The 66,008-nt window shown below is 38.7% G+C and overlaps 4 protein-coding genes and 4 long non-coding RNA genes across 31 annotated transcripts; 7 read left to right on the top strand and 1 right to left on the bottom strand.

The window, feature by feature from the left end:
- The first annotated feature begins 11,076 nt into the window (after positions 1 to 11,076).
- On the top strand, positions 11,077 to 15,219 carry LOC121049963 (disease resistance protein RPV1-like). Its single transcript, XM_040508462.1, has 5 exons — positions 11,077 to 12,033; positions 12,179 to 13,286; positions 13,510 to 13,785; positions 13,877 to 15,090; positions 15,177 to 15,219. Exons 1-5 carry the CDS (start codon positions 11,525 to 11,527, stop codon positions 15,217 to 15,219), a joined length of 3,150 nt encoding a protein of 1,049 aa, XP_040364396.1. The 5' UTR covers positions 11,077 to 11,524.
- Positions 15,220 to 15,278: 59 nt separating this feature from the next.
- On the top strand, positions 15,279 to 18,715 carry LOC121049864. Its single transcript, XR_005801481.1, has 4 exons — positions 15,279 to 15,418; positions 15,518 to 15,653; positions 18,411 to 18,554; positions 18,676 to 18,715. It is a non-coding gene; the product is annotated as an uncharacterized LOC121049864 (long non-coding RNA).
- Positions 18,716 to 19,446: 731 nt separating this feature from the next.
- Positions 19,447 to 20,584, top strand: LOC112169822. The gene is made up of 4 exons (XR_005801482.1): positions 19,447 to 19,754; positions 19,848 to 19,923; positions 20,038 to 20,129; positions 20,386 to 20,584. It is a non-coding gene; the product is annotated as an uncharacterized LOC112169822 (long non-coding RNA).
- A 203-nt stretch (positions 20,585 to 20,787) lies between these two features.
- Positions 20,788 to 27,558, top strand: LOC112169819. Of its 2 annotated transcripts, none has more exons than XR_002924903.2 (5): positions 20,788 to 20,889; positions 21,043 to 21,211; positions 21,301 to 21,433; positions 22,017 to 22,160; positions 26,955 to 27,558. It is a non-coding gene; the product is annotated as an uncharacterized LOC112169819 (long non-coding RNA). The 2 variants fall into 2 exon arrangements; XR_005801480.1 differs by having other exon boundaries at positions 20,859 to 20,889; positions 20,998 to 21,211.
- LOC112169816 (26S proteasome regulatory subunit 4 homolog B) lies at positions 22,720 to 26,853 on the bottom strand. 23 transcript variants are annotated; one of them, XR_005801467.1, is made up of 7 exons: positions 25,830 to 26,853; positions 25,519 to 25,601; positions 25,190 to 25,268; positions 24,953 to 25,051; positions 23,817 to 23,927; positions 23,624 to 23,734; positions 22,720 to 23,156 (listed from the first exon to the last, which is right to left on the bottom strand). XR_005801467.1 is itself a non-coding variant. In XM_040508155.1 (6 exons), the coding sequence occupies exons 2-6, from the start codon at positions 25,551 to 25,553 to the stop codon at positions 23,115 to 23,117; spliced, it is 351 nt and encodes a 116-aa protein (XP_040364089.1). In that variant the 5' UTR covers positions 25,554 to 25,601; positions 25,830 to 26,853; the 3' UTR covers positions 22,720 to 23,114. The 23 variants fall into 23 exon arrangements, 5 of the variants coding, with proteins under 5 accessions (XP_040364089.1, XP_040364086.1, XP_040364087.1 ...); XR_005801466.1 differs by having other exon boundaries at positions 22,720 to 23,141; XR_005801465.1 differs by having other exon boundaries at positions 23,624 to 23,723.
- A 1,409-nt stretch (positions 27,559 to 28,967) lies between the features above and the next one.
- LOC112169820 lies at positions 28,968 to 30,213 on the top strand. The gene is made up of 3 exons (XR_002924905.2): positions 28,968 to 29,277; positions 29,537 to 29,600; positions 29,797 to 30,213. It is a non-coding gene; the product is annotated as an uncharacterized LOC112169820 (long non-coding RNA).
- A 1,080-nt stretch (positions 30,214 to 31,293) lies between these two features.
- LOC112169817 (long chain acyl-CoA synthetase 2) lies at positions 31,294 to 39,149 on the top strand. Its single transcript, XM_040508461.1, is given in 21 exon segments — positions 31,294 to 31,456; positions 32,349 to 32,398; positions 32,605 to 32,653; positions 33,133 to 33,183; positions 33,186 to 33,205; positions 33,437 to 33,476; positions 33,564 to 33,658; positions 33,764 to 33,824; positions 33,827 to 33,890; positions 33,892 to 33,922; positions 34,833 to 34,943; positions 35,054 to 35,141; positions 35,231 to 35,239; positions 35,827 to 35,832; positions 37,472 to 37,523; positions 37,607 to 37,632; positions 37,635 to 37,681; positions 37,796 to 37,913; positions 38,187 to 38,432; positions 38,556 to 38,695; positions 38,886 to 39,149. Coding segments are annotated over 21 exon segments (1,731 nt in total).
- Positions 39,150 to 41,581: 2,432 nt separating this feature from the next.
- Positions 41,582 to 51,804, top strand: LOC112169813 (disease resistance protein RPV1). Its single transcript, XM_024306872.2, has 10 exons — positions 41,582 to 42,323; positions 42,527 to 43,631; positions 43,790 to 44,065; positions 44,155 to 45,677; positions 45,752 to 45,872; positions 46,586 to 46,696; positions 48,934 to 49,149; positions 50,273 to 50,426; positions 50,850 to 50,993; positions 51,114 to 51,804. The coding sequence occupies exons 1-4, from the start codon at positions 41,818 to 41,820 to the stop codon at positions 44,731 to 44,733; spliced, it is 2,466 nt and encodes an 821-aa protein (XP_024162640.2). The 5' UTR covers positions 41,582 to 41,817; the 3' UTR covers positions 44,734 to 45,677; positions 45,752 to 45,872; positions 46,586 to 46,696; positions 48,934 to 49,149; positions 50,273 to 50,426; positions 50,850 to 50,993; positions 51,114 to 51,804.
- The last annotated feature ends 14,204 nt before the right edge of the window (positions 51,805 to 66,008 follow it).

Raw genomic sequence — 66,008 nt, 5'->3', positions numbered from 1 at the left:
TAATGTCGTCCACATACAGTAAAAGTAACATGATGGCAGACTCGGTTCGAAAAATGAACAGAGATGGATCAGCCTGACTTTGAAGAAAACCAAATTGAAGTAGGAATCCACTGAGCCTTTGAAACCATGCACGAGGAGCTTGCTTCAAACCATATATTGCTTTGTTGAGGCGACAAACATGATGAGGGCGAGCTGGATCAGCGAAGCCTGGAGGTTGACGCATAAACACTGTTTCAGCAAGAACACCGTGAAGAAAAGCATTCTTCACATCCAACTGACGGAGGGTCCATCCAAAGGAGACAGCTAGGGATAGAACTGTCCGGATGGTGGTATGTCGGACTACAGGACTATAGGTCTCATCGAAGTCAACACCAGGTTGTTGATGAAAACCCTTAGCAACAAGACGGGCTTTGTACCGCTCAATAGAACCATCAGACTTGCGCTTGAGTTTGAACACCCACTTACAACCAACAACATGCATGCTGTCGCGGATCCGGAGGGACAAGAACCCATGTGTGGTTTTTAAGAAGGGCATTAAACTCTGCAGACATGGCCTGGCGCCATTCAGGATGACGAGCAGCGTCAGTATAACAAGTTGGTTCAGCAGGAGAAGAGCTGGTGAGAGCTAGAAGAGCCTTGGGTAAGGGATATCGAACAGTACCATCAGTGTGGACGAAAGGTGTGAGAGTGCCATCCCGCTTGCGAGTAACCATGGGATGGATGGCTACGGTAGGAGAACTTGGAACTGAGGAGGAATCATCTAAAGAAAGCTTTGGAAGAGAGGGTAGGACAGCGTGTGTGCTGGATGGAGAATTTGAAGTAGGTTGCCGACGTTGATAGGTGCATAATGGTGCTGGAGGAGGCTGTGAAGCCGGAGGAGGTGGTGGAGCAGAAGGGGGCTGGGAAGCCGGAGGAAGTTGGGGAGCCGGAGGGGGCTGTGGAGCTGGAGAGGGCTGTGGAGCCGGAGGGGACTGGGAAGCCGAATGAGGCTGAGAAGCCGGAGGAGGCTGGGGAGCCGGAAGAGGCGGAGTAACCGGAATGCAAGTCCACTCAGAGGAGGTGGAAACAGGAGAAGATCTGAGTTGAGCAAATGCAAAAGATTGCTCATCAAATCGAACATGTCTGGAGATGTAAACACGACCAGTGGTGCGATCCAAACACTTGTATCCTTTGTGTTGTAGACTATAGCCTAAGAAAACACACTCAACTGTCCTAGGCAAAAGCTTGTTAGTCAGATAGGCCCCCAAATGGGGATAACATGCACAACCAAAAACTCGCAACTCAAAATAGGAAGGGTTAATGCCATAGAGACGAGTGTATGGAGAGGACCACTGAATAAGTGGAGAGGGAAGGCGATTAATAAGATATACCGCCGCTGACACAGCATCGACCCAAAAATTGAGAGGAACATGGCTGGTGACAAGAAGGGTTCGAGCGACGTCAACAATGTGTCTATGCTTATGTTCAGCAAGGCCATTTTGTTGAGGAGTGTGGGGACAAGAAAAACAATGATGAATACCAAGGGAGGAACAAAAAGTTTTAAAAGCAGCATTATCATACTCTTTGCCACCATCACTTTGGAATTGTTGTATGGTGGAGGAAAACTGGTTGTTAATATAAGACAAAAAATTCTTGAAGTGGTCAAGAACTTCAGACTTGTGTTTCATAAAGTATAACCATGTAAACCTTGTGTAATCATCTGTAAATAGAACATAATACTTATAATTTTTAGCAGAAGAGATTGGTGATTGCCATACATCAGAATGCACAAGCTGAAAAGGAGATTCGGTATTTATTGTATGAGAAGAAGAAAAGGGGAGTTGTGTGGATTTTCCCAAAGCACAACCCTTACAAAATTTTTTGTCCAATTTAAAGTTGGAAGATAACAATTTATTTTTGCCTAAGTAAGACATAATCTTACTAGACGGGTGACCAAGGCGACTATGCCATAAAGTAGATGACTGCAGAGAAGCCGACAAGGCTTGTAGACTGGACGAAAGTGAAGGTAGTTTGTAAAGACCATTCTTACATAGGCCCTGAAACAGAAGACAACCCGTAGAACGATCAAAAATATAGAAATGATGAGAGTCAAAGGCACAAAGCACATGATTATCAGTACAGAATTGGGCAATAGAAAGAAGGTTTTTACGCATGGAGGGAATGACATAAACATTATTCAACCTATATGAGTTGGAGCCAAGAGAAAGTGACATGTTACCCGTATAGGTGATAGGCAGCTGATCACCCGTTCCAAGCATAACAGAGTCGGAGCTGGTATAAGGATGGCGCTGTTGTAGATAGGTCGGGTTGCCAGTCATATGAGTGGAAGCACCAGTGTCAGGATACCAAGCTGTGTCATAAGGAGGTTGCCCAGCAATTTGTAAACCCGCAAAGGCAGTATGGAGAGAGTTTGGAACTGGTGGGCGAGCAAAGCGGTTGATCATGGGGCATGTGGGAGCAGAGTGACCTGGTCTATGACAAAGTTGACACAGACTTGAGATAGGAACGCTGCCTAAGATACCAGGAGAAGATATCCTTGCAGGAGTATTGAAAGCATTGGTGTTGTTCCGGCTATTTCTATTGTTAAGCCGATTATGAGGGCGATACCCGGAAGACTTGTTCTGGTGAGAATGTGTATGGGGGGATGCTAACATAGCAAGAGGTGGTGGTGATGAGCAGTGCTTGGCCTCATGGTTGAGAAGGCGAGACCGTAGAGTAGAGAAGTGAGGTAGGGTGTCATGCGATTCAAGTGCGATGACCAGCATATCATATTCATCTCCAAGACCCCTCAAGACTGCTTGAACCAGATCAGTGTTGGAGACGGGTTCACCAATGGAGGCAAGTTGATCTGAAATAGACTTAGCTTCTTATAGGTACTCAGAAACGGTGCGGGTTCCATGAGAAGGCTCATTAATCTTGCGTCGCAAATGAGATGAGTTGGCAGTAGACTTCTGTGTAAAATAGTCCTGGATGCGATCCCAAATGGCTTTTGAGGTTTTGCAGCCAACAACAGAAGCGAGCATGGGCTCAGACAAAGTTGCTGACAAGGTATTGACAAGATTCTTATCAGCGTAGAACCATGCCTCATGATCAGAAGAAGAGGGAGCTGGGCAAGGGAATGACCCATCTACAAATTTGAAGAGTTTGTTACCATGAAGATAGGATTCAATTTGGTGAGACCAAAGCAGAAAATTATCATCATTCAGTTTGACTGTGACAGAATGATAGATAGGTTGAGAGGGAACTGATGGCATGGATACAGATGAAGATGCAGCGGAGGATGTCATGGAAGCAGAAGACGTGGTGGCAGTTTCAAGAAATTTGGAAATTGGGAAGAGAAAGCACTGGGCTAAGACTAAGAATTTGTGGGGATTGAGGAAGAGGAAGAGGTTGAACAATCAGCAGTATCACGATTGCAAGAAAAAAGGAGAAGAGCAAGAGCCAGAGGAGGATCTTGGCTCTAATACCATAAAAAGATTTATAGAATTTGCTGTATATTCTTCTCTTTGTGAGGAAAGCATTATATACACAAAGGATTACTAAATTACAGCTATCTAGATCCTCTGTCTAAGCTATCTAGATCCTTAGTCTAAGCAATTACAATGAGTTAGCTAATTAGATCTTTAATCTAGGCAATTACATAATGAAGAGGAAGCTAAGATCAAGCAATTACAAAATACAATGAATCTGGACAGAGATGGTTAATTAGGTGATTTAGCAAACAAGCTCCATTAAGTACTTTCCATGCCTGAACAAACTTGAAACTTAACTTCCTGGAAATACAATGCGGAATTCAGTCTTCGAAGCTTAGAAGATGAATCAGAGAGCAGAGGGTGCCCTCATTACCAAGTGAACCCCATAACTTGTACATCGTACTGAAGTTTGGCTAGTATGTTCCAAACTAACCCGACAGGTAAAAGGAGGCCGATGACCCAACTTAACGAATGGAATATACCACATCCACACATGACTGACATGACCAGAGCGCCTCATCTCTGATCATGTGTGGATGTGGTATAGGTTTAGAACTTGTTAGTCTTCCGCTGTGTAGTGAGTGTGGTGCGTTTACTTATTGGATTGTTGATTCAGTTTAATTTGTAAACTTAGTGTAATGTAATATATGACTTTAAAGAATGAGTCTGTATTGACATTGTGGGTTCTTGACATCCTTACTTACTGTTCTTTAAAGAAAAATTTTCCTAGTGTTTTATATTGATGTCTGAATCATCACGCCTGGAGTATTTGTGTTGTAAATTTGTTTATTTATTTGTGCTTGAAAATCAAGGTGTGACAGTTTGGTATCAGAGCGTAAGGTCACATATTTGGTGATAATCAGTACTACTCGAGTGATGGCCCGTCTGCAGCAGATCCCCATCTGATGCTCTTCAGTACTGGTATAATCATTGGGTATGTCGTAGTGTTAGGTGTCAGTTAGGGCGTAAGTCTTTGGAACTTTTGGTTTGCCCTATAGGTGAAGTGGTGGAGCTTTGTGTAGCTTTTTGAGCTATGGTCTTGAGGAATTGGAACCTTTGGATTAAACTCTGGTGGAGTTGTCTAGGGTGGTTTTCATGGAAAACCGTATCCTTTTGTGCAATATAGTTGTTTGGTTGTTGGGGTCATGGTATTTGACCAATGCTTGTATCTAAAGTTGGTACAAGTATTTGACCAGTAGTTGTTGTGCTTTTCTTGAGTTGGATCGGCAGATGTTTTGGGTTGGAAGGTACTTAGCGGTTATTAGTTGTTTGGTGATAGTGTTGTGATATAGAGGAGCATTCATTTATGCACATCTATTTTGTGTTTGGAATGACTTCGGTGTATCTAGTTAGCTAGACCCTTGGATGTGGTTTGAGTTCTTGGTATGGTATTGGGAATGATTGTGGAGTGCTACCCCTCTGATTTTTGTTATGTAGAGATTTTCTGTAATTCAATTATGTTTGTGAAATACTTTGTGATGACTTTCGTGTAGGTTGGCAGAGGCTAATCCTCACTTTGATTGTTGTTCTGAGTTGATATGACATTGATGAGTTCTGATGCATGCCTTGTTGTGATGGTAGTAGAGACTTTTGTGTAGTGTTGGTTTGTGAAATGTTTCTTGAGATTTTAGAATGGCTTATTGTGAGTAAATCTCACATTGTTTTGGGTGATAAATTAGTTGAGTGATAGTTTTATGTAGAATTCATTGTTAGCTGTAAAATTGTATCTGTTGCAAAATAAATATTTGTTTTGAAATATATGAACTTGGTCGTCAACGGCTCATGAGTAAGTGAAAACAAGGATTTGTTGCAAATGATTTTCGGTTTTAGTAAATTGTGAAATATAGTTGTAATTGTTGGGAGTGGTGTGATTGCGATAAATCTATGATTGATGATCTATTTGAAATGTAGTCATTGTAATTCTTAGGAAGCATGTGTTTCATCTCCTTTGTCTGGAAATAGCACTAATTGTGAACTTGTCATCCTTATCTCCTTGTTGTTTTTGTTTTTAAATTTCGGGAAGAAATTTCTTTAAGGAGGGTAGAATGTAATATCTGAAAAATTCATTATTAATTTCTCGAAATTTCCTAGAATTAATAAAGTGTTTGTTTGTACGAATTCGTGGTTCGAGGGTGGAGCGAAAGTATTTCGGACGAATAATTACTCGAAATGTTTTATTCGTTGAGGGGGGGGGGGGGGTCAAAGGGTTGACTTTTTATTCGTTGAGTTTCTCAGAAAACTTCCTTCATGAAAGTTGTAGAGCGCATCGATACGAGTTCACGGACATATGGAACGCGAAAATTGGAGTTCGTATGAAGAAGTTATGGCCTTTGGAAATTTTTTTTTTTTGTATAAGAGAAATTTTATTAACACATCCCTAAATACTGGATACACATTCCAATTTTTCTACATTTAAAATTAGATTATATGAGTAAATGAAATGACTAAAAAGACATCCATATTAGAAAATGAACTATATTTGGAATATGTTTAATAGCTTTTAATTTTGTTATAAATTCAAGTTGAAAACTTTGTCATGAGTTCATGACAAGCTTGACTATTAGCAATTATGCATTACAAAATTCTTCACATATTTGTTTCATGGTAATTAATAGAAAGAAAATAAAATCTAGTATGATATATATAAACCCTAATTGGAATCTTCTTCTACAAGCTTGACTACTAGCAATTTTGCATTGCAAAATCCTTATGATTGTATATGTTGTTTCATGTTAACTAATGGAGTGAAAATAACAACAATGTAGTTATAAACCTAGTTGGGATCCTCTTCATGTGTTCTTGATTATTATTTTTCAACAATCTTGACTACCAGCAATTTTGAATAACAAAATTTAAGATTGTAAAGGTTTCATGATAATAATTGAAAGAAAATAAAAATTATTATGATGATTCTGATATGATATATATAAAATGTTGTGATTATGATAAAGTTTAGCACGACGATTTTAATATTGATTTATATATAGTGATTTTATATAGAATTTTGAGATTAGAGGATAATTTAGGTAGTTTGAGTGGTGTATTTAATAAATGATAGAATAAGAAATCAAATGGGTGGTGTATTAAGTAAGAGGTGTGTATTAAGTATTTATAGATGTGCGAATAAAATTTCCCTTTGTATAAATAGGAATTTTTAGAAAAAAATTATCAGTTTCCATTTTTGGAAACTTTTCGGAAGAAAAATTTTTCTCAGCCAACCCCTCCGACCCACGCGAAACTTCCGACCTGACCCGTGTTTGGCTCCAGTTTTTCTTGAACTGGTCAACATTATCTTTTCTATGCGGACGTACTAGCACCGTTCGGGTGCGGTCGTCGGGGGTGTCCCTTGACCTGACTTCTTTTGAGCGATTATGGACGAGGATAGCACCAACCTCGTCGTGGGATTCTTTGTGCCTCGTGATGAGGACTTTTGCTTAGCTTCTTCAATATCACACAATTGATACTCGACGTCGTAGATCGAGCAGAGCGAAAATCATTGAGAAGTGAGGAGAACTTGCTAAAGGGTGACTTTAGCTTGGCTGGTTTGCGAGGGCGTTACCTTTGCTTGGCTGGTTCCGTAACTGTTGTGGTCGCGGTACTACAGTCGGCTCCTTAGGAGACTAGGACCGAAGCACGTTGACAGAGAGTTTGGTGGCACTAACAGTCGGCTCCTGAGGATTCTAGGACTGGAGTGTGGTCACCGGTAAGAGAAAGAGAGGGGTTTCTCTGGAGAGGCTTGGATAATCTTAGAGATTGTCGTTGATGAATTGTCTCGTTTTGCGAGGGCGTTACCCTTGCTTGGTTGGTTCCATAACCGTTGTGGTTGCGGTACTACAGTCGGCTCCCGAGGAGACTAGGACAGAAGCACATTGACAGAGAATTTGGTGGCACTGACAGTCAGCTCATGAGGATTCTGGGACTGGAGTGTGGTCACCGGTAAGAGAAGGAGAGGGGTTGCTCTGGAGAGGCTTGGATAATCGTAGAGATTGTTGTTGATGAATTGTGTGTGTTGTTACTTGTTGTAACCTCTATATATAGGCTACCAAGCCATAGTGGTTGACCTTAAACAAATCATGATGGGTTAAGCACTTAAACACTAATGGAATTGTTAGGTTTGAGCACTTAAACACAAATGGAATTGTTAGGTTTGAGTCACTTTCTGCTCCTTTATTCCTTCAATTATATCTCCACCAAGAATTCATAATGGGCCTTCGACTTCTTCATTTCAAATGATCCACCATGAGTGCAGATCATTTTGGTAAAATTTCAGAGCTTAATTTCATGTGGTTGGGCCGAAAACTCTGCTAGACTCTTACAGGTCTGGTTTTCCAGTTTTGTCTTTCAGAAAATTGGACTGATTGTTTGAAGGTTTCCACTCCAAACTAGCTCTTAAACTATTCATAAGAAATGATCATTGGGATCTCTAGAATGAATCTGGAAAGTTTTAGCTCATTTAGATTTCGTTTGGTTAGTCTGCCGCCCCTCCTTCCTTGTTTAGCTTGGTTTTTCCTAGCCGAAGTAGGAAAATGTGCTAAAGTTGACTTTTCATTTCCTTGTTTAGCTCGGTTTCTCCTAGCCGCATAATCTTCCATAATTCTGCAGGTAGGCTTTATTCAGCCTCTAAATAAAATATTTCAAATTTGTCGACAATATATAGCTTGAGCCACTGACATTGGCTCAATTTCTCCAAGACACGCCTTGTCAGGCCAAAATGCTCATTTTAGGTTCAAACAACCCGGTCGAAAATCCATTTTCCGGCGGTCAAAGGTTGCGGACCTGGCCTAGGCCCAGATCGACGTGCCTTGGTCTTCTCTTCCTCCCCACGGCGGCGACTTGCTCCGACATGAGCCCCAGACGGAGATCAAACGCCGATTTTCTCACGGTGGATCTGACCAGGTTGGAACTCTCTCCTCCAGCCACGGCGGTGCATGAAACCAGTATTTTTGGAATCCTCTCCTCCTCTAGATCACATCCATACCAGCCTTGAAGGACGATTTTGAGTGTGGTAGCCGAGATCATGATATGAAGTTCAACAGTGGAGGATTATCTAATTTGCACACGTGATTCCGGCGGATCTAGGTTGAATTTGACTTAGCTCCAGGTAGAGGTGGCAAATGGGCCGCTAAGCATGAGCATGACACGCTTAAAAGAGGCCCGGCACGGCCCAAGCCCGTAGTGGCCCGGCACGACCTGAGCACGTTAGAATAACGGGTCGGGTTGGGCCTAGGAATATTGGCCCATTGGCCTGGCCCGGACCGAGCATGACATATTGTGGGCTGGCTAGTTACAAACACAAAATTTCATTTTGTTTTTAAAAATATTGAAAAACCACAATGATGAGATTTGAATATTAGACCTCTTTATTTAAAATCTCATGACAATTCCACCAATGCTATTTCTTTATATTGTCAAAAAAGTGAAATAAAACATTATATCCTTGTTTTGACATAAAGTATTTTTTTCTAATCTCATAATAATACAATTATAGAATGAAGGAAAGAATAATATGATACTAAATCTTCATTATATTAATAAAGATTAATCTCACAATAATATACTACAAGCAATATATTTTGAGTTATTTTTTTTTTCCTTCTTTCTTGTAGTGAAATATAAAAAATATTAGAAAACTAATCTTAAAAAGCTAAGATTAAGAAAAATATTGTAGAAATTAATTTATTTTAATTTTCTAAATAGTTAAATAAAATTAATTTTTATTTATTCAAATTAAGATTTTAAAATCGTGCTTTATAGTGAGTAGGCACGAGCACGGCCCGACACGACATGGACTCGGGCTATGGGCTGGACCGGGCTTAATGTTTAAGTAAATGGGCCGGCACGAGCCTAGCACGATAATAAATGGGCCGGCCCAAGCACGGCACGAAGCACGACTAGGCCCTCATAAAATGGGTCGGGCCGGCCCGTTTGCCACATCTAGCTCCAGGTATGAAAGTTGTTCGTCTCTTTACTGTGAACATGTTAGACTGTTGGATTAAGGTGGTTTTGAGTTTTGGCCCTGTGGCGGCGCGTTGGCGGCTTTTCGGTCATGTAAGGGGAAGTTTCATATATTAATTATCATCTACTCGTCGGTACGAGCATTCGATATATAATATGCAATTTTTGGAGATCGTATGAATTTGTTAAGGTTTTTGTGATTTCAAACCGTTTGGTTTGCGATCTGTGAGGATCCGACCGTTCGATCGACTTGTAGTTTTGTCATATCGACAGTAGAAGTGTTCCGAAGACTTGGGTGGTCTCGGATGAAGTTTCGCCATGATTGGCGTAGTCTTCGGTTTTACTCTAAGTTTGTGTCCGAACTTAAAATTGCGTTGTGATTTGATATGCTGAGTTGTGACCTTATTTTATTAGGTGCTTGGCAGAGGGTGTGCTATAGTTAATATTGTTTTGTTGAAGACACAGCTGGATTTTAGGTGAGTAAATCTCACGTGGTTCTTTTACGAACGGAATTTAGTTATTATTCGGAATTAATTGATAAACTGTGAAATCGTTTTCGGAAATGAATATTTGTTTTAAATGATATGAACATGCTCGACTACGGTTCATAGGACTGCGGTTCACTGGTAGGTAAAAAGAACAATGTTTGTTATAAAATGATTTTCGATTGGTGTAAATTGTGAAACTATAGTTGGTCTTGGAAGTGTCCCTGAGTGGATGACTACGTACACACACACACACAGACTACGTACACACACACACACACACAGAGACTAGGTACACACACACACACATTTTCGTGGTATATATGGTTCTGAGAATGCTTGAGTTTGGAGTGAAAATAGTATGTTGTGTTGTGATTGTGATTTCTTTTAAATGTGTGCGACTTCGTGTGGTAAAACCAAGGTAGCGATAACCAATGTGGCAATAACCTATGTAGTAGTACCAAAGTAGTGATAACCAATGTGGTGATTATGATGTAAAAGATTGTTGAATGCTTGATGTTGTGTGGTTTATGTTATCAGTAGATGAGTGTGTATTGATTTTAGTTTATTTCCTATTATTGAATTGGTTGTTTCCTTTCGTAATCTCCTGAACTAAATTATATGTAGGGATTACTGTTTTCAGAATTGACTGGTTTTAATGTAATCTCCTGAACTAAACGATATGCAGGGATACTATGACTTCTATTGATTTGATTTTAATGTAATCTCCTGAACTAAACGATATGCAGGGATTACTATGACTTCTATTGATTTGATTTTAATGTGATCTCCTTAACTAACTTACATGCAGGGATTACTATGATTTACTTGAGTTTGATTGGATAGTTGGAGTTTTGTGAAAGTAGATGCATGAGTTGAGAGTCAAAGCATGTGGGTTTTTGTGTTGAGATAACTTACATGAGCATGATAGGATAGGATATGAATTTGATGTTCGAAATCGTGATAATTGCATATCGATATTGTTATGTTGAGTTGACTTAAGCATGTGTTTCTTCTTTGTTGTTTGAATTTACTCACACGAACTTTCATAAGCTTACCGGATTTCATAAGCTTAACAATTTTACCACTAAATCAAGAGATAGTCGTTGGCAATCAGGCAATTGCATCTACCTCTCAACCAAACCAATAATTGCATTGGCAAAATATCTCCCACTCATTCGGCGGTGACTTGACTGATCCAGTTCTCTTCCCGGAAGAGTCTTCCATTGCCTTTTCTTCTTTTCTTGGTAGTTTCGCTTCATCTTACAGGAAAAACTGTGATCAGTGCACCTACTGAGAGCCTCGTCCTCTTCTGCCCCTTCTTCATTTCACCAGCAGTCAAACAACAACCGTTCCTGCTTTTTCCACCCGTTCATACTTCATACACATACAATCTGTTTCTGCTTTTTCCACTTTACCTTTTCTTGGTAGTTTCGTTTCATCTTACACGCCTTTGACTTCACACTGACGTTGATCGAAGCTCCCAGGAAACTGTGATCAAGCAGTGTACCTATTTTTGAGCTGTGCTCCTTTTCAGTTCTTCTTCCTCTTCCGCTCCTTCTTCATTCCATCAGCGAGGTGAGCGTGAAATCAAACAAAAAGCTAGATTCAATGGCCATCCAATTGAGTGCTTCTTCCTCATTCTCTTCTGTCCCTTTTTCCGCCCGTTCATGCACATACGATGTGTTTCTGAGTTTCAGAGGCGAGGATACGCGCTACAATTTTACAGGTCATTTGCACAGAAATTTGGTTCAAAGGGGGATCAACACTTTCATAGATGATGATGATCTTCCAAGAGGAGAGGAAATATCAGAAGCACTTCTCCGAGCCATTGAAGGATCAAAGCTCTCTCTCATTGTGTTCTCTGAAAACTACGCATCCTCAAAGTGGTGTTTGGATGAACTGGTTCATATCCTTGGATGTAGAAGATCAAAGAAACAAATGGTTTGGCCAATCTTTTACAAAGTGGATCCCTCGGACGTAAGACACCAAAGAGGCACATTTAGTAAGGCACTTGCAGAGCATGAGCACCGATTCGAAGATGACAAGAACAAGGTGTTAAGATGGAGAGAAGCTCTTTCAGAAGCAGCAAATTTATCTGGGTGGCATTTCCCGGGCGGGTACATCATGCACTTAATCTTACTTATAGCAATTTGTCTGTTTTTTTAGTGGTGTGTGATTATTATACAATACTATGCTTTTTTTTCGAAGTAGCTAGCAAGGTTTTATTTTTATTAAATGTTTCATTTGATTTTAACATGACAGGCATGAATATGAATCTAAATTTATTGATAGAATCATTAAAGAGATTTCTGCACAAGTAATAAAACATACCCCTTTGAATGTGGCAAAGTTTCCAGTCGGGATAGAATCTCGTGTACAAGACATGCTTGAACTCTTAGATGTTGGGGGAAGTGATATACTCATGGTAGGGATATGGGGAAGTGGTGGAATAGGGAAGACAACAATTGCTAAAGCTGTTTACAATACAATTGTCCATGAGTTTGAAGATAGTTGCTTTTTGGCAAATGTTAGAGAACGTTCCGTGCCACATGAAGGTCTAGTCAACCTACAAAACATTATTCTTTCAAAGATTCTAGGGGGCAAAGAACTGAAAGTAATCAATGTTGATGAAGGAATCAATTTGTTGCGTGAAAGGTTGAGAAATAGAAGGATTCTGTTAATTCTTGATGATGTGAATAAATCGGACCAGTTAGACGCATTAGCCGGAGCACCTGATTGGTTTGGTTGTGGCAGCAGAATTATCATAACAACAAGAGATAAGCGTTTGTTGACTGTTCACAAAGTCATTCCTATATACAAAGCCAGGGAACTAGATCATGACAAAGGTTGTGAGCTCTTCAGTTCAAATGCCTTTGAGAATAAGAGAAATTTAGATGACAATGAGAAGCTCTTAGTTAGTACTATTGTTGAATATGTTCAGGGCCTTCCGTTAGCCCTGATAATTTTGGGTTCACATCTATGTGGTAGACCTATAGATGACTGGCAATCTATGTTAAATGTTTATAAAAGAAATCTTCCCAGAGACATTCGAGATATTCTTAAAGTCAGTTATGATGGACTGGAAGAAATAGTGAAAGAAGTTTTCCTTGACATTGCTTGTTTCTTCAAAGATCGGAGTACAAATGATGTGATACAGATACTAGAAGGTTGTGACCGCAACAACCCCAAGCTTAGTATTGAAGTTCTTCAAGAAAAGGCGCTCATAAATGTTGATGGATGTCATATTTGCATGCATGATTTGCTAGAAGAGATGGGGAAAGATATAGTTCGGCAAGAGTCTACAAAACTAGGTAAGCGAAGCAGATTGTGGCATCACAAGGATGTGAAGGAGGTTCTAACAGAAAACACGGTAAGTAGTTCCCATATGTCCAAATACACACACACACACACACACGAGTCAAGTCAGGTGATTCTCTATGTGTGTAGTTTGTTCCAATTCGACAACTAATATCCGGGTAATATGTATTATATGATTTTTTGTTGAATTCTTAAAGAAAGAATAAAACTCAAAATACTTGCATTTTATTATATAAGTACTCATTTTGCTAATACAATTGCCTTTTTCATACTAGGGAACAAGTAATATTGAAGGTATAATGATAAAGATGCCTACAACAGATGAGATACGCTTGAGTCTTGAATGCTTCAAAGAGATGAGAAATCTTAAAATTTTTATAAACGTCAATGGACGGCTTTGTGGAAATGTTGATTATTATCCGAATCAGTTGCGGTTACTTGATTGGCGTGACTGTCCGCTACAATATTTGCCCTCCGATTTTAATATGAAGAATCTGGTTCAACTTAATATGCCTTGCAGCCGCATCTCACGTTTCGGAGATGGATTCAAGGTAATTATAAATTTTCAGGAGTTTACTTTATTAAAATCTTTACATCTTACCAATTTTCCATTTGATTTCTTCTTTTTCTTTGGTATGACAGAGTATGGAAAATCTGAAATCCTTAAATTTGAGTGGATGTAAATTCCTAGCACAAAGCCCAGACCTGTCTGGAAGCCCAAACTTAGAGTTCCTGGATCTAAGCTATTGTAAAAGTTTAAAGAAGGTTCACCCTTCGGTTGGATCCCTCAAAAAGCTTGTTGACCTGAATCTTTCCTATTGCTCTAACCTTGTAAGGCTACCAGGAGAAGTCAACTGGAGATCCCTGCGATCCATTAATCTCGACTACTGCACAAGGCTGGAGAGTTTCCCTGAAATTGAGGGAGAGATGAAATACATGACATCCTTGAGTCTAGACCACACTGGCATTAAAGCATTGCCTTCATCCATTGGATATCTAATTAACCTTGATATGTTGGTGTTACATAATTGTGGAAACCTCACAGATCTACCTTGCGGCATTTATAAATTGCAGAAGTTATGGTGGGTTTCATTCTCCGATTGCCCAAAACTCGTAAGATTCCCAAATAAGGTGGAGTCAGAAGTGCTTCCAACTTACTCAAAGGTTTCACATGACAACCGTGACTCTTTATCGAAAAGACAGAGAAGGAGTGAAGGCAGTTCATTGGAGCCAGAGCCAGACACTGAATTCAATTCGGCGCTTCCTTGGCTACATCAATTCCATGCGATTGGATGCAATTTGTCTAATATTGATTTCCTCGCGTCCCTTGATTGTGCATCCACTTTAATTGAACTTGATTTATCAGGAAGCACCATTGTTATTCTTCCCGAATGCATCAACAAATTTGTCGACTTGTGGGAACTCAAATTGATCGGCTGCAAGAGGCTCGTAGAAATTCCAGAACTTCCACCAAGGATTCGCCTGTTGAATGTGAGGGATTGCGTATCATTGGAAAGAATTTCAAAGTTGTCAAACATTTTGGAGCGTAAAGAATCACAAATGATTGAGAAGATGGTCTTGACTAATTGCTGGAGACTCTGTCAAAATTTGGTTGAGATGGCAAACAAGGATGATGATGATGAAGTGCACGCTGATCTCTTCTCTCGACTCCTATCTTCTCAGCAATCCAAATTCACAATTACATTTCCAGTTCCAAGAAGCGAGGTTCCAAAGTGGTTCAGCTGTCAAATGGATTTCACGGGGCATCAACGGTTTGAATTTTATATCGAAACACTTGCAAATTTCAAATGGGACAACGCAGGATTGGCTCTCTGTGTTGCTATTGATCAAAAACTGCAAGATCCTTGGACTCTTTTTCAGGTCTATATTCACATCAATGAAGTACTTGTTTCAACTCTCGACTTTGAATGTGTTGATTCAGGAGAGTGGGATCATGTGTGGCTGCACTATGTTCCCTTCCTTGAAATGTGGCGATTTGGTTATATGCGTCCGTTGCCCCCTTTTACGTGTCGAGTCATTATTTATCAATATAAGGAACCTAATAAGTCTTCCATAAAAAGCTGTGGTGTCCACCTTGTAATGCCACCCAATGAAGACGTTTCTATGAAGCTAATCCGTGCAGAGAACCTCACCAGTGAACTTTCTCATGATGAACTTGAAAAGGTATCGTTTTCTTTTGTGAAAATTCCATCATTTCAGAGACAATATGTGACATTTGCAGCAAAACGGAGGACTGACATCTGAACAACAATGCTATTGCAGGACTTCTGGGACAATTATCGTCCCAAGTAGAGGACTGACTGCAAAGAATTATATACCGATGCACAACTGGAGAATGAAAAGCTGTAATTTTTACTGATGCAGCATAGCATTGTCTGGACCAGTGTTACGAATACAGGTTTACATTTTCAAATTCTCCCTTTCTTTGATATCTTTGGAGTTTCAAAAGTGGTTTGTAATATCAACTCTTTGTTGGCATGTGTGGATAGAGTTGAACAAGTTTCCCTAGCCCGGTTCCATGTAACTAAAAAAATGCAAAATTGCATCAGTGAAAGGAATATTAAATTTGTAATTTAGAAGCTTGATCCAGTTCACTAAATCTACTTCACTAAACTCATCGATGAACTTGTAGACGTTTTCTCTTCCAATAGCCAATCTCAAGGTCTTTCTATTTTCTGAGTTTATAGCATCATTTTCTGTATTTATTTCCTCATTCAACAAGTAAAGAGTTTAGATCATGATTGTTTCAATCTAAGAAGCACCGATACGGGTACGAGTATCCGGATACGATGCGATCGGATACGTGGATACGGCAAAACTTAAATGTAATTGGATACGGATACGCGAAGGATACGTCAATTAAATATATATATATATATATATTTATATATATATATAATTAGAAAAAAAAATTATAAAACATAAACAAAGTACTAGTTTATCACAATAAAAAATTATCAATCCAAAGGTCCAAAGGTTCAAATAAAATGTAGTACCGGCGTTACCAGACCCGGCACTAAAACTAATAGGAGGTGTTCCTCCATCACTCATGGTTCCTGAAAAATACACATGTAGTATTTAATTAAACTAATTTGCATTTTGAAACAGGACGACCATAGAGATATAGTGTAAAAAGAAATCTTTAATGGGATATTGACAATTCAATGTATGAGTTGACTGACAAAGTATCATTATCACAATTCAATGTATACATTTCTGATTTCTTTAATGGGATATTGACATATTGTTTAAATTTTTTAACCGACAAACTATCATTAATTCATTATCCTTTTATCATCAAACCATAAAACCAAACAACCCATATATCCTTAATTCCTTACCCTTTAATCATCGAATCCAGCCAACCATCAGACCCTCCTAGTCGGCAAAAAAAAAAAAAGACAAACACCATCAGACCCCGCCCTTACTGAGTACCCCAATCTGATGCTTTCTCCTAGCTTAAAACCATCAGACCCTTACTATCAGAGTATCAGTATAACGATTGAAAATTTGAAACCATCAGACCCTCAAAACGAATCGAAGAATTTCCTTCTACCATCACATAAGCAATCAAGTTCATAAGGGTAAGAAGAAGAGAAGAGAGAACGTACCAGAGCGAGTTTGATTGAAGCTCCAAGCGAATCGAAGTAGATGAGAACTCTGTAGGTGGTAGCTGCGACTTGCGAAGAAGATGAGGAGAGAGGAACGAGTGAACGAGCGAAGCGGCGGTGAGTTAGGTCGATCTGTAGTCTTCTGTTTTTTGTTTTTGTTTTTTTAAGGGTAAAAACCCAAATGTACCCCCGCGTATCCAGTTTATTTACGTAATTACGTATCCACATAGGATATGGACGTATCCAAATCGTATCCAAATCAAGATACACGTATCCGAGCGTATCCGGACGTATCCGAGGCGTATCGTACCCGTATCCCGGATCGATACGGGATACGAAGGCAAAATGCCGTATCCGTGCATCATAGGTTTCAATCAAACACCATGCCAAACATATATTCACAGTGTCTGATTAGAATGATATTTACTTGAAGGCATGATTTAAGATATGGAAATCACGTTTATTCACATGCACTGTCCAATTAATGCAATGTAATTCCAATGATTTTTTTTCTTTCATTTTATCAGTTTCTTGTTGCATTACCACTTACCACTACATTATATTGAACTTGAGAAATATCTGTGTAAAATATGTGCATGCCTTAATTTGTTCCTGCAGGTAAATATAGTTTCCTCTGGTGGAACCATACACTGTTCCAATATGCATACAACTTTGCCAGCTCATCAGTTGAAATTTGCATTTGCATGTTCATTGGCAGTCCTATTCTAAGCTACTGAAAGGTTTAAATAACAGGAGGCTGGGATATGAGAAGAAAGGTCTTCCAAAAGACGAAGCACCACCTTGCCTGCACAAGCTTGACTTTACAAAGGTAGTAATTCTATCCTTCATCATTCCATTATTTGAAGTAGCTGGCCTTTACATTCAAACAATGTGTTGCTTTCTTTTTTGAAGAACACATACTACAAGAAATATAGAAAACTGATAATGTGGTGTCCTAATTGTCGTATTTGTTTACTAATTTGCTTGCCTGCATCTCAAAATATCAATCACAATCTACACAAAATGGATCTGTTGCTTTGCATATTATTTGTCCTTGTGGTCAAGTGTATTTTCAAAGCAACCAGCCTCTTCCAACTTTACCTTAGAAACCAAAAATTTTCCCTTCAGAAAAGCAGGTATTGGAAACTATGAGTAGAGGGAATTGCTTTAATGCTTTGTATGGATTACGATAGAACAAATGCATCTAATATTCACTTATACTCTGCATATGGCCATATCAAAGATGCAGATGCTGTTGGTCATAATATGTCCTTATTGGACCTTTGTACTTGTATTGTAATAATGTGTTACTAGTCCTGAACTATGATCAAATCTAAGACTACTTAATTTCAATCAAAATTTTCAAAGAGAGGAAACTGAGTGATGATGGTGATTAGAGAGTTCTGGAAGTATATTGAAACTCAGATCTCTAGCTACTTAATGAGTTAATGAAATAATGATCTACATTTGTCGAGAATTGAAAGGACAATATATTCGTGTTATTGATCTCTAGCTGTTTATATCTTAATTTCTCTGGTTGGCAGATTTGGGTTGATGGGAACAATTTTGAGTCGTTTCTTGTTGCTGTGGTGGTTTTGGAGGACAGGACAGCCAGCTGAACATCATTTCATCGATGACTGTGGATCACTGTGTCAAAATCTGAGGGCAAAATATGAACTTTGGATGAGGTATTTAGTAAGAAGCAGCTAGTATATTCATAATTGGCTAAATTCCCTGTTGCCAATTTCATGCATGCACTACCGTAATGTTTTCTCATCTAGTCATCTGACATGGAATACATTCCTACAGTTTCGAGAGGATACATGCAAGATTGGCTGTCCCACTGTCCGTGCGGCTACGGAAATTACAGAGTAAATCTCAGCCCTCATCAGCAGTGTAGGGTGCATTCATCCACTGATCTAGAAATTACGCTTCTACCCTCTCTCTTTTTCTTAAACTACAGTCTTGCCGTTCGCCGCAATCTGGGTTTAAGCTAATGTTGCTTTGTCTGAAGTTTAAACCCAGATTAGAAGCAATCGATTAGAGCCGCATATGAACAATGAATTGTTTAGATTGCTTAATCAAAACAGTTTGTGGGTTGCTATTTTGATTTCGGATTCAACTGCTAATATATGCAACATTCGCTTAGGGGGCCTTAGACATGTTGGCGAGAAAGAATAAAAGAATAATGTGTGGCAGAAATTGGTCGTAGCGTAACTGTCTATACTATGAGGACATGAAATACAAGCCTTGTTCTGTAAAGTTTGCACCAAACAATAAGCAATACACTTGGAATCATAACCATCATTCTCCCACTCATACCCACTGACTTCATTCACATATCCTTCTATTTTTCCTGCCCTGCCAAGCAAAACTCCCTACCTCTCTATTCCTCTTACTTGCCAAGAAAGAGTTACACTATTCTGTTCTGGATGACATGGTCTTTCCACCTTAAAATGACTCCCTTTCACCTAACTATGCACTAGTATATATAGTTATATACCCTCCCACTTCTTCACCTCATGCTCAACTTCTCCACCTTAGTACCTAAATCAATCCACAAACACATCAACAGTTAGGACGTCATTCTGCATGAAGCTTGTTAGAACAATTGGTTGCTTTCTATTTGGTGATGTTAGTGGTAACTGATAAGGGGTTCAAACTACATCTTCCAAGTATCTTAATTTTATCAGATTGATTAAAGTTGGGGGTTGTACTGTAACCCTCCACTAGGGGAAATTTATATTTTCATATTGGCAGAAGTTGGATCCCATAGTAGATCAAATTATGCTGAAATCTTTGTGGTTGGCCATCAAATTACAGATTTTCTACCAACTAATTAAACTAAGGGTACTAATACAATTTTGAGTAAATTCATCCTGTGAAAGGTGCTTATTTGCTGATTTATTTTATAGTTTATATTTTTATCAAAGTAACTTTGTTGAAGTATTACCAATACATGGCTAACTTTTATATGGCAGCAAGTTGGCAAATCTGCAGAAGGGCCTAATAAAAGCAAAAGCGGCACCTCTCTTGGACAAGCTTGTTTTTGACAAGGTCAGTTATTATTCCTTCACCTTTCTATTCTTGAAATATCTGGTTTTACATTCGAACAATGCATTACTTCTATCTTATGTGTTACATTCTAACAAACTGTGTTATTTGAGGTAGATAAAACAAGAGCTAGGAGGACAAGTTTGTATAATGTTGTCTGGTGCTGCACCTTTGCCCAGGCATGCGGAGGAATTTATCAGAAGGATATGGTATGGTTGACTGCATAACATAATGAATAGATACATATTATACTTGAATCAGTTAAATCATAGTGAAGATCAAGAAAATTGTACAAGGTTAAGTATTCATGGTATATGTGTTTGACCTATGAGATGTCAGTATGAATGCTTTTTTTGTACTCATTCAAATGACCTCAAGTTTCTAAATCAGCTACCACAAGACATCAGAAGCAGATATATATGAAATGGAGAGAACTACATTTCATCAGTTTGTTAAATTGTGTAGGCCTTACTGAAAGCTGTGGTGGTTGTTTTACGTCCCTTAGCAATGTTTGTCCTATGATTAGAACTGTTGGTGCCCCCCTGACAACTATTGAAGCGCGGCTTGAGTCAGTCCCAGAACTGGGATATGATGCACTTTCTAGTGTGCCATGTGGAGAGATTTTCCTAAGAGGAAAAACCTTGTTTTCTGGTTACCACAAGTGACAAGACTGAAGAGGTCCTTATTGATGGGTGGTACCGTACAGGTAAATGTGTACAATACTAGAAATGAGGTACTTTCTTGGTTGATGCTCAATCTTTTGGTTTCTTTTCAAGAGGGCGCCTTCAAAATTTTTGTTGATGATTCATTTTGAGTGGATGGATCACAGGTGATATAGGAGAATGGCAGCCTAATCGAGCAGTGAAAGTTTCAGACAGGAAAAAGGAAGTATTTAAACTGTCTCAAGGTGAATATGTTGCTGTGGAAAGCGTTGAAAGCAAATACTTGCAATGCCCCCTTGTCACATCGGTATGTCACTAACTTCTGTATTCTACAATAAATTAGTTTGTGTTCGTCTTTGTGCTACATTTGAATTTTGTGGTTGTGTCCTCTACCCTTCTTTCATGTTATCTGAAGTTACGGATGGATATCTTTACATCTTAACTTTCATCTGGTCAGCAGACATGGGTTTATGGGAACGGCTTTGAGTCATTTCTTGTTGCTGTGGTTGTTCCTGGCAGAAAGGCCTTGGAGGACTGGGCAGCTGAGCATCATTTGACTGATGATTACAAATCATTGTGTCAAAACCTGAGAGCAAGAAATTACATTTTGGATGAGCTTAATATTACGGGTCAGAAACAGCCAGTATCTATTGCTGTTCCTAAATTCATGCTATGTTGATTAATTAGTCATCTGACTAAAAAGACATTTAAATTGCAGCTTCGAGGGTTTGAGTTGTTAGAAGCAGCTTCAAAATTTGGTGCAGATGGCAAAGAAGGAACATGATGAGGTGGACTCTAATCTCTTCTCTCGACTCCAATCTTGCTTTTATTGGGAGGAATTTTCTTAGTTGGTAATTTCTTTATACTTTTCTCTCCAAGTACTTGTTGGCAAAGGACTGGTCATTAATTTGCCATGACATAATACCTATGTATTACAATTAGGTGTTTTATTAAAGATTAAAAATCAATCAAACTTCCCTTTTTGTATTGGGGATGTCTCTATCTGTTCTTCACAACCTGTTATTCCCTCATTAAATAGTCAAAAGCTAGGGCTTAAAAAAAAGTATACATGAATATACACATCTAGAATAATTATTGTACAAACCTCAGTCAAGTGGCAACATCACTGATCTATAGCAGTAACAAGAGGATATAAAGGTAAGCTTTCACCACCACTGCATGTACTCATATTAGTCACTGAGCAAGTGAAACGAAAAAAGCATAAAATGAAATCCAATACAGTATCTGGTTTGAAAAGGATATGCGGTTATGTTGGTAAGTTTCTATAGAAGTAGGATAACCCCACATTTGGTCTACATTCCTCAGTGGATGAGTTTGTATAGTTGATCTTTGCACAAACATTTGATTTGTACAAATTAGTTCCTGTTTTGTGTTTTGAAGCCTGTTGATATCTTAACTTTCTCTGGTTGACAGATTTAGGTTTCCGGGAACAACTTTGAGTTGTTTCTTGCTGCTGTGGTGACTTTGGTGGACAGGACAGATAGCTGAACATCACTTGACCGATGACTTTAGATCATTGTGTCAAAACCAGAGGGCAAGATATGAATTTTGGATGAGGTAAATAGTAAGAAACAGCTAGTATCACTACCAGAAAAATGGTCTTTTACCGCCCGCAAAGAGCGCCGTAAAAGACATTTTACGGCACACAAAAATGCGCCGTAAATGGACATGCCGTAAAAGACAAAACTCTTTTACGGCATGTTCTGAAACGTCGTAAAAGACCCTACCAGCACGTCGTAAAAGACATAAAAGAGCGCCGTAAAAGGGTTTTAGAGATTCTTAATTTCAATTTTCAAATACAAAGTGCGCCGTAAATGACCAAATATGTGCGCCGTAATTAATATCAAAAGCATGCCGTAATTGATCTCAAAAGCACGCCGTAAAAGACAACAATGAACGCCGTAAAAAGGTTTTAGAGATTTTTTTATTTCATTTTGAAATAGCAAAGCACGCCGTAATTGATATCAGAAACACGCCGTAAGTGATCTAAAAAACACGCCGTAAATGTGGTTGTAGGATATATTTACAGCATGTAATATTTGCACCCAATTTTTTTTTCCTGTAAATTTTGTGATACCATTTCAAAATCTATATAAATCTATACAATTTATTGAGATGAAAAGAGAGATAACAAACTGCAATATCACATAACAAAATGTAAATTAATATGCCAACAGCAAAAGGAAAACCAAGAATGCACCACGTGCAAAACAAATAAAAGGAAAGAATCGACAACCAGGTCATTTTTCAAGAACTGAAGAACCTTCTCTACATCATAGTCATCCATTGCCCTACCAATTAAAGCATGTCGATTCCTTTGTATCAGAAAGATAGCCACCATTCCAAGAAGGTTGCCAACTACAATGGAACCTATAGGATCGTAAATTCCATTTCCTGTGACATTTACAGCAACCAATGATGCTGCAGCAATAGCAAGACCAGCTACAGCAGCGCCATCCTCAGTCATGACTGCAACAGAGGTAGGATCATGACCACGCCATATATAGTCTCTTAACTAGAAAACGTACCCGCGGGTTGCTGCGGAAAGAACAACTGGTATTCAATGACAAAGTAAATATTAATCTTAATTCATATTTTCATTTCGATATCAGGAGGGATATCAAAGTTGCTTCGTTCTTCTGCTTCTTTCTTATTTTTAGAGTTGTATCATTCTAAGCCTTAATTCTACCGTAAAAATATACCAATCACTTTTTCTTTTAACAAAAATAACATAGGAAAAAAAAAAAAAAAAGGTTTGGGCAATGTAATTCAAGAAACCAGATACAAACAAAATTAAATCAGTCATTCAGAAAAACAGTTCAATAATGTCTACCCTTGGCAGGCACCATTTTGTGGTTCAATCAATTTTGATAACAAAACCATCATCACTTTCTTGTTCATTCAAACCAAAGCTTAAACCGAAATCAGCTTCATTCACATTTTAATTAATTCAACTACAAAAAACTTACTGAAGACCAGAATTTTGGACAATTTTAAAAGAACCCAAATCAAACACATACCAATTGAAATGTTTCTCCCGAAGTCGATCAAAATTCTAGCAGCAAGCTTTTCCGAAACAAACCCAAACCTTGCTCCGAAAGTTCATCAAAATCCGAAATACTACATCAAATCTAGAATTAAAGATGCAAAATTGTATATGAAATATGGCAGATAAACTGTGTAAACGAAATGTTTACAACTTGAATACCATACCTGGAGAACTTTTCTGCAGCAGATTGTTGGGAAATAAAGCTGTTTGCATCGCAAGATTTGTATAGATCCTATGTATGCCCTGTAAATAAAGTGTCCAGCTACAAATAAAGTCTGGACATTAGATATCATGGGCAATTAAATCGTTCTATCCAATAACAGTAATCAACAAATTGACAGAAATAGAGGAAATAGAAATGAAGAGTTAAATAAATGACATATCAGCTAATATTCAAACAGATTTATCAAGTATAGCTTGGAAGAATGAATTAAAAATAAATGATATATCAGCTGATATTCAAACAGATTTATCAAGTATAGCTTGGAAGAATGAATTAAATTCCTGGCTGGCTTGGATCAATTAGTTCTTGGTTGTAATTTTACCTCTGCAGTGTAAACTGTACAAAATCAAGTTCAACTGAAACATGCTTGAAGCAGTAGTATTATTGATGATTCTCTGCTCATGGTTCTTTCTGTTGTCTTTTGTTCTCAGCTGAAGAGATTGAAAAAGTGTTTAGGTTGAATACTTGGATATGATTCATATCAAAGGTAGCATATTTGGTAGTAATCTCAGTTTCCCTCATCACATCGTACCCTTATTCATTCATATTTGGCTCGTCAATCAACCGTAAGTTAGTATATCAGTAAAGTATCGCAATCAAATAAGCAAAAAAAAAAAATTGGAATGATTGCATATAAATGCAATTTTTCGAGAGACTACGTGAGGAAAATGAAAAAATAAAACGAAGAGAAAGATGAAAATGAATTAATTACTGGTGAGTAGAAAGGAGAGAGACAGAGGGGAGAGACGGGTATATATATGGTGGTGTTATGGTGAGTAGCCATTTGGCCCATTTCCGTCGTATTTTAGGCACACGTCGCTCTCCCTCTCCATCATCTCCATTTCTCTGCTCTGCTCTCAGCTCCCAATTCTCGACGCACCCATCCAACAATTCGACTCTTCTCCTCTCATGATCATCTCATCTTCAATTCAGGTGATTCCAATTAATTAACACTATATATCTCTCCCTCACCACATCCTTCTCAATTTCAACCGACTGCTCTGCATTTTAAACCACCCAACTCAATCTCATAATTAATTTTGCATTCAACATATATAATCGCAAAGGGATAACTACCTCATTGAGTATGGTAAGTGTTGTCTCAGGTTTGAGTTCTTTAATTCGAAGACCATCTTTCACCCAAGATCGAAAGCCACCTTGAAGCAAGTAAGGCATCTGTCAATTATTTAAAACACCACCATATTATTAGTATCACTACCTACGAATTCACTGAGCATGTGGTTGAAAATACGGCATAGCTATTTTCATAAGACCAGTCAATTTGTTATCTTGCAGAAAAGAACATAAACTTGCCTTAAGCCCCAGCTTTCTCAAGGATCTTGCAATTGCTTTGGAACGAGTACCATCAGCATCCATAATTATGACCTTGGACCTGTCCTACACAAAGTAGAAAACAAATAAACCTCATTATTCATTACTCAAGCCAGATACTAATCTGGATTTAGTTTCATCAAACACCAAAGAACTCAAAAACTAACACACTCATATAAAGAAAAGTTGCTAGCTTGATACACATTGCTAATTCATTCTACAAAAAGCTCAAGCCTTTAAGACAACAAAACTAACACTTTAATGTTAATCTTCAAATCAGCAACAAATTACTATAATAAACACCAACTGACCTCAATGGTGGCCTCCCCAACAATAGCTTTCCCATCTTTCTTCAATACAAACAGAGTATACTCTCATCCACACCAAGATTAAGCTGCAAAAACCATAACAAACCCAGTAATCAAAATCTCAAATCATTTCCATAAACCAATCTCAATTCCACCAAAAACCCAACTCACATCTTCGCTCACCGACTGCACCACAACTCATTTCCATAAACCAATCTCAATTCCACCACAATCCAAAACACACAAAACAAAGCATCACCAACCAAATCACCTCAACTCAATCAAAAACCCTCCAAGCCCAAAACCCCAATTACCTTATTGTGCATCAAAATGGCGCACCCAGGCTCCAACTGGTCCTTATCGACAAAGGAGAGGACCCCCACATAGTACTCGGGCTCCACCGACGACGAAACAATCGCGTGGTTCTCGTCGATCAGCTCCTCCAGATTGCCGACGCTCATGGGCGAGGCACGTAGATCGTCGACCTTAGATCTGTCCTCCTTGGCCTTCTCCTCCTCAGGCTTCAGCCGCTCCTGGTTCGTCACAAACTTCTCCTCCATAAGCAGGTAATCCTTAATCCGCTCCAGCTTCAGTAGCCGGAGCTTGCACTTGGTCAGCGGCGTCACCGTCGGAAGCCTCGCCGCCGCTTCTGGACCCTTCTGTTTCCGCTGCTTGCGGCCCACTCGGGCTCCGCCGCCGGCTCGAACTTCTTCTCCTTCTTGTCGTTGCCGTTGGGCTTTCGGTTGCCCGGTAGGCCTTGCCAGTTCAAACCGCCTGGAGTTCCCTGACCCATTTTGTTTCCCAAGTTCTAAGAGAGAGAAAGAGTGTTTGCTATGATGGATATATAGAGAGGGAGGACGAGAGAGACAGGCTTTGGGAGAGTTTTTTTTAATTTCTTTTCTCGGCTCAATCCCTTGGTATTTGATAGCAAACTTCAAAAGGAGGGAAATTAGAATTTGAGCTAAAATAATAGCGGGGTTTCGAACTCTTTTTGGCATTTACGACGCGCATGAAAAATGCGCCGTAAAAGAAAAAATTGGAAGGTCTTTTACGGCACACATAGAAGCATGTCGTAAATATAATGTAATTTTTTTTACGGCGCACAATAAAAACACGCCGTAAAAGATCAGAAAATAAGTCTTTTACGGCGCACATAAAATATGCGCCGTAAATGAAATGTAGCATTTACGGCGCACACGAAATGCACGCCGTAAAAGATCAGAAAGAGAAGTTTTTCACAGCGCACAAAAAAAAACGCCGTAAAAGACAATCTTTTACGGCATGCATTCCATGCACGCCGTAATTTGCGCGTCGTAAAAGACAAGTTTTCTAGTAGTGTATGTCGACAATTGTCTGAAGGATGAATTCCCTGTTGCTAATTTCATGCATGCACGTACTATCGTACTCATCTAGTCATCTGACATGGAATACATTTACAGTTTCCAGATTCTGGGGAAAATCACTTTGACATGGAGAGTGATCTCTCAGAACTTTCAAATGAGAGAGTACATGCAAGATTGGCTGTGCACCTGTCCAACTGTCTGTGCGGCTGCTGAAATTACTGAGTCATCAGCTACTACCAAATGTCGTGTGTGGCTGCAGTAACTCCATTTGTTAAAATCTCGTTTATGCATCCCGTCTACTGCTGCCTTCTTAGTAGATGAGTTATTTTTGAGTCTTTATACCAGTGTAGTGGTGTTCCTCAGATGCTGCATGGTGCTTCTAGTAATGCCACGACGATAGGATGTAAACCCTCTGTATATGGAGGTCACGGTCCATGAAGATAGGGACTTCTCATAAAGGTTTGGTGAATATATTGGTCAATAGGCAGTCATGATTATGAAAGATGATGATGATGACCTTGAAAGTGGAAAACCAATTGCATTTACTTCAGAGAATAATCTCCCAAGTTATTTCCTAGTTCCAGCGTTTGTGATCATTAATGTTTTTTGGTGCCTGCTATTTTTGGTGACTCGCATGGCATTCGTAACTAAGGCTTCTTGGGGCTTGTTTTGATGCATGAATTGCTACTTGCTTTACTGATTCGTGCTGCCTTGCTGCTTTGTTTCTTGCTATGCTTGCTGGTTGAAGATTTTCTTTCTCTAATTCAGCTGCATTTTTGTTTATTTTCTGTTTTCGAGGTCGGCAGATTTCCTCTGCCAACTGATTTAGTTTGCGGCGTGGCTCTGTAATTTTATTTAATTTTAATGTTGGGGGAAACGGGGGTCAAGAAAAGAACAAACTATCCGATTTAGTTTGCTGTGTGCCTCTGTAATTTTATTTACTTTTAATGTTGAGGGTGAAGAAAAGAACAAACTATAGACTTATCACTCAAGTCAGAGCGCACTCTGCACTTATTTGCAATAAGATGTGTGGATATTCTTTCAAATGTGTTTATATCTTTGTTTTTGTTTTTGCTTTGCAAATGTAAGTTTGTAGTTCTCTTCAACAGAGATACATTGATCCACTTTTTTACAATACTCCATTTCCCAAACAATCACGTAGAGGGTCCTTTGGAAGAATGCGTGAGAAAATTGTGTTCTTTCTACTGAATCTTCAAAATATGAGTAGAAACTTGAGCATACTTAATTTTCTTTGATGTGTAGAAAGAATGGTCAGAAGCTATATTTCTTACTATCTGAATCATCAAAATATGAGTAGAAACTTGATAGACTTCATTTTCTTTGATGTGTAGAAAGAATTATTACTTCTGAAGATTCAGATAGTAAGAAATATAACTTCTGAAGATTTAGAATTATAACTTCATTTTCATTTTCTTTGGTCAGACTTCATGCTCATATTTTAAAGATTCAGATAGTAAGAAATATAACTTCTGACCATTTTTTGAAAATTTTGAAGAATGCGTGACATAATAAAATTTGAGAAAAATCTAGTATAGAATTCAAAACCCCGAAAGATTAATCTCCACCGGCAAAACTTCGTAAGATGTAAGATACATCATGTATTGTCACCAATTAACTCTACTTGCACAACCCCAACTTTTGCTCCTTTCAAATAATACATGTTACAATTTCGCCATGATAAATGCCCTCGAGTAGGAGGCTTGCTGAATTAACCCAAAAAGAACAAAACTATTGATCTAGAAATGCGCACAATGTCAAAATACAATCCGACCCTCAAAATTAAGAAAATCTCTTAATTACAATCCTTTGCTTCAAGAAAATTGAGATTTCTTGGTTTTGCACTAAAAGGGTTTTCATTTTAAGTTTCGAAGTTTTTTTTTTTTTTTAACGAAACCAAAGCTCTGGTATTTTGATTTGGACACCCGTAGCGTCATGTTTCGCCGAACTCTTCAAATAGGCCCAAATTTTGAAATGGGCTTCTTTTTTGTTTCCTTGTGAGTCATGTTCCTCGATCCATAAAGTTTTCTCAGCTCCAAATTTAATATGAAAACCCTCATCAATGTACCCATTGAAACTCCAAGTCTCAATTTTCTTATCCAAAACCCGAAGACATGCATCAAACGTTTTTTTCTCTTTTCGGGCACCAGATTTTAAAATGGACAGCAGCCGGAAAAGCCCAAATTTGGCAAGGAAACCGAAGAAAAGTTTGTCGGAGGCCCAAAACTGAAAAGATATTTGCCGCTTTAGGAGGGTCCTTGTTCACTCTGGGTGTCCGAATTTGCTGCCGCATTTTATCGAACAAGTGACAGCAAAGGCGATCACACTCAAAGCTTAGTTCTTGTTTTTTTCTTTACAGGTGCCAGTGAAGGGAAAACACTTCGCATTTCATCGTGATCTGGTAATTAAAGCCTCTGGACTCCATTATTGCTTTTGTTTTGGTGCTTTTGGTCTGAATGTAAAAGCCTCCTCTTTTATTTGCAAAGAAATAAAAACTAGCTTTTATTAATTTTGCTTCTTCCGTCTTTTCTTCTTTGTGGTATCATCACACTCCAGCACACTTGTGCAAATATAAAGACGAATTAAGTGCGTCAAATTGATCTCCAGTTGGCTGCTACAAAGTTTGTATTTAATCTCGACAAAGTTTGTTTGCTGTGCAGGTTCAAGCAGGGGCAGTGATTGTAGTCACAGTAGTGTCAAAAGTGTCGAAGCTTTATTTTAAAGGTGAGCTTATTCTCCAAGTGCTGCTTGTTGGTTTGTTTGAATTGGTGCTTTGGGAAGGAAATTTGGAGGTTGGGACTGGATTTTTTGGCTTTGGTGTTTTAAAAGAACACAGGGAGGATAAGGAATTGTGTATTGGTGCTTTGATCCTTTCCTTTTTCAATAATTCTTAGTGCATCATGCATGTTTTCCTTTCCAGTTACAGTTGGTGAACTTCAGTGATGGTGCTTGCTTCTGTGTAAATGAAGGCAATTCTAAATGGTCTTGGCTTATGAGTAGAGGTTGCTATGGGTTACAATAAAACAAATACATATATTATTCACTTTTACTTTGTTTATTGGTCATATCAGAGATGTAGATGCTATTGGTCTCACATGTTCTTATTGGACCTTTTTACTTGTAGTGGAATAATGTATTACTAGTCCTGAACTATCATAAAATCTCGGACTCGATTTGATTTCAATCAAGATTCACAAAGAGAGGAAACTGAGTGATGATGGTGATTAGAGAGTTCTGAACTCTTTATGACATCTCAGACCGGTAGCTATTTATTGAGTTAATGGAAGACTCTATGAGTCAATGGGAACCAAAGTAATATCAGAGTTTGGGCTTGGACGAACTGAATTTGTTGAGAGTTGAAGGACAATATTTTAGTGTGAATTTGTTGAGAACCAAAGTAATATCAGAGTTTGGGCTAGGACGAACTGAATTTATTAAGAATTGAAGGACGGCATTTTAGTTTGATTGAGCTGATGTAGAGGTTAAGTAACTTATGAAGAACATTGAGGTGCTTGTTGATTTACATAAGGCAATAGTTTTTAGTCCATCACCGAACCGTAGACATGAACTAATTTTTCTGTCAAAATACAGCACATTGTATGGGCTATCTATCCATCATTTACAACTTGCTATTCCCTCATTCAAATGCAGTTGAGTTCATCCTCAACCGTGCTGAGATTTCATTAGCTTTTGTTATGAGAACAAAATCCTTGGTGTGAGTTATCTTATAAACTTTTTGACATTATCTTAGATAGTTAGATGCGTAAATACAATGTTGTCTTATATTGTGGTACTAGGATCTTCATAATTTAATTTCGTTGTACTAAACATGATATATGTGCAAAACTGACTTGCCTTGTGTATTTTTACTGTTCTTACTGTTGTCACTTCCGTTTTTATATAAGCTATTTCCTTCTCCTTTTCTTGTTTTCTATTATCACATGGTATTCTTTGTGCAGATTTTATCTTGCCTACCAAACTGTTTTGTACATTTAAAAAGTAGGTGATAAGCTATTTCTTTGGATATTGATGTTTGAGGTGCAAGTTGTTAGGATTGTGCATAAGTTGACTGCATATCATAATTAATATATACTTGAATCAGTTCAAATCATAGCGAAGATTCAGGAAATTAAACAAGGTTAAGTATTTAACTCAACGTGCTTTCTCACCTTAATTCATCATATATGTGTTTGGCCTATGAATGCTTTTGTGGTCATTGAAATGACCTTAATTTTCTAAATTAGCTACCACAACACACCAGAAGCAGATATATCTGAAAAGAAGAGATCTACATTTCATTAGTTTGTTAAATCGTGCAGGCCTTACTGAAAGCTGTGGTTGCTTTCCCCCTGACAACTATTGAAGCATGGCTTGAGTTGGTCCCAGAACTGGGATATGATGCAATTTCTAGTGTGCCATGTGGAGAGATTTCCCTGAGAGGAAAAACCTTGTTTTCTGGTTACCACAAGCTACAAGGTCTAACCAAAGATGGGCTGTTGGAGTCACTGTGGCAGTTTCTCAGGTATCAGACACCATGGCAATTATGGGATTGATCATGTATGTTAAATCAAGTATCACAGGTATTGTGAATGCTACTGAGTTTATTTCTCAGGGAATTATGCATGCAAAGTAGAATCATAGCCCAAAAAAGAAAAAGAAAAAGAAAAAAGCAGAAATCATAGCATATCATATTTTTATTCATTTTTCAGTCTGTTAATTGGAACTTGGAAGAAGTTAAAATCAGAAAACAGGTCAAATGGCCCGAAGAAAAATGGGTAAAAATTGAAAACCGTGTAAATGAAAAATGGCCCATACAGGTCTCGAAACTATGAGCTTCACGTTATTAGCATGACGCTCTAACCAGCTGAGCTAATATGCCAGTTGATAAGTTGGATAAGAATTAGATACAAGGAGCGAATGTGGTAGTGGGATATGAGCACTTAGAAAGGCTCACTGGTGTGATTCGATTCAAATTGTTAGTATGAGATGATGGCTGAAACTCTGTTTTCACTGGCAGTGACTCTGTTAAGAGGAACCCAAGCGGTCAAATGCTTGGTCAACGCCAAGTCGACGAGAAGGAGGTGCCTTCCATTTCCATTTGAGCAATGGCAGCAACCCATTGAAACCCAGGAGCTCAATTTTGTTAATAGGAGATACTAAGGCGAATTTTGTTTAATGCAAAATGACCGGCGGGTCCATATGTGTGGACTACATATCAAGAGGTGTATGATGCAGCCATTCGTATGGGTTCAGCCATCAGAAGCCGTGGTGTCAATCCTGTAAGTCACACCCCTCCACTTATGTATTTATGTATGTATATATTTGTGTGCATGTATAACATTTTTATGGAAGAAAATGTGTTCTTAGTAATATAGGTCATGTGTTATAGAGTTGATGTATAATAATCGTAGTGAGAGTAGTAACTGTGAAATGGAAAAAAGATTGCTTTTTTATTTGTTTCAATGTTTGCAGGGAGTGGTGTATATGGATCAAATTGCCCCCAATGAATTATTGCAATGGAGGTAATAATACTGTAATGTTTTCCTTTTCATATTTGTGGATATTATGCAAGAGACTTCATTGAAGAAATGCTATGTTGACTATTGGGAGCACATTTTTGTGACTGATGGAAGTATTGAACAACTGAATCTGATAATGGGGACTGAATCTTACCAGAAAGATTGTGACTTTTTAGCCTTATGCTTGTGTTTTGTTTGTTTTTTTACAGGCCTGTAACAGCCATGCCATTACATATGTTCCACTTTACGACACCCTTGGTATGCTTTTTTTTTTTTTTTTTTCCAAAGAATTTTTAGTGCATGTATCATTTTCCAGTGGCAGATAGTGAACTTCAATGATGGTAGTTGAGTTTGACTAATTGAAGGGAAATTCTAAATTGTCTGCACTTTTTCCTTTCCAAAATTGATCTACCACTTCACCGTCATTTGTAAATCTGGATTGAGCTGTGTTCAGTGGTTGGCTGCTGAATGCTTGGTAGTTGCCTATCAGACTCTCAGCAACAACTTGAGGGTTCTGTTTGAAACTACTGAACAGTACCAAGTGTTTGCTAGCTAGCGATCGACAACAAAGTTTCAGTAGCCAACCACCAAACATGCCAAACAGTTTTTGAATTCTAATGGTACAAGGGGAGGTTTTGGGAAATTAATTTGTGGGGGTCTAGGGAGAAAATTGGAAGGTGCATTTTCAGTTTCCCTTGAAATGTATTTGATTGGACATTTCATGGTTTATGTTGCAGGTGCTAATGCAGTGGAGTTCATCATCAACCATGCTGAAGTTTCAATAGCTTTTGAGAGAACAAAATCCCTGCTGTGAGTTATTTTCGAAACCATTAAGTCATTATCATAACTAGATATTTGTTTAAACTTTGAAGCCAATGATGTCTAATATTTTGGTACTAGAACATTCATAATCCAATTTTGTTGCAGTAAACATGATATGAATACAAAGACCAACTTGCGTTGTATACTTCTTGGTTCCTTTCCTTATATGCACTCCTTTTCTTTCTTTGTAAGATCCTTACTCGGTAGTTCTTTCTGCAGATTATATCATGCCTTCCAAACTGTTCGACGCATTTAAAAAGTAGGTCATATACTATTTCCTTAATACTTCAAATTTGAGGCTCAAGTTGTTAGGATTGTATCTAAGGTATACATCTGCGTTGTTCAGCAATTGTCAGCTTCACAGATGTTTCTAGCACTCAAAAGAAGGAAGCAGAAGAACTGGGGGTATCTTGCTTTTCGTGGGAGGAATTCTTTCAGTTGGTAACTTCTCAACACTGTTTTCTCATATAAGTTCTTGTTTTCAGTAAAGGATTGGCTATTAACATGCAACGATATAATATCATATATTATCTTTCATTTTCTCAGGGAGATTCAGATTGTGAACCACCTCCAAAACAGAGGACTGCTGTTTGCACAATAATGTATACAGAACGACTGGAGAACCAAAAAGCGTAATCGTTAGTAATGCAGCATTAATGTCAGAAGTATTGTCAAAGACAATATACTTTCCTAACAGATAGAGTGGTAAATACCTTAACACAGTTAACATGATCAATTTTCTATATTTTTAACACATTGATGTTTCTGAATCAATGCTTATTCTGCCTCTTAAAAAAAAAAGAAAAAAAGCAACTAACAACAACAACAAGAGGCAAAATAGCTCCTGTAACTTGGCACGAGTTGTTTGGGGTACAATCTGGTGATTAATTTTCACCAGGTCCTGTACCTATGTGTGGTCTATTGCACAGTTTTGAAGCATAATTCTACCTCATTTACATGTCAGAGGCAAATAAGCTTGCAGAGAACATGCTTTGATCATGGAGATTTAGTAGTTATGTCACCAAAACGGCCATTACAAGGCCATTGTTGTTTTGGATTTTGTAGCATTATCAAAATGAAATTATTTCCTGATTCTTAAATGAAAATTGCGATCCTTATTCTGTTTCCATACATATAAGCGGTGCCTGTTTAAAATGCTATTTATACAGACAAAAATTTAAATCCTGTAGATGCAATCCAATTTAGGGGGCAGTTATAGTTTATTGTAACATCTTCAAGATGTGTTGCCATTGCCAAGACATGATTGATAAAAGTTGGGGGTTGTACCGTAACCCTCAACTAGCGGAAATTTCATTTTGCTGAAGTTGGATCCATATTAGATCAAATTATGCTTAAAGCTTTGTGGTTGGCCATCAAATTACAGATTTTCTACCAACGTACTAGTACAATTTTGAGTAAAGTCATCCTCTAAAAGGTGCTTATTTGCAGATTTATTTTATAGTTCATATTTTTTCCAAAGTGACTCTATTGAAGTTTACCAATAGATGGTTAAGGATTATATTTTTTATGAAGTTTAGTTGCTGAACTCAATTAATTTGACATTTCCCTGATGGCAATAATATTGACTACTGGCATAAAATTAATTGTATTACAGTGTACAAACGAAGATTCATATTTCTCGTTTCTCCCGTTGGCCCATATATATGACCAAATAATCGAGAGCTATTGCATCTACAAGGGATCTTCAATAGGCTTCTGGCGAGGCGTAAGTATATGTGTCATTCTTGCTCCGTTCTTACCGAAACTTGATTGGTATTCTCTTCTTTACTTATCAATTTCAACATCTGTTCAATGTGATTGCCATTGGACGTACAGGATGTCAGGTTTTTACTGGACGACCTTCAGGAGCTAAAGCCTGCTATGTTTTGTGGGATTACTCTAGCGTATGATCGTATATACACTGGTAAAACAGATTCATCAATATGAACTGTAAACATTTATGTCCTTGAATTTCTTTGTTGTTAATATTTGGCTTAACTATTGTTTCCGAAGGTATTGCTAGTAAAGTTTTGTTGAAATTGATTTTCCTTGATTTGTATGTCTACAATTGTACAATTATATAGCTAAGATCTGCTCTGCTGTTACCAACAGAATTCAATGCTATAAATACAAATATTCAAAACTAATCTACAGTTACACAATCAGTTTTGATTGTGGAGAGGGAGGAAATCAATGTAGGAGAGTGATTTGCTCTAACACCCCCCTTCAAACTGGGCAGCTCAGGACGTACAAGTTTGGTACACAGGAGATTATGCCGCTGCTTGTGAAGTGGTTTAGTAAGAAGATCAGCTGGTTGATCGACGGAAGGGACAAAATGAACCTGATGACTCTCAAGTGCTACCTTTTCACGAACAAAGTGATAATCTAACTCGATGTGCTTGGTGCGAGCGTGAAAGACAGGATTAGAAGCCATGTATGTGGCACTTAGGTTATCACAGTAAAGCAGAATGAGGTATTGAATATGGACACCAAGTTCATATAGTAAGAAGCCTAACCAAGTTGTCTCGGCACTGGAATGAGCAAGGGATCGATATTCAGATTCTGCACTGGAGCGAGCAATGGTAGGTTGCTTTTTGGAACACCAAGAGACAAGGGTATTGCCAAGGTAAATGAGATAGCCGGAAGTGGAACGGCGAGATTCTGGGTAGCCGGTCCAATCGGCATCAGAGTAAGCAGAAAGGTGGGCAAGTTGGCGTTGAGGACTAAAATGAAGACCATGGCCTAGTGTGCCTTTGACATAGCGGAGAATACGTTTGGCTGCAATGAGATGTGGAGCACGAGGTTGACTCATGAATTGTGACACAGAATTGACCGCAAAGGCGATGTCAGGGCGTGTAATGGTTAGGTACTGCAAGGAGCCAACCATCTCACGAAAGGCAGTTGGATTTTCAAGAAGATCACCATCATGTGTGGTGAGGACAGCCTTTGCCGACATTGGGGTGCTCACTGGTTGACTGAGTAATAGATCATGCTTCTTTAAAATATCATGAGCATACTTGAGTTGATTGATGTGAAGGACGTTGGAATGAGATCCTTAATGTCAAATCCACGGCCCAAGGCATCAATAAAACCAAGGAAATAGTGAAGGGGACCAAGATCCTTAATGTCAAATCCACGGCCCAAGGCATCAATAAAACTTTGAAGAAGCTGATCACTACTGCCCGTAATGACAATGTCATCAACATAGAGTAAAAAGAAAATTGTATGCAGTCCATGTTGATAGATGAATAAAGATGAGTCAGCTTTACTATGTCGAAAGCCAACAGAAAGCAGAAAAGAGCTCATGCGTTGAAACCAAGCACGGGGTGCTTGTTTGAGGCCATAAAGTGCCTTGTGAAGCTTACAGACATAGGAGGGCCGAGAGGAATTGACGAAGCCAGGAGGCTGAGTCATGTAAACGTGTTCCTGAAGATAGCCATGGAGGAATGCATTTTTGACATCTAGCTGACGGAGAGGCCAACACCTAGACACAGCAACACAGTGAACGGTTCGAATGGTAGCGGGCTTGATAACAGGACTATAGGTTTCACCATAGTCGATCCCGTGCTGTTGATGGAATCCTTTGGCAACAAGGCGGGCCTTGTAACGCTCAACTGAGCCATCCGGGTTCCGCTTAATGCGGAACACCCATTTGCAACGCACAATATGCTTAAATGGAGAGGGAGGAACAAGGGATCAAGTATGGTTTTTCAACAAAGCATTAATCTCCTCGGTCATGGCAGCTCTCCAATTCACATCTTTGGAAGCCTGAGTATAACAAGTGGGTTCCATGGAATTAATAATAGATAAAAGAGCTTTTGGAATGGGATACTTTACAATGCCATCCGTGCGAATTCTGGGCTGGATGATTCCATCTCAGAGCCGAGTCCGCATGGGGTGTGTTGGGGGTGGCGGAGGAGGCACAAGGATAGGTGGAGGAGCTAGTGCCGGGATTGGTGGAGGAGCTGGAGCCGGGATTGGTGGAGGAGGAGGTACAACGACCGGCGATGGAGGGTCAGCCTAGGTCTGATGCCATGTTGAAATTGATTTTCCTTGATTTGTATGTCTACAATTGTACAATTATATAGCTAAGATCTGCTCTACTGTTACCAATAGAATTCAATGCTATAAATACAAATATTCAAAACTAATCTACAGTTACACAATCAGTTTTGATTGTGGAGAGGTTACACAATCAGTTTTGATTGTGGAGAGGGAGGAAATCAATGTAGGAGAGTGATTTGCTCTAACAAGTTTCATCTGGTGGTGTGCTGAGGAAGACCCTTTCCCAGTATGCATATAACTAGTATGTCTCACTAAGACCTCCTTTTTTGTTTGCATTTGTATTCCTACAATAAAGGCATAACCTAATTAATATTTGTATGGCAGCAAGTTGGCAAATCTGGAGAAGGGTTTACACAAGAAAAAGCGGCACCTCTCTTGAACAAGCTTGTATTTAACAAGGTCAGTCATTCTATCCTTCACCTTTTCATTCTTGAAATATCTGGTTTTACATTGAACAATGCATTACTTCTATTTTATGCATTACATTCTAACAAACTGTGTTACTTGCGATAGATAAAACAAGCATTAGGAGGACGAGTTCGTATAATGTTGTCTAGTGCTGCGCCTTTGCCCAGGCATGTGGAGGAATTTTTGACGGTCACCAGCTGCAGCACTTTATTACAAGGATATGGTATGGTTGACTGCATATCATAATGAATATAGCATATAATCAGTTAAATCATTGTGGAAGATTCAGGAAATTGTACGAGCATAAGTATTCAGCTCACTGTGCTTTCTCACCTTAATTCGTTGTATATGTGTTTGACCTTTGAGATGTCGAGTATGGATGCTTTTTACTTATTCAAATAACCTTATTTTTCTAAATTAGCCACCACAACACGTCAGAAGCAAATATATATGAAACGAAGAGAACTAGAGTTCATCAGTTTGTTAAATCTTGTAGGACTTACTGAAAGCTGTGGTGGCTGTTTTACGTCCATTGGCAATGTTTATCCTATGATTGGAACTGTGGGTGTCCCCTTGACAACTATTGAAGCACGGCTTGAGTCAGTCCCAGAACTGGGATATGATGCACTTTCTAGTGTGCCACGTCTAGAGATTTGCCTAAGGGGGAAAACCTTGTTTTCTGGTTACCACAAGCGACAAGATCTCACTGAAGAAGTCCTTATTGATGGGCGGTTCCATACAGGTAAACGTCTACAAAACTAGAAATGAAGTACTTTCTTGGTTGATGCTCAATCTTTTGGTTTCTTTTCAAGATGGCGCCTTCAAAACTTTGGTTGATGATTAATTTTGAGTGGATGGATCACAGGTGATATTGGAGAATGGCAGCCTGATGGAGCAATGAAAGTTATAGACAGGAAAAAGAACATATTTAAACTGTCTCAAGGTGAATATGTTGCTGTGGAAAGCATTGAAAGCAAATACTTGCAATGCCCCCTTATCACATCGGTATGTCGCTAACTTCTGTATTCTACTTGTATGATGAATGACAGGACTTGCCTTTATTTCATCAATAAATGAGATTGTGTTCGTCTTTGTGCTACATTTGAATTTTGTGCTAGTGTCCTCCACCCTTCTTTCATGTTTTCTGAATTTACAGATGGATATCTTAACATCTTAACTTTCATTTGGTCGGCAGATTTGGGTTTATGGGAACAGCTTCGAGTCATTTCTTGTTGCTGTGGTTGTTCCAGACAGAAAGGCCTTGGAGGACTGGGCAGCTGAGCATCATTTGACTGATGACTACAAATCATTGTGTCAAAATATGAAGGCAAGAAAATACATTTTGGATGAGCTCACTAGTATGGGTCAGAAACAGCAAGTGTGTGCTCCATCCCTGGTTCATGCTATGTTGCTTAAGTTTATTCATCTGACTTACAAGACATTTTTATTGCAGCTCTGAGGGTTTGAGTTGTTAAGAGCAGTTCATTGGGAATCAAACCCCTTTGGCATAGAGAGGGATCTCATGACTCCCAACTTTCAAACTGAAACGACCGCAATTACTCAAATATTACAAGGTATGATTTTGTACTGAGATAAGAAAAGGTTGGAACTTTGATAAGTTAATCCTAAATATGTAGTTGAATTATATCATCTGCAGGACCAAGTTGAAAAACTTTATAGTGAAGCAAAGGGTGGAAAAGTATAAGAACAGAGCTGCAAGCAACAATTGGATAAAATTTCCCCAAAATTTCGATTGCCTGATCTTTTGTTGATGAAAAACTACATATGAATGTAGAAGAATATCTAGCCGGGATTTACCCTTATTTTTTTTTTGAGAAAAGGAGATACTTTCATTCATATATCCATGGCCAGAAGGCACGTACATCGAATGCTGTCTTACACCAAAATCATACATGATATAAGCTACCAGGCAAAGGACAGGTGACCCTCACTGTTAACACATGCGCTCACTTATTGAGCCTACATACAGGAGATAAATCCTCACTACAAAACCTCTCTTTGAAAAGTAAACCTAGTCGCCTAGAGACCTCAATTGGTGTACAACTAGAGAGAACTAAGAAGCAAGTAGTAAAAGACTCAACGTCAAGTACTAGGCAGGGAGACCCCGGAACCAAAAGCTTCCCAAGCCCCTGTCTCGAGAATCCTCCGTCATAACTACTCAATAGGATTTGCTAGAGGCACGAAAGTGCGTAGTTCCCTAACAAAATTAGAGAGTAATACAAACCTAGGATTCCCAAAGCAACGAAATATACTAGTAACTAAAAACAGTAACATAAAATAAATCATCTTGAACCCCGAGTAAAACCCCAGGCCCAAGATACTTCAGGTCCAGACCAGGCCTATCACCGGATTAGGGCTCAAGAGCTCCAGCCACTGAACCCGGCCCACGAAATGTGCTGCACAGACAGCCCAACCACCACCATCGTGCTTCCAATCCCATCACGCCGTTGCTTGCAGATCCCAACCTCCGGCGAAGTCACGTCGTCGATCAGCACCGCAAACTGCCCTCCACTGCACGCACCGAAGCCCGTCCATCCCTGCTCGTCGCCCTCATCCGCTGAAAGCACTGAGATCGATCCATGAGCCTCCAACGATTTCATGGCTAGATCCGAATGGATTAAACCATAGAAACCACCAGAACAGAAATGTAGCCCAGCCACAAACCCAGCGATAGCAGCGAGATCCAAAACGGATCCGATCAGGCTCCACCCTCTGCCGCGTACCTTCTGCCTGTGTTGACACTGCCGCCAGCCAAAGCCATGGCCTAAGGAGCCCATACAGCCCCAACCGTCGCTAGCTCACATCGTCAACCCATCCGGCCGCACTCGACGACCGCCGGCGAGGCCAGAAGACATCGTCAGCGTCGAGGCGCAGCCGGACATGCATAGTCGGCAACTTTTCTCTCAAAGTTCTCTCTAGGTTTTCCTCCGAGTTTCTAGGAATGTGTACGAGCCAGAAGTTTGGGGATTTACCCTTATTTGCCTTGTTCTAAGTTTGTATATAAATAAGTAAAGATCTTATGAAATTTTCATATTTATTCTTTCATCCAAGATAAAATATTTCATGTTTATTCTAGAATCCGGTGTCGGCCCCAAATGTCGTGCTTGCATTTAACGAGGAGGTGCAACATTCAGTTGATCTGGATGATGAAATTAATGTGGCACTCGCTCATGAAGCGATTAAAACCATGTGTGAAAGGCCAACTGGTTCTCTCTCTCTCTCTCTCTGTATTTTTTTTTAGGACACGTGAAGTTAGGGCTATATAACTACGTCGCTTTAACTAATATGCAGGAGTGAACTCAATTTTCTAGTAGTGTGGCATAAGTAATCAACAATATAAAAAAAATAACAATTTTAAAATAAGTGAGCAAGTAATTTTATATTTACACAGAACTAAAATTAGGTTTAACAATAATAAAAAATAAAAGTACTTGTGTCATGTTTTTTGGGGACAGTATTAACTAGTTTTTTGAAAAAGAAGAAAGAAATGAGTCCTACTTCCGCAACCCATAATCCCTTGTCAAGGAAAAAACACCTTCTTTGAACTAAAATTATGTTCTGATGATGAAATTAGTGTGGGTTTCCCATTCAATCCAAGAAACAATGCATGAAGTCAATTGCGGTTGCTTCCAACAGTCGATATACAAATGTGTCGTCTCTCACTCTCAATAATCTATCTCACTTGGTTGTCATGTTCATTAGGATTGTGCTTTTAATTAAACAACCTTCCAACCTCCTTTCTTCATTCTTGTACAAACGTACAGTTTTACCACTAAATCAAGAGCTAGTCGGTGACAAAAAGGCAATTGCATCTACCTTTCAACCAAACCAATAATTACATTGGCAAAATATCTCCCACTCGTTATCAGAAGCTCTTTCGGTGACATTGTGGTCCTGCCTTTTCCACTTTACCTTTTATTCTTCTTCTTTTCTTGCTAGTTTCGTTTCATCAATCATCTTAGACGCCCATGACTTCACATTGACGTTGATCGAAGCTAGCAGGAAACTGTGATCAGTGTACCTATTTTTGAGAGCCTCTTCCTCTTCTGCTTCTTCTTCATTCCATCAGTGAGTTGTGCGTGAAATCAACCAAAAAGCTAGGTTCGATGGCCGTCCAATTGAGATCTTCTTCTTCTCTCTCCTCTGCTTCTTCCACCGGTTCATGGAGACATGATGTGTTTCTGAGTTTCAGAGGCGAGGATACACGCGACAATTTTACAGATCATTTGCACAGCAATTTGGTTCGAAGGGGGATCAACACTTTCATAGATGATGATCTTCCAAGAGGAGAGGAAATATCAGAAGCACTTGTCCGAGCCATTGAAGGATCAAAGCTCTCTCTCATTGTGTTCTCTAAAAACTATGCATCCTCAAAGTGGTGTTTGGAGGAACTAGTTCGTATCCTTGAATGTAAAAGATCTAAGAACCAAATGGTTCGGGCAATCTTTTACAAAGTGGATCCATCGGACGTAAGACACCAAAGAGGCACATTTGGTGAGGCACTTGCAAAGCATGAACGTAGATTCCAAGATGACAGAACAAATAAGGTGTTAAGATGGAGAAAAGCTCTTTCAGAAGCAGCAGATTTATCTGGGTGGCCTTTCTCGGGCGGGTATATTCTAGTTATATTTTGGATAATCAGTTTTCCTATATATTCGTTTGTCATAAAATATGCATTCTTTTCATTAAATATATGCTTGTTCCATCTTTGCTTTTTTAAAGCTTGGGTGAGTATTAAATCTTTGCTTTTATTTTGCAAACCATATGTAAGGGATTTTCTTTTTATTAAATGTTTCATTTAATTTTAACTCGCAGGTCTGAATCTAATTTTATTTATGGAATCATTGAAGAGATTTCTGCAAAATTAATAAAACAAACCCCTTTGAATGTGGCAAAGTCTCCTGTTGGGATAGAATCTCGTGTACAAGATATGCTTAAACTCTTAGCTGTTGGAGGGAGTGATATAATGGTTGGTATATGGGGAACTGGAGGAATAGGGAAGACAACAATTGCTAAAGCTGTTTACAATTTAATTGCTAATGAGTTCGAAGATAGTTGCTTTTTGGCAAATGTTAGAGAACATTCAGTGTCGCATGAAGGTCTAGTCAACCTACAAAACAGTCTTCTTTTTGAGATTTTTGGGGGAGAATTGAAAGTAACGAATGCTGATCAAGGAATTACTTTGTTGAGCGAAAGGTTGAGATATAAAAGGATTCTTTTAGTTCTTGATGATGTGGATCAATTGGACCAGTTAGAAAGATTAGCTGGGGGACCAGATTGGTTTCACAGTGGCAGTAGAGTTATAATAACAACAAGAGATAAGCATTTGTTGATTGCTCATCAAGTGAATAAAAATAAAATATACAAGGCCCGGAGACTGGATCATGATGAAGCTCGTGAGCTCTTCTGTGCAAATGCCTTGATGACTTATAGAGATCTGGATAATGATGAAAAACTCGCAGTTAACACTGTTGTTAAATATGCTGAAGGCCTTCCATTAGCGCTGAAAGTTTTAGGTAAACATCTATGCGATAGACCTATACATCAGTGGCAAGCTTTCTTAGATGGTCATAGAAGAAGTCCTCTTCAAGGCATTCAAAACATTCTTAAAATCAGTTACGATTCACTGGAAGAACCAGAGAAAGAAATTTTCCTTGACATTGCATGCTTCTTCAAATATAAAAATAAGAACGATTTGATAGCAATATTAGAAGGTTGTGGTTACAGCAACCCTATGTTTAGTATTGAAGTTCTTGAAGAAAAGGCCCTCCTAAATGTTGAACATGCTTATATTTTCATGCATGATTTGCTAGAAGAAATGGGAAAAAAAATAGTTCATGAAGAGTCGCCTAAAGAGGCTGGTCAGCGCAGCAGATTGTGGCATCACAGTGATGTTCTCCAAGTTCTAACAAAGAACACAGTAAGTGTGCAATTCTATCCATTTTAGCAACCAATTTATGAATGATATAAATGTATAATATAATTTTCTTTTTGAATTTTTGAATAGAAAAATGAAATTTCAAAAAACTATATTATATAAAGTAATTGTTTTACTAATACTATTGCCTTTTTCATTAGGGAAGCGAGACCATTGAAGGCATAATGGTAAACATGCCAACCGCAGATATGATACGCTTGAGTCGTAAATGCTTCAAAAAGATGAGAAAACTTAAAATTTTTATAAACGTCAATGGACGGTTTTGTGGAAGGGTTGATTATCTACCGGACCAGTTGCGGATACTTGATTGGCCTGGCTGTCCGCTGCAATCTTTGCCCTCCAAGTTTAATATGAAGAATCTGGTTCAACTCATTATGTCTGGTAGCCCTATCCCATGTCTCGGAGAAGGATTCAAGGTATTTCTGTTCAGGAGTTTACGTTATTAAATTCTTCAAACCTTACCAATTAACCATATGATTCTTTTTCATCTTCTATTGTATGACAGCGTATTCGAAATCTGAAATCCTTAAATTTGAAGAAATCTGAATTCTTAGAACAAATCCCAGACCTATCTGGAAGCCCAAACTTAGAGTTCCTGGATCTAAGTTTCTGTACAAGTTTAAAGAAGATTCACCCTTCGGTTGGATACCTCGAAAAGCTTGTTGAACTGGATCTTGAAGAATGCTCTAAACTTGAGATGCTACCTGGAGAAGTCAACTGGAGATCCCTCCGACACATTAATCTTAACTCTTGCAGAAGGTTGGAGAGTTTCCCTGAAATTGTGGGAGAGATGAAATACATGACATCCTTGGCTTTATCCCGCACTGGCATCAAAGCATTGCCTTCATCCATTGGACATCTAATTAATCTTGAAGAGTTGAGTTTACATAGTTGTGGAAATCTCACAGATCTACCTTACAGCATCTATGAATTGCAAAATCTGAAGGAAGTTCGTTTGTCCTGGTGCCGAAAACTCGTAACATTCCCAAACAAGGTGGACTCTGAACGCTCAAAGGTGAAGCGAAAACATCTTGAATGCTCTGACAACCGTGACTCTTTATCAAAAAAAAATAAGACGGAGTGAAGGCAGTTCATTGGGAGCCAAAGCCAGACACTGAATTCAATTTGGCGCTTCCTTGGCTACATCAATTCCGTGTGAGTGGATGCAATTTATCTAATATTAATCACCTCGGGTTGGATTGTACATCCATTGTTTTTCTTCCTGAATGCATCAAGAAATTTGTCAACTTGAGGGAACTCAATTTGAGTGGCTGCAAGAGGCTCGTAGAAATTCCAGAGCTTCCACCAGGGATTGAATGGCTGTGTGCGAGGGATTGCGTATCATTGGAAAGATTTTCAAAGTTGTCAAACATTTTGGAGCGAAAAGGATCACAAAAAATGATTGAGGAGATGGACTTGACTAATTGCTGGAGACTCTGTCAAAATTTGGCTCAGATGGCAAACAAGGAAGATGATGAGGTGGACGCTGATCTCTTCTCTCGACTCCTATCTTCTCAGCAATTCAAATTCATAATTACATTTCCAGTTCCAAGAAGCGAGGTTCCAAAGTGGTTCAGCTGTCAAATGGATTCCAAGGGGCATCAACGGTTTGAATTTTGTATTGAAACACTTGCAAATTTCAAATGGGAGAACACAGGATTGGCCCTCTGTGTTGCTGTTGATAAAAAGCTACAAGATACTTCTGCTGATACTTCTCTGCCTTTCTATTTTGACGTCTATATTCACATCAATAAAGAAGAAGTTTCACCCATCGAGACACAGTCTGTTGGTTCAGCAGAGTCGGATCATGTGTGGCTACAGTATGTTCCATTCCTTGAAATGTGGGAAGTTGATATGCGTCCATTGCCACCTTTTAAGTGTCGAGTCATTATTAATCAATGGAAGAATTCTGGGGCCTGCTTAAAAAGCTGTGGGATCCACCTTGTAATGCCACCCAATGAAGACGTTTGTATGAAGCTAATCCGTGCAGAGAACCTCACCGATGTTGAAGATTCCTTTTATTATGAGGTATCGTTTCCTTTTGTGAAAATTTCCTTATTTCAGAGATAGTAACCGACATCTGAACAATAATGCTATTGCAGGACGGATGGGACAATTATCGACCCGAACAGAGGACTTTCGTTATTTTTGATGTACAAACGAATAGCTATAGTTATTATAATGCAGCATAGCATTGTCTATGGACCAGTGTCACGAATACAGGTTTACATTTTCAAATCCTCCCTTTCTTTGATATCTTTGGATTTTCAAAATTGGTTTGTAATATCAACTCTTTGTTGGCATTCTCCATATGTGTGGATAGAGTTGAACTAGTTTCCCATGCCCGGTTCCATGTAACTAATAAATGCAACATTGCAGCAGTGAAAGGAATATTAAATTTGTAATTTAGAAGCTTGATCTAGTGCACTAAATCTACTTCACTAAACTCATCGATGAACTTGTAGACGTCCTCTCTTCCGATAGCCACTTTCAAAGTCTTTCTATTTTCTGAGTTTATAGCATCGTTTTCTGAATTTATTTCCTCATTTAAGAAGTAAAGAGTTTAGATCATGATTGTTTAAATCAATCACCATGCCAAACATATATTTACGGTGTCTGATTAAAGTGATATTTACTTGAAGGCATGATTTAAGATATGGAAATCAAGTTTATTCACATGCACTGTCCATCGTAATTGCAGTGATTTTTTTCTTTCATTTGATCAGTTTCTTGTTGAGTTACCGCTTACCACTACATTATATTGAACTTGAGAAATATCTGTCCTTTGTTTTTGTTATTGTAAAATTTATGCATGCCTTTGATTTCTTCCTGCAGGTAAATAGAATTTGCTCTGGTGGAACCATACACCGTTTCAATATACATACAACTTAGCCAGCTCATCAGTTGAAATTTTGCATTTGCATGTTCATTGGCAGTCTTATTCTAAGCTACTGAAATGTTTAAATAACAAGAAGCTGGGATATAAGAAGAAGGGTCTTCCAGAAGACGAAGCACCATCTTGCCTGCACAAGCTTGACTTTTAAAAGGTCAGTAATTCTATTCTTCATCATACCTTTATTTGAAGTAGCTGGTTTTACATTCAAACTATGTGCTGCTTTCTTTTTTTAAGAACACGCACTGCAAGAAATATAGAAAACTGAGAATGTGGTGTCCCAATTGTCGTTTTTGTTTACTAATTTGCTTGCCTGCATCTCAAAATATCAATCACAATCAACAAAATGCATGGATTTGTTGCTTGGCATATTATTTGTCAGCCTCTTCCAACTTTACCTTAGAAACCAAAAATTTTCCCTTCAGAAAAGCAGGTATTGGAAACTATGTGTAATAGGTCCTTATTGGACCTTTGTACTTATATTGTAATAATATGTTACTAGTCCTGAACTATGATGAAATCTAAGACTGCTTAATTTTAATCAAGATTCTCAAAGAGAGGAAACTGAGTGATGATGGTGATTAGAGAGTTCTGAAGTATAATGAAACTCAGATCTCTAGCTCTACTTAATGAGTTTATGAATTAATGATCTCAATTCGTCGAGAATTGAAGGACAATATTTTCATGTGATTGAGGTCTTCTAGAGGTTATGTAAATTATGAAGAACATTGAGGTGCTTGTTGATTTACATAAGGCAATAATTTTTCACTCCACCACCAACCTTAGACATGAACTAATTTTCTGCCAAGAGAAAGCAAATTTTATGGGGCGATATCCATTCTTTTCAATGTGCTATTCCCTCATCCATTATTAGCAGATGTGCTTATGTTCTTTAAGGTTGAAAACAGTTTATTACACCATGCTTTGCACCATCCATTTGTCAAATACTACAGCACAAAATGTGTATAAGTTACAGATGTCCAGAAGGATTATTACACAAACTTCACTCAAATGGAACCCACTGATGTCTTATATTTTGGTACTAGAACCTTCATAATCCAATTTTGTTGTAGTCAACATGATATAAATACAAAGACCAACTTTCCTTGTATATTTTGACCCTTTGATTGTTATCTTGGTTTCTTCCTGTTATGACACTTTGTTTATATAAAATTTAGGGTTTTTATCATAGGTGGGGTCTGAACTATGTCTAACCGGACTGAATGGTACCTGGACTTTTAAAATGATCAAATAGGTACCTGAACTTCCAAAACCACATCATTAAGGTACTTCCGTCTATATTCCGTTAATCCTCCGTTAATTGTAGGGATAAATCAGACATTTCACCCAAATTGACCACTAAAATGACTGTTATAACCTCATCTGACATTTTGTCCATTTCCCTCCTTTCTATCTTAATTTCCCTCCAAAAAAATTGACTCTTCCCCCAACACTATTCATGTAAAACTTTTCATCAAATTTTACCTCCAATTATTGTCTTTCGATAAATAATAATCAACATCTCAACATCAAGTTTTCTTGAATAATTTTTATTGTTCTTCAAAAATTAGCCTAACATAATGAAATACCAAATTATTCAAGTTTTACCTCTAATTATTGTCTTTCGATAATAAAATTAGCCTAACATAATGAAATACCAAAATTAGCCTAACATAATAAAACTTTTCATCAAATTTTACCTCCAATTATTGTCTTTTGATAAATAATAATCAACATCTCAACATCAAGTTTTCTTGAATAATTTTTATTGTTCTTCAAAAATTAGCCTAACATAATGAAATACCAAAATAATTTTTATGTTAGGCTAATTTTTGAAGAACAATAAAAATTATTCAAGAAAACTTGATGTTGAGATGTTGATTATTATTTATCCAAAGACAATAAAATTATTTTGGTATTTCATTATGTTAGGCTAATTTTTGAAGAACAATAAAAATTATTCAAGAAAACTTGATGTTGAGATGTTGATTATTATTTATCAAAAGACAATAATTGGAGGTAAAATTTGATGAAAAGTTTTACATGAATAGTGTTGGGGGAAGAGTCAATTTTTTTGGAGGGAAATTAAGATAGAAAGGAGGGAAATGGACAAAATGTCAGATGAGGTTATAACAGTCATTTTAGTAGTCAATTTGGGTGAAATGTCTGATTTATCCCTGCAATTAACGGAGGATTAACGGAATATAGACGGAAGTACCTTAATGATGTGGTTTTGGAAGTTCAGGTACCTATTTGATCATTTTAAAAGTCCAGGTACCATTCAGTCCGGTCAGACATAGTTCAGACCCCACCTCTGATAAAAACCCTAAAATTTATTCCCCTCTACTTTTCATGTTTTCTAAGATCCTTGGGTGGTATTTCTTTCTGCAGATTTTATCATGCTTTCCAAACTGTTCTGCGCATTTAAAAGGCCGGTCATATACTATTTCCGTAGATACTTGAAATTTGAGGTCCAAGTTGTTAGGATTGTCTCTAAGGTATACATCTCTGTTGTTCAGCAATTGTCAGCTTCACAAATGTTTCTAGCACTCAAAGACAGAAGAACTGGGGGTATCTTGCTTTTCGTGGGAGGAATTCTCTCAGTTGGTAATTTCCTAACACTGTTTATCTCATATAAGTTCTTGTTTTCAGTAAAGGATTGCCCAGTTAGAACTATCAATATTTTAACTTTTTAACATATTCTATCTTCATGTTAGTGCTTATTCTGCATCTTTAAAAAAAAAAAAAAAATTTCGTATACTTGGCATGAGTTGTTTGGGATGCAATCTGGTGATGGATTTCACCAGGTCCTATACGTATGTTTGGTCTATTGGACAGTTTTAAATCATAAATGTACCTCATTTTATGTCAGAGGCAAATAAACTAGCAGAGAACATTTTGGTCATGGAGATTTAGTAGTTTTGTTACTGAAAAGGCCAATATAAGACTATTTTCGTTTTGTGTTTTGTAGCATTATCAATATGAAATTATTTCCTCATTCTCAAATGAAATTTGCGATCCTTAATCTGTTTCATAAATATTATGCTCTGCCTGTTTAAAATGCTAGTTTTGCCAAGACAAAAAATTTAAATCATGTGGATGCAACCCAATTTAGCGAGCAGTTATAGTAAATTGTAACATCTTCAAGATTTGTTGTTTTTGCTAAGACAACATGTGAGGACGTCATTCTCCAAGACGGTTTTGTCTAGGGATAAAAAATTTCAGTTCGCAACAAGCTTGTTAAACCAATTGGTTGCTTTCTATTTGGTGATGTTAGTGGTGTTATCTGTCTCAATATCATTCAAGTTGGGGGTTGTACTGTCCCTCAACTATGGGAAATGTCAACTATGGGAACTGTATACTTTCATTTTGGCAGAAGTTGGATCCCAAATTAGATCAAATTATGCTGAAATCTTTGTGGTTGGCCATCAAATTACAGATTTTCTACCAACTAATTAAACTAATGGTACTAATACAATTTTGGGTAAAGTCATCCGCCGGTGAAAGGAGATTTATTTTATAGTTTACATTTTTTTTTCCAAAGTAATTTCATTGAAGTATTGCCAACACTTGGTCATACAGCTGTATTTGCCTCAATATGAATTTGTGTTTGTTGGTATCGTTTCCTTTTGTAAAAATTTCCTCATTTTTGCTTCAGCAGTTTCAGAGATAATAACAGACATTTGTAGCAAAACAGAGGACTGACATCCGAAAAATTATGCTATTGCAGATTTGCAGGACTACTGGAAAGTCATCATCCCAAACAGTGAACTGACTGCAAAGTAATATATACTGATGCACAACTGGAGAATGAAAAGCTGTAATTAGTACTAATGTAGCAATGTTGGTAAAGCATTGTCTATGGACCAATGTGACAAGTACAGGTTGACATTTTCAAATTCTACCTATATTGTTGAATTATATATATAAGGTTATAGCTTTATAAGGAAAGTTTTTGTCATTATCATAATTAGTTAGATGCTTAAACACACTTTTGTGTGGCTACTTGTCTTATATTGTGGCCCTAGAATCTTCATAATTTAATTTCGTTGTACTAAACATGGTATATGTTCCAAGACTAACTTGCGTTGTATATTTACACCCTCGTTTAATAATTATCTTAGTTCTTTCTTAATATTGCACTTTTCTTATGTATATGACGGTATAACCCCACATTAGGGCTTCTCTCTACATTCCTCAGTAGATGAATTTGTATATTTGATCTTTGCGTGAACGTTCGATTTGTCGACATTAGTTCCTCTTTTGTTTTCTGAAGCTGTTTATATCTTAATTTCTTTGGTTGGCAGATTTGGGTTTATGGGAACAATTTTGAGTCGTTTCTTGCTGCTGTGGTGATTTTGGAGGACAGGACAGCTAGCTGAACATCACTTCATCGATGACTGTAGATCATTGTGTCAAAATCTGAGGCCAAAATATGAACTTTGGATGAGGTATATAGTAGGAAACAGCTAGTATCTCGATAATTGTCTAATTCCCTGTTGCTAATTTCATGCATGCACTACCATAATGTTTACTCATCTAGTCATCTGACATGGAATGCATTCCTACAGTTTTGAGAGGATACATGAAAGATTGGCTGTCCCACTGTCTGCGGCTGCTGAAATTACAGAGAATCTCAGCCCTCATCAGCTAATACCAAATGTCATGTGTGGCTACAGTAACTCCATTTGTTGAAATCTCATTGATGTGTTGCGTCTACTGCTGCCTTCTTATTAGAGGAGTCAGTCTTGAGTCTTTATAGCAGCGTTGTGGTGTTGCCTCAGATGCTGCATGGTGCACCTAGTAATGCCATGACAACAGGATGCAAACCCCTCTACGGAGGTAGGGGTTCGTGAACATAGCGTCTTCTCATAAAGGTTTGGTGATTGGTCAATTAGCAGTCATGAAAGATGATGATGAAGACCTTGAAAGTGGAAAACCAATTGCATTCCCTTCAGAGAATAATCTCCAAGTTATTTTCTAGTCCCAGTGTCTATGATCGCCATAAGTTTCCTCCTGCCTTCTATTCATGGTGATTCGCATGGCATTCATGACTGTCTTGGCTTCTTGATGTTTGTTTTGGTGGATGAATTGTTACTCGCTTTCCTGATTTGGAATGCTTGTTGCTCAATCATTTTGCTATGTCTTACGACTTACTAGCCGTAGATTTTGTCTTCCTAATTTGATCAGCTGCATTTGTTTTTGTTTTCTGTTTTCAAGGTTGAATACTCTGCACTAGTAAACTTTGAAAGAAGTTGATAACTGAAAATGTGTATATATCTTTGTTTTTGTTGTTTGAAAGTGCAAGTTTGTAGTTCTCTTCAACAGAGATTCATTAATCCACTCTTTGCAGTACACCATCTCCCCACGGCAATAAAAACAAGGGCCCTTGAAGAATGCGTGAGAAAATTTTGTTTTCTTTCTACTTGAAAGAAAATGAAGTTTCTATTGCTCAAGGTTTCTGCTTGTATTTTGCAGATTCAGATAGTGAGACATAATTTCTGACTACTGAAAAATGTAGTATAGCCGTCATGCTATAGTCAAAATTATCTCCACCGGCGGGACTTCGTGAGTTGTAAGTTACATCACCTACCAGAACCACTATGCTCACTAATCAACTCTGTTTGCACAGGCACAACTTTGCTCCTTCTGAAATAATACTGATTACACGCATTTTTATAGTTGTTTATTTTGGGTTATACTTAGCATGTTCGGAAACATTTGTCATGGTGATATTGCAGAAGGTATTTGACTTGGATACACATTTACGCAAGCGTACGTATCATTGTCAAGATAGGGAAGTATAATGCCAAAAGTTTATCGTACCACGGGGATTAGTGGCTAGCCCACAATCCTTGGATAATCGGAAATAAAGACACTTAGCAAACAAAGAAAAGAAAAAGAAAATAAATAAAAATGCTAATCTAAGGCACCAAGCCCTAGCAATGCTCGGTTTTGGTTTTCACCAAAGCTTAATAAAAACTAAGAGCCTAGTGATGGATATGCACAAATGAGTGGAAAACTTTAATGCTTGAGGGTTGATTTTAGATTAACAAAAACATAATGAATGTAAAGCAACTAATAAAAATGCAAAGAAATTAATAAAAGCGTAAACAATATAAATGGGAGTGTCGGGTGCTAGGGAGGATCCTTCACCAAATCCCATGTGTCGGAAGCTAATCTAATGTAGATGCATATTTCCTATTTTGGCGGTAGTCGTATCCAAGGCGGTTCAAGGCTCAAGGACCTAAATTCCCTTTCATGGTATTCCTACTCCGGTTCAAGGGCCGTAGGAACTCACTTGACATGAATTAGAGCTGGTTCAAGGGTCACTAATTCACATCAAGAGGCGTAGAGATCGAGGAATTAGACTACTAAACAATCCGCCCGCGCAATCACGCAACGGGTGTAAATCACCATGCTTATAACCCCTCGAATACGAAATTGAAGGTTTCTAGCTTAGGAATTAGAGGGGGTCAAGCCTCTAACTCCATCCTAGAATGCTCAAAATACACACCCTAGAGTTGACTAGGCTCCTAGACATGCATTTTAACCCAACAAAAATAGATATAAGCATCCATCATATGAAAATTGCATCATTACATTAAATTAAGGGTTATTATTGTTTAAGTAAAATAGATTCGAGAGAGAATTGTAGAGAGAGATGTGTATTATTTTATTGAGAATAGGAGCCCTATATATAGGGATTACAAAGTGCTAGTTCTAATGTTACAAGGAATACCAATCCGTGTAGGATTGGGAAATCTAGAACTTTCTCTCCTATTGCTACTCCTAGTTTGATAAGGCACACTAAATCGATATTCCTTCAACACTCCCCCTTGTGCCGCTTCAAACTTGGTGGTGACGCTTCATCTGTTGCCTCGTTAAAAACCTTGCCAGGTAACAAAAACCCTGTGGGATAAAAATAACCATGGTCGAAGGACAAAAAGAGCACAACACGTCCTTCACTCTTCGAGATCGAACATGTAGACATCATAACTCCCCCTGATGTTGATATCTCCCCCTGATTGCTACAATCGAGGGAGTTCGGATAACTTTCTTAATCCGATGCTCTTCACATGTTTCTCGAAGGTGGATCTAGGTAACGACTTAGTAAATAAGTCCGCTACATTATCCTCTGATCGGATTTGATTCACTTCAATCTTTAGAAGTGATTGTTGTTGCTGATTATAAAAGAACTTAGGCGATATGTGCTTGGTGTTGTCGCCCTTGATGAAACCTAACTTCATTTGCTCAATACAAGCTGCATTATCCTCATAAATACATGTAGGTTCATCCGTGGTAGACTTCAAACCACAACTTCCTTGAATATGTCTTATTACAGACCTTAGCCATATACATTCTCGTACGGCTTCATGTAGAGCAATAATCTCTGCATGATTTGAGGAAGTAGCAACAAGGGTCTGCTTTGTAGACCTCCAAGATATCGCAGTGCTTCCCATGGTAAAGACATAACCCGTTTGGGAGCGACCTTTGTGAGGGTTAGAGAGGTACCCTGCATCAGCAAAACCCATCAAAACATCATTGTCGTTTTGATGGAGGGGGATAGGGTGAGGCCGGCCACCCTTGATGGTGGTGGCGGCGTTGGCGGCAACATGGCCGGCCACTATGTTATGATGGACGGCGGCTCCATGCCTAATGGGGTCCGATCCCATTCTTCCGTCATTCCTCTTCTCTCTATAGGGATAAAATAGGCCCATATCAATCTTACCTCTTAGGTATCGAAAGATTGTCTTTACACCAATCCAATGGCGGCGTGTTGGCGCAGAGCTATGTCGAGCTAACAAGTTCACTGCGAATGAGGTGTCTGGTCTTTGTGCATTGAGCTAAGTACAATAATGCGCCTATTGCACTTAAATAGGGCACTTCGGCCTCTAATGGTTCTTCGTCCTCATCCTTTGGACGAAACGGATCTTTTCCGGGCTCAAGACGACGACCGATCATGGGAGTACTCACAGGCTTTGCTTTATCTTCATTAAAGCGCCTTAGAATTTTCTGAGTATATGCAGACTAATGGATCAAAATCCCATCACTACGGTGCTCGAGTTCTAACCCGAGACAAAACCGTGTTTTCCCAAGATCTTTCATCTCAAATTCGGATTTCAAGTATTTAGCAGTTTCCTTCAACTCATCTAGAGTTCCAATTAGGTTCATGTCATCGACATAAACTGCTACGATTGCAAATCCGGAACTTGTTCTCTTAATGAACACGCATGGGCATATTTCATTGTTAATATATCCCTTCCCAATCAAGTAGTCACTTAGACGGTTATACCACATCCGTCCGGATTGTTTTAATCCATATAGTGAGCGTTTTAATCTTATTGAAAACGCGCTCCGTGGTTTAGAGCCACTTGATTTGGGTAATTGAAGTCCATCTGGAACCTTCATATATATCTCTGAATCTAGATCCCCATAGAGATATGCTGTAACCACATCCATAAGCTGCATGTCAAGTTTTTCGGAAACTACCAAACTGACAAGGTAGCGGAACGTTATCACGTCCATTACGGGAGAATATGTCTCCTCGTAGTCGATTCCAGGGCGTTGTGAGAAACCTTGCGCCACAAGGCGGGCTTTGTATCTTACCACCTCATTTTTCTCATTACGCTTTCTAACAAAGACCCATTTATGGCCAACAGGCTTTACATTTGGGGGTGTCTGCGTTACAGGCCCAAATACCTGTCTCTTTGTTAGTGAATCCAATTCAACCTGGATCGCATCTTTCCATTTAGGCCAATCCGCTCTTCGTTGACATTCTTCAACAGAGCGAGGTTCGATATCATCATATTCTATAATTCCTTTTGCAATATGATATGCAAATGCATCATCAATCGCCATAGAATTTCTATCCATCATCTCATGTACACTAGTGTAATTCATGGAGATCTCTCTATTCTTTGGAGTTGGTTCTGACATTGGAGCGTCCCCCAATGATGTCTCTTGGACATAACCATAATCCGGAATATTCTCATGAGATGGATTATTTACATCGATGATTAATGGATTATTTTGTGCCGAACTGGCTTTCTTTCTTGGGCGAGAATCCATCGAACCTATGGGCCTCCCGCGCTTCCTGGCGGGAGCCGTGGGCCTAGCCATAACGTCACCATTATTGAGAGATGGGACGTTGGCGCCATGCTCATGCATTCTTGAGTTGGCGTCATGTCCTCTACTTTTAGGGACATCAATCCTTGCAGGCACGTTTGCAGCAGGTATGTGTGATCTTGTCACTTTAGCGATATCAGAAAACGCATCAGGCATCGAATCTGCTATGTTCTGAAGATCGAGAATTCTCCGCACTTCAATTTCTGACTGTGCGGTTCGGGAATCAAGATGAGACATAGTGGGGACAGACCACGACAATTCCTATCGTTCCTGTTGAACATTTATGTTCTTATCTCCCCCTAACGATGGGAAGACTGTCTCATCGAAGTGACAATCCGCAAATCTTGCGGTAAAGAGATCGCCTGTCAAGGGTTCTAAATAGCGGACAATAGTTGGAGAATCATATCCAACATAAATGCCTAATCGTCGTTGAGGACCTATTTTGGTGCGCTGTGGCGGCGCAATAGGCACATATACTGCACACCCAAATATGCGTAAGTGTGAGACATTATGCTCATACCCAGTCACCATCTGGGACGCAGAAAAAGGTTGAGTGGTAGTGGGCCTCAGACGAATAAGCACAGCTGCATGCAATATTGCATAGCCCCAAGCAAAAATAGGGAGATTGGTGCGCATCACCAATTCTCGAGCAACCATTTGTAGTCGTTTAATGGTGGCTTCTGCGAGACCATTTTGGGTGTGAACATGAGGAACAGGATGTTCAACATCAATCCCAATGGACATGCAATAATCATCAAAAGTCTTTGATGTAAACTCCCCAGCATTGTCTAATCTTATAGACTTAATGGGATGATCAGGGTGGTGAGCCCGTAACTTAATTATTTGTGCTAGGAGTTTAGCAAATGCAGTGTTCCTTGTGGACAATAGCATGACATGTGACCAGCGTGTCGATGCATCAACCAATACCATAAAATATCTAAATGGTCCGCATGGTGGTTGAATAGGTCCACAAATATCACCTTGGATTCTTTGCAAGAATGGTATATTTTCTTTAGTGTCCTTTGCATAGGATGGTCTCGATCCTAACTTTGCTAAAGAGCAGGCTTTGCAGAACGGATAATGGGCTCCAGAAACAACCAATGAGGATTTTGGTTGAGCCATGAAGTCACAATGGACTTTAGAAGTCGAAATTTGAGTCAGAGGAGCAGAGGTGGCGTCAAAGCCACCCTTGAGCCGCAGGGCGATGGCGGCGCCGGCTAGTGGTGGCCGGACTTGAAGGGGGAAGGCGCCGTGAGGCGCAGGTGCTCCTCCTTGATCCAAATTTCGAGTTTTACTTCCTTTTGTTCTGAAAAAGGGATGTCCGTGTGAAGTCTTTAATATATGGATCATCATGTCACGACCTGGGTGTCCCAAACGGTCGTGCCAAAGCCTATACGTGTCGGAATCCCATAAATCATCTCTCATGACATGGTTGGATTCAATGACTCGAATAGTGGTTGCATACAACCCACTAGAGCGACACATAAGTTTCTCTAATACTCGTTTATGTCCGTAGTCATTAGAGGTGATGCAAAGGAACTCTTGTCCATTCTCACAATGTGTTTCCACATGAAAACCATTGGCTCTTATATCTTTGAAATAATAAAGTTCGAAAAACATGTCTACGACATGAGATAAAATAAATCGATACTTTATTAATAATATCCAATGATGACACCAAAGTTTCGTGACCATAATCTAATCCAATATAAAAATCAAATCGTAGACAAATCGTAGTCACTCTATCCGTTCGGTAATTTCAATTTAGTTGTGACCAGGTAAGGTAAGGCGAGATTTTGGTGGAGCGTTGCTCACTTTTAAAACCGTTCTCTCAGATCAAACCTTGCCTAGACATCACAAGTACTCTTGAGTACGCCTAGAGGGAAAGAGTTAATACAATAAGTCATTTTATTGATTTAAGGCATAATTACCATTACATAATTCTTGGAAAAGTAAAGGACTATACTAATCAAAATCTGCAGCATCCTTGTGCAATTCTTTGTCAGATTTGAAGTCCGCTATGGTGAGATTGACGTTGGCATCATCACCATCTTCTTCTATATTTTCGGCAAAATTGGCTTCATGCTCTCTGAAGTCTCTAAATGCCTTGTAATGCGCAGCCAATTGTTTGCTTGCTTTGCATTGTTTGAACCAGTGCTCACTAGATCCACATCGATGACACATGTCATTGTGATTTCCTCCCTTTAATTGAGGTGCATTGTTTGCACTTGGGTGGCGTCCCCTATAGGAGTTGGCGCCATTCCCACGGCCTTGGGTGGTTCCTCCACGTCCTGGAGCCCCACGGCCTCCTCTCCCACGTTGCCATGTATTGCCACGTGATCGTCCTTCATTCTGACGAGTACCTTCCTTTGTAGGGCGGTTATATGGACCAGAACGTCCGTTGTGTCCCTTATTCTTAGGGTTCCGCTCCTTGCGCCCTCCTTTGGGTGCATTATTATAATTCGCCTCATGAACGCTCTTAGTTCCGATAGGCCTTGAATTATAATTTCTCACGAGGATATTATCATGCTTTTCAGCTACAGACATAATATTAATTAGCTGATGAAACCTCGTGAGCCGTCCAGTATTGAATTCGGTATTGCTTTGATAGCAAAATAGCTGAGACGGGGAAGGTGGAGAGAGTTTTCTCAATTAGTTCTTGCTCTGTGACAGTTTGTCCACAGAACCCCAACATGGTTTTGAGGCGAAGAACTTCTGAATTATATTCAGCTACAGACTTGAAATTAGTAAATCGTAGATTGTTCCATTGAACTTTCAAGTCAAGGAGGAGGGTATCCTTTACATTACCAAAACGCTCCTCTAGCGCAACCCATAATTCTCTAGCATCCTTGATTGCCATGTACTCCAATCGGAGTGATTTATCCATGTGGCGCCTTATCAAAATAAGGGCGGTGGCATTATTCATAGCCGTACGCTCGAATAAGAGATCTGGATTTGGTGCCTGAATTACTGGTAGGATCCCTTTTGAAGTGAGATGATTCTCAACATCCGTGACCCAACTATGATATTCAGAGCCAGTTGAGTCAAGGATAGGAAAGTCAAGTCTTGACATCCTGAAATAAGAAGAAGCAATATATTAGTCTCGGAGTTAAAACTTCCACGACGACTAAATATTAAGATTTCCGAGCTATGCTACCAAGAAATCGATTTCCAAGAAAATTGGATTAGACCGAAACAGTGATGTTTAAATGGTCAAAATCTATGCTCACGAACGCTCTTAGTCCGTAGCTTACGAACGCTCTTAGTTCGTTAAATCGATGCTTACGGACGCTCTTAGTCCGAAGTCTTACGAACGCTCTTAGTTCGTTAAATTGCGTGAATCCCCACGATTCCGCTTTTCAAGAATCGAACCCACGTTATAAGAAAGGTGGGATATAGAAGAAGGGAGGTTTTCAAGTCCCCGAGAAAAGAAGGAATATTTAAATTTCGAATTATAGGAACTTCAAAACTTACTCTTTTGAATACTTACTTGGTGAAAATTCGGAGCAGATTCTGTTCTGAACAGCTTGTACCTCGATTGGTGTACAGATCTAAATATGACTCCGATAAGGCTGAAATTCGGAGGTTAGATGGAAGAGACAGAGACGAACAACTTTGATGAAGAAAGTTTTTCGATATGAGCTTCCGAACTAAACGTTTAGAGGCTTGCAAGAAGACGGATGTGCACAGGAACGGGAAAAAGATGCAGTGGGTGTGCGTTGGCTTGTTTGCGCAGCAGTGATGCTTCGATGGCAGCAGGCTGGAACGCAGGGCTGCAGGAAGGGGGGCAGCAGGGGCTGCTGTGCAAGGTTGCAAGCGCACGGGCGCGCGGGCTGCAGCGAAAGCTCGGCTAGCTCGGGCTAGGGGCTGCTTTGTGAATGAGTTTTGGTTTTCTGTTTTGTGGTTAGAGTTGTGCTGATAACGTGTTTAAGTAAAATAGATTTGAGAGAGATGTGTATTATTATTGAGAATAGGAGCCCTATATATAGGGATTACAAAGTGCTAGTTCTAATGTTACAAGGAATACCAATCCGTGTAGGATTGGGAAATCTAGAACCTTCTCTCCTATTGCTACTTCTAGTTTGATAAGGCACACTAAATCGATATTCCTTCAACAATTATCACAAATGGTACCTGAACTTATCTTCTATTTTATCGATGGTACCTGAACTTCAATTTTGATCACAACCAGTACCCGAACTTTTCGATTTCATTTTAAATGGTACCTAAGGCCACCTTCGGTCACTATTCTGGTCAAAAAGCCAAATCTAAAAAAAAAAAAAAAAACAAGTTCAAGGCAAGTCTATTACAAAAAAATCATCACTATATATGATTGCAACCCTTGAAATCATAAAAAATCATCACTATAATTGCCTCCCATGCAGCTTTTAGTCGGAATAGTGACCGGAGATGGCTCTAGGTACCATTTAAAATGAAATCGAAAAGTTCGGGTACTGGTTATGATCAAAATTGAAGTTCAGGTACCATCGATAAGATTGAGGTATAGTTCAGGTATCATTTGTGATAATAATCCTTAAATTAAACATCTTTTACATAAAATTTTGGTTAGGACACACAACCCTAACCCCCAACAAGGAAATTACTCACAACCCATAATCATGGACATCAAAATTACAAAATTCAAATACAAAAGAGAAGAGAAGTGTAGGAGAAAACAAAAATAATCACAAATAGCTAAAAAGCTAGCATGACTAGTCTTGAATTACAACTCCTACAATTACCCAAGTCTTGAATCTTGTAGAGGAGAGGCCTTTGATGAATCTTTGAAGGTTTGGGTGAGTAAATCCTTGAAATTCCTAAAATAAAACTAAAGAAAAGAGGAAAAATGGAGGAGAAGGAGGAGAAGGAGAGAGCAGCCCAAAAGTGCTGCCTCTGTTTTTAGTGTGGTGCGGCTCTGTAGAAGGGATGTGTCTAGGTTCGAGAGGATGAGCTTCATTATATATTCTCGGTCATCAGTGATCAATTGCAGGAGCAGGTTAAAAGTTCATGGGCCTGGGCCCGAATGGTGACAAAATGCATCGGTGGCTGGTGGTTGATTATGCGTAAAAAATATAGTTGTTTATTTTGTTTGCTTACTCTTTAATTTTATAATTTCTAATTTTTTTGGTTACTAATCTTACTTTTGGGAACTCATATATAGGTGCATATTTCTTATCATATTGAGTTATGGATCAATGGAGCAATGGATGGGAAGACCCAAGGGGATATGAGCAAGAATGTTTCTATGGTGGAGGTCATCATGAGTGGAATTCTCATGCGGTGGATTCTATGTCTTCTTGCAATGAAACTTGTGCTTTGTGTAATTCTCCGTGGCATTCACGTTTTGAGTGCTCTATGAGATTTGAATGCCTGAATTTTATGCAAGAGTGTGAGTGCGAGATGGGCATGTATCAAGAGACATTTGTACCCGATGCATATCCACAAGAAGAAGCTTATGAGCCTAGTAAGGAATTCGTTGAAGGACTACTAGCTCAATTGCAAGCCTCCCGAGATCTTTTACATGCCTCTCAAGCTAGAATTTCACAAGAGACCATGGTTCCCGAAGCATATCCTCATGAGCAAGCATATGAGTCTAGGAGGCCTTCTCTTGAAGAATTGCTAGTTCAATTGCAAGCGTCCCAAGCTCGATTGCAAGCTTCTCAAGAAATACTTATACATACCAATGAGCAACTTGAGACTAGTCTTGCACAAGAGCCACCCTTCACCATTTATGAGCATGAATCTTTCTTTGACCAAGTGGAGCCTATTTCAAGAGAAGAAGTGTATATAGAGCATCTTGAGCAAAAATCCTTTATGCAAGTTGAAAATGATGATAGTGATGTTGATGTACAAGAAATTGAGCTTGGTTATGAAAGTTTCAATGCAAGTGAGGTGAGAGACTACACTTCGGAGGAATGGGTACAATATTGGAAATCTAAGCTTCCAAATGAAGGAGAGATACTTGAAGATGATTCCGAAGAGGAGGATGACTTGGCTAGTGAGGAGGATGCGGAATTTGAAGTTATACACCATAATCCCTTGTTCATCGAGGAGGATGCGGAGCTTCAAGTCATATACCATAATCTTTTATTCATTGAGGTAGATATTCCCATGGAGGAAGAGAGTCCTTCAATACTTTGTGATGATGAAGAAATTGAAGAGCCAAGGACTTTCTCGCCTCCCAAATCCATGGAGATCCATCATGAGTTTCCTAAGGTGGAGAGTAGAACGTTGAGCACTTATGTTATTCATGAGAAGATCGAGATCAAGGTAGTTTTACCTCCCAATCCACCATTAAATGGTCAATGTTTCTACAATGAGGTGACGGATTGGAAAGGAAATGGAGCACTTGCACTCACCCTTTCCCATCACTCTCAAGAGCTTCTACCACCTATTGTTTGTATGAACATCATTTCTACACCACTTGAGAAGGAGAAGGCAAGGTTGGCTCCTACAAGAATAATTGAGAAGAATGGGAAGATTAAGAAGCTACACTTTTGGCCACCAATTGGAATATTCATAGTTAGCTCTTGGTCTTGCCTCTATGATATGTCAAGGAGTCCCTTAGCCCCAAATAATAGGGTGGTCGCACTTGAGAAGTATCCACCTTGACAAGATCATATTTTATATGGACCGGCAATAAAGTCCTTAAACAAAGCGCTCGCTAGGGAGGCAACCCTAGCACATCATCGGTAGTATTTCTTCCTTTAGTAGTTTCTTTTTGTAGTAGTGAATAAGGCTTTCTAGTCATTTTTGGGTGGATGGGAGATGTCTGGAGTTGGAAATGTGAAGGAGAATTAATTTGGTAGTGAGCAGTTTCTGTCCTGAAATTCAGTTGAATTTGGGTGACTATAATTCCATTCTACATGTTATTTTGAGCTGAAATTTTTTTGGAGCTATTCTTCTATATGTCTACTGTCTTGTGCCAAAATTTGAACCACTTTCAGTCACTGGAGCTCTATTTATTTAATGGTCAATGCATGAAGTTTAGAACAGAGGCAGCTACTATAGAGTGACTTTGGGAAGCTACATCTTCTACATCCTAAGCAATTTGGAGCTAAAAATTTTCAGAGATGTATTTTCTCATGTCCTCTATATTCAAAAGAAACAGTTTTTGATTTGAACCTTTTTAGCTCCAGATATAGTGTTCCAAGTAACAGAGGTCAGAAACAGGGCACAGCAGAAACTGCAGAACAGATCAGTGAGTTTGGAGGCCAACGATGTTTGACTCAGATATGATACTTCAGTGAAATTTTACCTTCAGATATATTCATGAGTCTACTTTCGTATCCAAGGTCTCACCCTCTTTGCACCTCTGGAGCTTCAGATATTACAGTTTTGGTGACTGAGGGTCAGCAGAAAACTTCATGACAGATTGGCAAGTTTGACCAGCTTTAATTTTCATTTCAAATGGAGATAGGTGGCTAACTTTATATGGATAGAAATCTCTCTGAGTCTACTTTCCATTTCAAGTGGCCTCACCTTATTATCACTTTCTGAGTATGAGATATGGGCATTTGAAGATAGAAATGTCATTGCTGGAAGTTTTCTGCACTCACTAGTTTGTGTTCACTCGGGTGGTTGGACTTCTTGCGCTTCAATTCTTCAATGGAGGTCATTATAGGGATGTTGTGAGCTATATTGGAGGTGACCAAGCCTATGATTTTAATGGAGGATCTTTGTCCTTATTCTTTGATGGGCTACTTGTGACGCATTGCTCTTTGGACATTATATATGTCTCAATGGAGTCGATCTTTCATGAACACCTAGAGCTAGCTTGGAGCATACTTTAAGGAAGTCAAGCCCTTGTGCCTTGAGGTTGGTGTCTCATATTTTCTTCTCTGAAGGTTGTGAGCAATGGAGATGTCTACAAAGGGGGTTTTCTGTAACTTTACTCCGCATTTAGATTTTTATTTTCATAGTTAATTTTTGTGCTTTCGCCCGGACTTCACTTTCATGCCTAATTCCGACAGGATTTAGCTTTCGAGCTCACTTTGCAACATTGAGGACAATGTTGGTTTTAAGTATGGGGGGGAGGGCTCGGGTGCCTATGAAAAAAAAAAAGGAATTATTTTTTTTAGATTAGCTTTTTGTAATTATATATTAGTGGTTAATGCCTTTTTTCCAACCCCAATGACGAGACATGGACTTAACTTGTTATGATTGTTGATAGATTAAGCATGATCTATGACTTTGAATTTGTTTTGTGATTGAGTGTATGTGTGATCTATGCTTGATTATATGTGTGTACATAGCCAATGTTAGGTTCGTTCATCATAGTTAGAGAAGCATATAGATTATTCGATTAACTTGCATGCCTTATTTGTGAGCTTTTGTGCCTATATCTATAGTGTATGCATCGTTCATTCACTTATTCTTTCATGTGTGTACAATTTCATGACATTGCGTATCTAGAACTTGCTTGAGACCTCTCGAGGTTACTTTCAGCTTGCGACATGATAGAAGGATTGAGGCATTAGGACTATATATCACCATGACCAAAGAAGCATGTGCCCAAAGATATTTACCACTAGATTGCCACTTTGAGCCTATTATTTATTTGCACCACAAATCCCTACCTAGCCTAAACACTTTTATCCTACCCTTCCATGGTAGTTGGTGAAGCGATTCGAGAGAATGACTTTATGTTTGAGTGCTTCAAAAGAAAAGAAAAGTCAAAAGTGTGAGGTTACAAAAGAATAAGTGTGGGGGTGAGTGATTTTTGAATAGAAAAGAAAGTTTCAAAAAAAAAAATGAAGAAGTTGTGAAAATAGAAAGAAAGTTCAAGGAAAAGAAAAGTAGGAAAAAAAAAATATTGTGTGAAAAAAAAAAAAAGTATTACGTAGTATAGTGTGGGTTGTACATTGGGTTTTAGAGTGAGTGACTTAGCATTTGAAAGCAAAAGTCATATATCTCTACAAGAGAGAGTTGCTTCATCGATTTCTATGGACTTTATATTTCCCTATCCTTCATTTCTATTAGCCACTTGACCTTAACCCCATTACAACCAAATAAAAGACCTCTTGATCTTGAATGTTGTGAGCTACCCAGCGGAGATGAGATCGAAGAGCAAGCATATGGCGGCGCATGTTGTGAAATTGCTTTTGAGTGAAACACATATAACCCCTAAACACTTGAGCGGTAATATGTAGTGAACCTATGTGAGTTTAGCGGGTTATGTTGGGTCTTCTATATATATATATATTTGATTATGGTGGATTGATTTGAACGTGGTCAACACATGCATATACTTGAGCATCTATTACATGTGCATCTTAATTACATTACAACTTCAAAAATCTTATGTTGTGCTTACGTCTACTTCATGGTCATATACATAATTAGTTCTCCGAGGGTTATGGTTGGAAAGGCTAATACTACACTTCCTTTATGTTTGTGAGTTAGTAGATTTTCGGATTAGATTTCATTTAGTTTGCTTGAGGGCAAGCAAAGTTCAAGTGTGGGGGTGTGATTACACGCATTTTTATGTGCGTAATTGTACTCTAAATACTATAATTAAGCTAATCTTTAAGTCAATTATTATGTAATTAATATATTTTTATTTATTTATAGGTAATAAGCGGAGTTGCGGAAATCGGGAGAAAATGGTACAAAATCGGAACAAATTGAGATTTCCGACAAAATGACAGAATAATCGGCGGTCAAACATGGTCAATGTCAACAAGAGAATGGAACCCGACTAGGAATGAGAACGTTTATGAAAGTATTTTGAGGAAGTGGAAGAAAAGAAGAAGAAAGAATTATATATATATATATATATATATATATATATATATATATATGTCTGCATGATGAGTTCGCATTTAACCAACCTTTGGTTAATTAAAGTGATGGAAGCCACTGCAGGTGAAGCAAATGTATTAATTAAACCACTTGGTTTGATTAAACCATGGTTTGACGTTTGATCATCTTACCACGCACTCAAACCAATTTTGCTACATTATCCATTCCTTCGACCCATCAGCCACCGATGCATTTTGTCACCATTCGGGCCCAGGCCCATGAACTTTTAACCTACTCCTGCAATTGATCACTGATGACCGAGAATATATAATGAAGCTCATCCTCTCGAACCTAGACACATCCCTTCTACAGAGCCTCACCACACTAAAAACAGAGGCAGACCTTTTGGGCTGCTCTCTCCTTCTCCTCCTTCTCCTCCATTTTTCCTCTTTTCTTTAGTTTTATTTTAGGGATTTCAAGGATTTACTCACCCAAACCTTCAAAGATTCATCAAAGGCCTCTCCTCTACAAGATTCAAGACTTGGGTAATTGTAGGAGTTGTAATTCAAGACTAGTCATGCTAGCTTTTTAGC

Source organism: Rosa chinensis, chromosome 6, assembly GCF_002994745.2.
Source record: "Rosa chinensis cultivar Old Blush chromosome 6, RchiOBHm-V2, whole genome shotgun sequence".
NCBI classification, from domain to species: Eukaryota; Viridiplantae; Streptophyta; class Magnoliopsida; order Rosales; family Rosaceae; genus Rosa; species Rosa chinensis.
This window is presented reverse-complemented; position numbering and strand designations above follow the sequence as displayed.

Coding starts and splice junctions, on each gene's coding strand:
- LOC121049963 (XM_040508462.1), top strand. CDS start 11,525: ATGGCCATCCAATTGAGTGCTTCTTCCTCATTCTCTTCTGTCCCTTTT. Junction 13,786..13,876: donor GTTTCGGAGATGGATTCAAG/GTAATTATAAAT, acceptor TTGGTATGACAG/AGTATGGAAAATCTGAAATC. Junction 15,091..15,176: donor GTTGCTATTGATCAAAAACT/GCAAGATCCTTG, acceptor GTGTTGATTCAG/GAGAGTGGGATCATGTGTGG.
- LOC112169816 (XM_040508152.1), bottom strand. CDS start 26,513: ATGCCAAAAAGAGTTCGAAACCCCGCTATTATTTTAGCTCAAATTCTA.
- LOC112169813 (XM_024306872.2), top strand. CDS start 41,818: ATGGCCGTCCAATTGAGATCTTCTTCTTCTCTCTCCTCTGCTTCTTCC. Junction 43,632..43,789: donor AAGTTCTAACAAAGAACACA/GTAAGTGTGCAA, acceptor CTTTTTCATTAG/GGAAGCGAGACCATTGAAGG. Junction 44,066..44,154: donor GTCTCGGAGAAGGATTCAAG/GTATTTCTGTTC, acceptor ATTGTATGACAG/CGTATTCGAAATCTGAAATC.